Raw genomic sequence first — 72089 nt, forward strand, 5'->3', positions numbered from 1 at the left:
TTGCAATCAAAAGTGGTAGTGCAGTGGGAAGTGCTAATTCGGGGAACCAACTTAAGCGGGCAATTTAAATGCTGATCAAATACTCTGTCTTATATTCTGGGAAATGTGGATAAGAATCAGAAAGGGTCGGCTACATTACATATTGAAGCGCCTGGTTTAGCATCTTCTCGCGCGAGCACTTTTGTTCCCTTCAATCCTTTGGTAATCTACGATCCAACCTGTGTTGGGAAGTACTTTAAGTACATTGTACTTAGAAGTACTACAAGCAGGTTTAGAAAACTTGTACTTTACTTGAAGTACATTCTCTGAGTATGTACTTCTACTCTTAAAAAATAATTGATGCTCTCAGCTTACCCTTGGGGCAATGTATTCCCCAATAAGACAAATTATACAGGGAAATGAATGGGCATCATGAAAGGTTATGATAAAAAGTATGTTATTTTACTTTAAAAGTACATTGTATTTATAGTGTTTTACAAGCATTGTGCCAGTGTGCTTACTACTATACGTTTAGAACATAACTTCACATTTAGTTTATACTTTACTTCAAGTACTTTTTAGATGTAATTACCCAACACTGGATTGGGGGACTGAATGAAAGGTTAAAGGTTATTTGCTACATGAAATCTGATTTGATCTGTGAGGAAAGGCTGTTGTTTTGAAATGACGAATAACTGCTTGACATTCTGTAAATATCTAGCTGTATGTGCTTTTCTGTTTATAAAATGACAATGGTATTATATTGTCATTTTGTGGGCTTCGTGTACTGTGTTACTTTCCAGCAAGCCCAGATACTGTGTGGCTTCTTGTAAGACTGGTTGTATTACCACTCCCGTGCTGGACTGTTGGGGCCTGTTGTATCTAGTGCTTCAAGATATATGTTTTGAATCTGATTACTCCTGCACTGAACATTTTGCTCTCATCTGTCTTGCTTTTGTTTGGGACTTGTGTTCCCCGATATTGAAGATTTTTCAATCCTTGGAAATGTGAGTCAGCGAGGTGGAGGTTCTGGGATTGGGGCTAGCTAATCTGTTTGGGGCTAGAATCTGCCGGCCCTGGGTGGATGTCCGTAATCTGGTTTAATTGTTGCATTCCAAATGAGGTATCTCTGTTCTTCGACGGTGTTAAGGTCCATGGCTTCTCTGATGGACATGCATGCCGAGATGCCTAGGATCACTCTTGTTCCCTTGTGGAAGGCCAGATCATTTATAATATGGCAGGAACTGTTTATATGTTCAGCAAGAAAGATATATATTTTAAAGCTGAACACACTTGGCATTGATTTTGTTTGGTGAAAGAGATTGATGCTCCAGCACACTCAACCACGAAAAACTTTGTCGATGTTTGTACAGCAGTGCGAGTTAAAAAGTATACCTAGTCATACACATTTTTAATTTAGATTTTTAAGGCGGCAGACGTGAATAAAGCAATGGTTACATTGTACACTACTAATATTTTATATTTAGTCATGTCGAACTACATCAGTATTCAATTAAGGTTTTGTCGGGCGTAAGTAACTTCAATTTTGAGTTAGGTTGAATATAACTTAAATTTTTATTTTGGGTTATGTCGTACCGAACTTGACAATACGCAATTCAATTCCCGAATTTCCTGGGTATGCGCGCTTATTTTCAATAAGACATATTTATTATCTATGTATCTTGAAAAAGACGGTCTTCATCGGAGTACGCAAGCGTGAGCACAAACTCGCCGGACAGCTCCACACGGCCAAGGGTTCGCGGATCTCGCCTCAGTAGCTCGTAAGAGCGGTTCGATTTTGGTCAAGGTGAGAGCGAGAGCTTTCTCTGCTGTCGATTGGACGTGGTGTCACAGTATATACACAAATGGCAAGGGGTCTCGCGCTGATGTCTGGAGCCAATTTCTTTATCCACCGGTGAATTTCAGCGTGCACTGCAGCAAAACAACATAAAATTTGCGAAGCACGGATTGTCAAGATTGCTTCGAACAGATCTCTAACGTCGCCGCGGCAGACGATCAACTTTTTGTCGGTCATTTAGCAGACTACGTGTTGTGACTTGTTTCATTTTCATCTGCAGATGACGCTTCGCAGCACAGAAACTCTTTTCTTCGCACGCACTAGCAGACGAATTCGTTTGCTAGCGCGTCCGAAATATGAAACATACAGCTGGCTCCGTGAAAGGTGAATTAGATATCGCGGTGACCAAAAACCGAACCCCAGGAAATGGAACGAAATCGTTCTACTTACCATATTTGATGCCGTCTATCATGTAAAAAAACATGCTCCATCCCTTGGCTCATCTTGAAAGATCTCGGAGGTACGAGTAAGGGATTAGTAGAAGAAGGAGATGACGAGACAACACGATCAGTTTCCTTTCTTTGATGTTAATTTCTGCAGAATCTCGCTGTTTCGCCAGGTTTCGCTTTTATCGCTGTTGTTTTAGTTTATTGGAATATTCTCGTCGTCTCCGCCAGTCGGCGCGCTAATTTTCGTTTTGCCAAATGCGCGTAGTCGAAGCAAGCCAAAGCCCCCAAACCCAAACCGAAACGAGCATAACGGTAGCGACGTCACGGAACGCGAAGAAGTCACTCGCACTCCGAAAAATACTAGGTGCACGAAGAGCGCGCTCGAGTGTCAGGTTCAACCGCTGCTACTGTTTGCGAGTTCAAACCTGAGTCTTTGGCGACCAGCATGGTTTACTGTTGGTGTTCGACCTTTCGCCAGTAAAAATACAACTTGAGCATGATAAGCGGTAGGACCATGATGGCATACGCTTTGTATTTCAAAACGCCGCCGCCTTAGCTGTGCTGACAGCGCGAAGCGTTTCGAACCCAAATTCGTCGGCGCCACAGTCCTGTCTAACATCTGTCTCCTGTCTAACATCTGGATATTTTCCGAAGGAGTGGAAGAAAGGGAAAATACTACTACTAAATAAAAAAGATAACGAAAAAGCAAAACCCAACGCCTATCGCCAAATTTGCCTAAATTCCAGACTCGGAAAAGTTTTAGAACGTGCACTCTATAGCAGATTATATTTCTTCGTTAACTCAAAAAAACTATTACACCCACGAAAATTCGGGTTCACACATCTTAAATCATCTACACAAGCTCTGTTCACACTTACTACACATCTACAAAAACTAAAAAATAAATCAGCAGCGGTAGCTATGGTATCCCTAGACTTTACAGGAGCATTTAACACACTATGTTATCCGGTAGTTTTGGCCTATTTAAAACACCATTCTTGCCCAAGTAATCTATACAATCTGCTATATTCATTCTTCCACGATAGAACCGTCACATATATCACTCCAAAAAAAGAAGAAATAAACAAATCAATTAATATGGGATGCCCCCAGGGCTCTCCACTGAGCCCCTTACTATGGAATATGTTGCTATCAGGATTACTTGAAAGAACCTTTCCAAATCACATATATCTACAAGCGTTTGCAGATGACATCGTAGTTGTCATAGAAGGGAACTCAAGAAGAGAATTAGAAGAAAGAACTATCAAAATACTGCAAGAAATAGGACAGTGGACATCCGAATGGAAACTATATTTGAACTACTCGAAATGTAAATGTCTAATAATAACTAGAGGGGAATTATATAAAAAAAAGACCCCCAATAATAAAATTTCACTATCATAAGTTAGAAATAGTGAAACAACTTAAAATTTTAGGAGTCATTTATGACTCACATTTAACGTTCTTACCACACCTTCAATATATAAAACAGAAAGTCCAAATTCATACAGCCAACATCTCAAAAATATACTCAACAAATTGGGGTATCACATCAAGCCAACTACGGGAAATATACTTACGAAGCATAGAAAGATATATAGTGTATGGATCACCCCTGTGGTGGAAACCATCAGGAAATTCACATATGTTAAGACAACTGCAATCCATACAAAGGTTACCATTACTTAAAATAGCAAGAGCGTTCCGCACAGTTTCTAACATAAGCCTGCCTATACTATGTAATATCATCCCAATCAACATTACTCTTGACGTAGAATCATTTATGTTTAATGTCTTCCAACTTAAGATACCCGCCCAATTCGATAGCTTTAGTATCTCCCCCACAGAGGTATCGTATCCTATTGATCTTTGGAAAACTCATCCAACAAAGAGATTCAATATATCATTCCAAAGAATCAATTTTATCACTCTATCTCAAATAAGCAACGTCATATCACTCTATACAGATGGTTCAGTGCACTTAGATCAGGTGGGAGCAGCATTCATTATTCTGAAAAACAATGGAAGAATTATAAAAATAGGAAAATATCGCTTACCAAAACACAGTACAATATTCGATGCAGAGGCTATTGCCATATTAAAAGCCCTTGATTATATTCTTGCAACAAGAGATGGACTACATTGTAACATATACACCAACAGCCTATCAGCTACAAGCATTGGCAAATCCAAACAATGCAATTCCTTTAATTGACGAAATAAAACATATAATCCAATCAGTCAACAGATTTAATACAACGGCTTTTTTTCACGTCAAAATCCATACTAATATTTTAGGGAACGATCTAGCCGACCAATTTGCAAACTCGGCACGTTATCATGGCCAATACATACACCTACCAAAATCAAAACAAAATGTAAAACATACAACAATGGAATTAGCACGTAGGAGATGGGATCACTCTTGGCAAAACGATGGCAAAAACACAGAATTATTTAAATGGATACCATCAACCAATCATATACCCATTAGCTTCCCTCCTTCTAGTAACATCACACAAATTATTACTGCACACGGCAGATTTCCTTTTTATTTCTATAGATTTAATATACACAACCACACTACTTGTCCCTGTGGACAAACTTGTACTAGTATGGATCATTACTTTACTGCATGCCATCTAACAAAACCATTTATTCAAAAACGTTCAATATCGCACATAAACTTGAATATTCGTCAAAAGCTACTAAACTCTAAAACTCATATAAATACTCTGGAGCCGTTAGTTAAACATATTTCAGACAACATTCCATAGTATATAAATAAATATATATATATATATATATATATATATATATATATATGTGAATGTATAAGTATGTGTGTTTATATGTGCGCGTGGGTGTACGTATATGTAGGTATGTATGCGTGTATGTATATGTATATATATGTATATATGATTATATGTATTTGTAACAAACTTGAGAATGGAAGATATCAATCTCAAGTGAAAAACAAAAACTACCGTAAAAAACATTTCTCACAGACAAACTTTTAACCCAAACAAGAACGGAATCCAAGAAAAAAAAAACCGAAAGTCATTTTTAAACCCTGAACTGCTAATATCCACACTGTCGATGGCCTTGGAAGACCCAAAAGTGGTGGATAGGGGGGTTTGGACCAGTTCCATTCTCCGGGCTTACTTAGCTTCTTAGAAAAAAAACAACAAAAAAAAAAAAACAACGCCATCTCCATGAGAAGACTCCATCTTTGGTTAGGAGAGCCGTGGACTAGTTCCTGGTTCGGAGCTTCTCCTTAGCTTTCCATCCTGAACCAACACCACAATCAATGGCAATTGGAAGGCCCACAACATGATCAGGGGGAGTGAGCCAGTTTCCTTCCCTGGGATTCCACTAACCACCCGCGACAAACAGCCATCCACAGAGAAAACCCCAAACAACAGGTTGCGAGGGCCTAAGACCAGTTCCAGGTTCTGGGCTTCTCAGCAAGAGTAAAGAGAGTATCTACAATAAAACTGGAACGAAAAGTCATCCACTCTCAGAGCAACACTGTTCAGGAACGGACAACCAAGACAGACAGTGAAAAAGAAAAGAGGTTGATCTCTTATTGCGCCCCTCAAGACCGACCACCAACAACAAACAACGTACGAAAAGAAAAGTAATACTGATGAAAACGACTAAATATTTAGTGTCTGTTTCAAGACACTAAATATCACTCCTTCCATTCTCAAAAAAAAAGATTAATAGCAACAGATGATAAGAATACAGGATGCAAACACGAAGTTTTATAACTGTGATCCTTCTCCCTCGGGGGAAAATGTAAATATGTAAATAGGTAAAAACTAGGGTATGTATAGCTGTAATAATAATCTCTTGCTGTAAAATATAATCATTAAAAAAATCAAAAACAACGAAAAATTACAATGCTCTCTGCTCCCTCCCCCCCCCCCCCCCCCCCCCCGTCAAAAAAATAATTAAGGCGACAGACAAATAAGAAATAAAACGAAAACATACATGAGAACGCCAAGATACGTAGAAATACATAACTAATTTTAAAAAGAAAATGATTAAAAGAGAATAAAATTTTAACATTGTTTCCAATTCATTTTCTTATATATTCCAGTACGAAAATTTTAAAGCAGACAACTTCCTCGTCGTCAAGAACACAGAAGACAAGAGGCAGGACCAAGCGGAACAACAATTAATAACTTAATACCAAAGGAAAAAAACGCAACACAAACACTCATAATTGCTCCCAAGATTCTCCAAGTTCGTTCCAATGCCAACGTCCAGCTGTCTCCCTGTTTTTCTTTTTAATTGGCTTTAAGGACTAAAGAAACGTTTGGTCAATTACGGCCCTCATTTTTTATATTATATTGGATCAAACCTGTTATACCGTCAGGTGGTGCAGGTAGAGACAAACAGTTTATTTCCTTTTTTTATCTCTCACTTAGAAATTGAGTAATTGAGTCCGATGGCTACAATCACGGCAAGTTTGTACAAACAAGTATCGGAATTTTTCATCCAACTGCAGCATTAACAATTTGAAAGTCGTCTGCTACCATAGAGATCGTCTGCTACTGTCGGAAAGAGCACCACGAACATCCGTAAGCTCAGTAGACCAGATGCAACGGCTACAAGCGCGCCGTCAATGATGATGATAGCGAGTATTAATGCGGAGCTCGCGCCCTCTCAATGGCGCCACGCAAAGGGACCCCCCTCCGGAGCGGAGTTCCAGAAATGAGTTGGTTCTAATAACGTTCTGGACAAGTGCCCCATATTTATCACGTGACTGGTCCCTATTTGTCACGTGGTACTTGCGCTCTTTCGGAAGCTTCCTAAGGTCTTGGAAAGTTACTTATTCATCTTCGTTTGAAGTGCAAAAAAAGAAAAAGAAACAAAGATTAATAAGTAACTTTTAGAGCTCAAAGGAAGCTCCTTAAAAAGAGCAAGAAGACAAGATAGATAATAGACCCGTGCGCCGGTCAGACGACGGCGATGGTGCCCCGGAGCAAACGAACTTGCGGGGCGTCGGTGGCGTGGAGAAGCGCGTTGAAGCGGCGGCGCACAACACTAAAGGCCCATACGCATATTCGCGTTTGAGCACGGTGCGTTCCGTAGCGGCAAGCGGACGCGTTGCGTTGCGAAGACCGCTTGCACCAAACTTGTACGCACAGTTGCGTTGACACGCAGTCAACCACAGTCAAGAGCCAATAAGAACGCGCTATCGTCGCTAGTGGCTCACCAATAGTAAGCGAAATCCAAGGCAACATGGCGGCGCACAGCGACAGCGTCGAAGTGTTCGATCTTGGGACAATCTCGCCGGCTTCCCCGACGTTTTGTCAAGCTTGAACCATCGCAGCCTTGGAAAATACAGTCCCCACCGCTCCCCAAAACGAAAAAGCAAGCACTGCGACCGGCGAACCGGTTACGTCTCGCCGAGTCGGCCGGGTGGGGCGAGCGAACACGTCACCCCCTCTCCTCTTTCGGCTTCTGATTGGTCGGACGCACCAGAACGCACCGCAACGCTTCGGAAAGTTGAGCGAGTCTCTACTCGCTTGCGTCGCGCTACCGAGCGTTGCGGGAAGGCGCGCGTCGCTCCGCAAGCGACCGCACCTGGCCGCATAGAACTACGCAACGCACTCAAACGCGTTCAAACGCGAATGTGCGTATGGACCTTCAGCGTGCGGCGGCGGCGACGCAGCGCAGCAGCGCACAGGTCTATCACGCGACCAGCGGCGGGAGCCGCGGGTGCCAACTACAAATTCGTTTTGCGCCGTAAATATAGCTCTAAACATTTCCTTTCTTCTCTGTAAATTCGTTTCATAACATACTTTTTCCATCTAGGCTGTTAAAAAATGTTTTTCCCCTTTGCATGTGTCCTTTAAAAATGACCTACAGTCGCAGCAACACTGGTACCGACTTTTCTCATGGCGGCCAGCATGGAGAGCCATAAATTCTAAGGAGGTTCCATGGGAAACGGCGGCCAATTAACTCCCCCCCCCCCCCTTTGTTAATGGCTCTACCTTTTGTAGCGGGTGGTAGCTTGTGCCACGTAGCCTAAGTCTAAAAAGCCGAAAACATGATCCCTCCCGCCCTTTTAAGACCAAGTTTCTGCCCCTAACTATCACCAGGCAGTGCGGGATAACACCAGGATGAGCTCTGGGGGATCGGGCAAAAAAAATGAAAGACGTTTACAAAACCCTGTAACGCCGAATTAGAGCGCAGCTCGTGAGGAGGAGGAGGGAAGGGTACTGACGTTAGGATAGACCCCTCCTCTTTTCCTCCTTCAAGCTTCTCCCCTCCTCTCCCCCCTCATCCCCCTCCCTCCTCTTTCCCCTTCCCTAATCTTCCTCGTCCCCCTCCCCCTCCTCCTTCCACTCTTCGCGCGTTGCATCATGAGAAATATACCGAAATGCACCGCGCGGTTACGCCAACGCCGACGCCGCTCAAGCCGGAAACGGGCGCCTAAGAGCTGCGCTCTAAAAACTAAAAGCATCACTCCCCGCCTCTTTCCCCTGGCGAGGGAGTCGCCAATTTTCCTCTAGTCAAACCTTGTCGGCGTTACCCCTGCACCGGATCCCCTGGGGGACAGAGTTGAGACTTTCGGCAGGAGCCACACGGGAGGGAGTCCCAATTTTACTCTGCGCCGCCTGTTCCCAGCTGTGCTAGTTAGTTGTGCATAATTCAATTTTCCCTAGGTAATTAAAGACTTCAGCGTGTTGGTGATCTACATTGACTTAAAACGAAAGAAACACACAAGAGAACGAAACAGACGACACAGCTTTCGACTTGCCACTACAGGTTTACTGGGGCGGCTCGCCGCTCAGAGCTCGACTTGGGGAGGCGATGGGGAAAGGGGGGAGGGGGATGAGGGTGGGTGTAAGAAACACAGGGAGACCGTTGCGGGGACCAACACAGCGGGCGGTCGGGACTCTGGTCCACGGCGTGGTCTGGTCCGTGTCGCCTCTCTCGTGGATGACACCTCGCGTCGCTTCGTGCCGTCGGGGGCGCGGCGGAGAGCGGGGGAAGGGGGGGGGGGGGGGTCATCGGAATTTCTCGGGGAGGGTGCAAGACGGACCAGAGCACTAGAGGGTCAAGCGAAAACAGAAGGCGAGAAGAAGTAAGAACAGAGGGCGGCTTTCCGGGGTTGTTTTTGTTTGCCACTGTTTTTCCAAACCTTTAAGTTCCAGTGACGCGTGGGCTGGGGGGCGCTCCAGCCTCGCAGGAAGCTAATCTCTCTCTCCGAGAGGGAAAGGGAAGGGCTGGAAAGGTTTGTTGTCGCCGACTTTATGCTTACGGCAGCGTTGCCACTAGTGGCTACTTTTCGCCAAATTGGCTACTTTGGGGAGCACTTGGCTACCGAAAATTACGCATGGCGATTTGGCGAATTTTTGGCTACTTTCTGCGGCCTGTTGCGGCTCTCAGTAGTATCGCACAGACATATGTTTCCGGGCCAAAGCGGGCTCGTTCTGCAAGCTTTGTTCATGTATCTTTAAATGCTGGAAATGAGCGCGCTGACTGAAAAAAGTAAAGAAACACTGAGAGCGTTTACCTGGACTCTGCAGAAGCTGACCTTGTGCAGGGATTAACTTTGTGTTGGAGAAATATGCTTCAGTTTTTGTAGAAAAACTGCAAACGCGCATTCTTAACGCAACAGCTATAGATAATAAGCTACATGTCGTCAAACCACATTTGGAGATATGGGAGAGTTTGCACCATAGAAACCGTCACCATGAAGTTTTAATGTGTCGTTTGAGAATTGGACATTCACGTGCCACCCATCGACATCTTCTTTGTGGTGAGGACACCCCAGTCTGTGAGCATCGCGGTGAATATGCTAACTATACTGCATATATTCTATGGCACTGCAAATTATTTGATCAAGAACGTCGAACAAGTTTCCCTTCACTTTCCTCATTTCTTCACTTTCATCCAGCCTTCTTGCTGGGAGATGAACCTTTAGTTTGGTCACATTTTAGATTTTCGTAAAAAAACTCGCTACCTGCACCCTCCTGCAAAGTAATTCCTTTCTTTTACTATAGACTCTTTTAATTATTTCTTTGGCGCAGCATGACCTATGTTGCTTTTTGCGCCATTAAATACCTAATAATCAATCAATCAGCACTCCGCAGGCTTCAAGCAATCAGTCCGGAGGTTGTAATGGGGCCCAATGCTTGCCGGAAAATTTTTGAGTTTGTCTCCTCACCTTTTCAGCACCTCTAGGAATGAGCTAGAAGCGGAGATCCGACTACTGTGGTCTGTTTTTACCACGAACGAGACGAGCTCTGCGTTAAGCTTTTGGTACTAGGCAATGGTTTTCAGGGATGCTGCTGCTACACGCCCTTTCTCAGAGTAATCGCGGGCGCCGTCACGTTTCTGACGCTTCCAGTCTCAAATGCCGAAGCAGACAGAGTATTCTCCCCCGTTACTGACCAAAACGGAACTTCTCAATAAATGAAGCTTGACCGTCTGGAGTCCACCCCAAGAATAAAGTTTGGCCTCCGACTGCAGCAGAAAACATCATTTCGATACATGGTCCCAGATGAAGCGCTCCAGAAAATGACTGCCAACTATTCTTGGGCCAGAAGCATCTACTAGAACTTCGCCGCACTGTTTGATATTAGTTTGAAGTGTTTGAACCGCCTCACCCTCACTCTTGTGAACTTCTGAACCTTTATGCAATTTGCGTCCGAGTACGGCCTGCACGTGTGTGCAGTAAACTCAAGACTGCTAGTATAGTGTTCGCTATTTCTTTCTTGTTTTTAATACCTTGATATTGTACATATTTGGTGTGGCGACCTGTTGGCGAAAAATCTCGAATAAAATGGCTACTTTTGGCTACTTTCTGCGCGTGATTTGGCTACTTTGACTCTAAACCCAGTGGAAACCCTGGCTTACGGATTCTATTATTTCTCTTCAGAATCAAGATCGGTGTCCCCCTATGATTTTTGTTTGGCTGAAATGGAGTGTGCAAGAGGAACATTTTTTTGCGTGGACAACAACCGGATGCACGGAATCCTCGGGCGGGCTCGTGATCTCCCTCGCGTGTTCACGGAGACGGTCGTTGATACATCGGCCCGTTTGACCGATGTACTCCGATCCGCACGAAAGAGGGATCGTGTACACGTTTTCTCGCGCGCAGGGGCGGAAGCACTGGGCGTATTTTTTAGTGCAGGAGGGCGGAGGTTCTGGATTGTTGACGCGCTTGCACATTCCACCCAATTTGAATTTTCAGGTGAAAAGAACCCTGGTGTCGAATTTGCGTGCAAGCGCACTCAAACACAAAATGGTACCATAATGCATTATGGTACCATTTTGTGTTTGAGTGCGCTTGCACGCAAATTCGACACCAGGGTTCCATGGTGTCGAATTTGAGAAAAATTACCATGGTACCACAAAATGGTACCATGGTACCATTTTGTGGTACCAAGATGGTACCACAGAATCGGCTCCAGATCACATAGCCACTTTTTCGGCCGCAAGTTGAAGAGGGAAATGCTCATACTCAAAGGAACCCCGAGTGTTTGTCCCTTCTTTTTCCCTTTTCTCGGTTTTTCTTAAGTATGAACGTTCACCAGTTAGCCTGCGCCACCACCCTTATTTCTGCAATGCGGTTCTTTTTTATCGAGCTTTTTCTGTGACTTCCACTGCGCAGAAAAACAATAACAACCTAACGCGTGTTTTATAGACCTACACACTGTTGACAAAGAAGTTCATATTTTGCCAAAACCAGGTGTGGTCAATGCGCGTGTGCAAAAACTCGTGTCACGTGACACGTGTGCGCAGGTGCACGCGTCGAAAGCAGCGCCACCACTGCTGCATTACGCATGAGACGGGTGTTGGTTTATGGGTAATAAATGTCAGGGAACAATTCTTAGCGCTAGTTGCTGAAAGTAAACAAATCGTTCCATCGCCTCCTTTTAAAAAGAAAGATGCCTCTATCGAAGGCTATATGGTGCCCCCTTTCGTCGGCGACAGACGGCTGACCACCCCAAAAATATCGCGTTGCCTCTGTTTTTATGCAAGCGGTCCGTTCGGGAATGTCCCGAATCTGAACACGCGATGACAGCCGCGAATGGGATGAACGTTTTCGGAAACGCAAAAATTAAAAAGAAAAAGAACCGGGCCAAGTTGTCTCGAACTTTTTTGGTACGCGTGGCAGCAGCGTACGTTTCCAACTCTGCCATGAGAGCGGCAATAACCTAGTTTTTCTTTTTTTTTCAGTTAGATATTAAAGGAACATATAATTTTTACGTTATAAGTGCAATACCCAATCATTTAAAAACCGCAACTATTTGTTAAACTTCTTCTAGTAAGTCAGATATATGTTTTTGCATGCTCTAGGCGAAATTTATTTTGCTGTTTTGTTTGATGCCTAGTTGCTGATATTCGTACCAAGACTGTTCATCAAATATCGTACTGCTCTGAACTCTGCGTAGGGATCAATGCGTTTCGCTCCTGTCGCCCTAGCTGGAAATGCCGGTGAGAAACCCTTAAATAAAACACACACAAACACACACACACGCGTGTCCGACAAAATACTCAATAAAAGTATTTAAATTACTAAATACCTGCTTCATAAAGTATTTAAAATACTACTCAAGTTACTTTCGCTTTAAAGTATCTCGAGTAGAGTACAAATACTTAGAAATGTAATTCAATTCCTTTTGAAGATACTTCCGCATTGCGTAATTTGAATGGACGTCAGTGACAACGACAATTATACAGTTGCGCAAATCTGGTTTACCAGAATGGTTTATTTGCACGCAACAACACAAAATGGCAAAAAAAAAAGACAACATCGCAGGGCTATTTTATGCAGTCCAACTATATAGGGTGTTTGCACATGACGTCAATCCGCTATTTTGTTGTTAGTTTGTTTTTCCAAACAAATTTACAAACTTAAAGGGTTGCATCGCAAACGGTTGAAGAGATGTCAGCGTGGTAATACATAAGCTTCTGTGCTCTACGCATTTGAGGGGTCTTGTAAATTCTTGGAATGCTCGAGTTTGGCACACGCCGGACAGCTTACAACAACAAAATGGTGGATGAAATTACGTCAGTGAAAACACCCTATAAGGAGCAGAATATTGTCACGAATGACAAATATTGAGGCGGCGAATAGTTGAAGAAACTAAACGTTTAATGGGGCGAACTTGCGCCCAAAACAAAATAGAGAAAGTCTAGCGTCGCAGCCGTCGATGTCGGCGAAAGAGCAGGATCAATCGCTGGGACGAGTTATGGCGCGTTCACACTGGAAGCCGGTCCGCAAACGCGAAGCGGATCCGCGCGTTCTCAACCGCAAAGCGGCAAGGATCGAGCGGTTGAAGCGCGTTTTTGCCAACCGCTCTGAGACCGATTTGTCCCAACCGCTTCACGAGTCGCAAAGCGGCAACCAATCACAACGCGATGCTGACGAGACGTCAGTGACTTTCGAAACAAGATGGCACCTGTCGCTGGTGAGGCGACCAAGGCGCTGTAGTCCTAGCGTTACAGCAGACAAATCAACGGAGAAATGTGATGTTCACGTCCGTCACTTGTCTCCGCCTCGAAAAGAATTGACTCATAATCTTAACGGGCTTCGCACCGGTGATTTGGTTCGGGTAAGAGCTTGTTTATTATTCCGGGTGCCACAGCACGAAGCTCGCTGCCTTGCTAGTCTCTGCCCGTGGAACGTCGGAACCCACCCCTGATCGCCCGAAATGTCAGCGTTTGTACCCACCAAGATAGTCGCGTGAACTATTGAGAGCTTTAGACATCGTAATGACCACCACGAAGGCCGATAGAGACGCCGTGAGCCTGATTGCGTAGACAACGCACTACCGCGAAGCGGGCAGGGTACCTGCGCTAGCTCGACCTGTAACGTTTACTACTAACAAAAGAAATAAAGTGAACATACCCAAGAAATAAAGGGTACGTACCAGACAATGCAGAGGTAATCCTTACGGCGTTTATTTGAGCTGAATGACAAACAAATAGTAGACTCGATCGACGCGCGAGTGACGAGATGAGCCCGCCACCAACGAAGCCACGACCGGCTAGCACCGAACACATTCCCCCGCACCACGGTCCACCCCACCGCTCACAACTTCGAAAATGATAAGAGCGAACAACGAGGGGGGAAAAACTGGCCCTCTATCCCGAAAACAAGGTCAGCTATTCATGCGGGAAGGGCCCACTTCGAAGAAAAGGTCGGGGGCATCCTCTTCTGAGTCAGCAAGGCACGCCTAGCTGAACTTTGCTTGTGGGCGAAGTCAAGGGAATCACAGGCGAGGTTCGCGGGTCTAGGCTTCTTTTTTCGCTGCCTGAACTCGTGATGTGTGCAGTGTTGCCAGATGGTTCCACAAAAAATCGCCAAACGTCTGGGAAGTATAGCCCAAATATAGCCAAAGCTGTAAACAAAATATAGCCAAAATAGCCAAGATTAAAACAATTATTTTCAAGCCTTTTATTGACAATTTTTCACACATATACCACAAAACACGTGCGATTCTTTATTTAACCCTCAGATGCGCCGCACCTTGTGTACATTATGTCACTTTTGAATTTTTCAAAAATATGTTTCGGAGGGATGAAAATCCGTGCAGCACTGACCCTTCCTTCGTACGTTTTGAGAAATACCAAAACCGAAAAAGACAGCTTTACTGTGAAGCCTGGGAGATTTGATCATACAGTAAAAGAACAAAACACACAAGCAGAACAGTAAAAACACAGTAAAAGTAAAACAAACGAGAACCCCAGTATCTAATGTCCTTAACAATATTCCACCCGTCTATTTTTCTTTGTGTAGAATATGAGTATCCCCTATTCCGGTTCACCGTCCTTTCTTGGGTTGGGCGCCGACTGCAAGGTAGTCAATTGTTTAGCGGCGAAGCTGCGGACTTCTCGTTCTTAGGAACTTGGGTGCCCAAGGATTCTCGCAATGGGCACCAAACCATAGGTTCGAGTAGAACGCGCGCTACCGGGCCTGTGGTAATAGGGAAATCTGTTTGGTTTGCTCGACTGCGCTGTGGGGAGACCGCTTAAACTCTGCAAGCATTGATTCTCTGCGCATTGTGACAACCCCAAAGTTTGTTGAAGTTCGAAACCTTTCTCCTCCCTCTCTCTCCTCTAGACTGGACAAAAAAGAAACGATTTTCTTTGAAGCCGATAAGAAGTTAGAAAATTAACTAGTCGACCTCAAAGTTTGACGTCGAACTTGAGATTTCGACAAAAGTTTGCAGAATCTTTAGAAATAGCCCGAAATAGCCAGGTAGCCAACAACGCAATTTTGACGCCATATAGAAAAAAAAGTCTAGCCCAATTTGGCTATATATAGCCCAATTTGGCAACACTGGATGCGTGCGAACGTCCCGGAGAAAAATCTTCAGTGCGCCGAAATAGCAAAATTTTGGCTTTGGATCGTTGATTAAAGTGGATTGTGGATTGTGAAACAGGGTTGCCAAACGCAAGTCCCGAAACATCTCGCGTGATCGCCGAGAAACCGCCAACCGCCTCTCGGTTTGTCTGAACGGGGTCTCTCGCGAACCGCATCCGAAACCGCTTCGCGAACGCGGATCCACTTTCAGTGAGAATGAGCCATAACTCCGGACCAAAATTAAACAAAATTGGCTTGCTTTTGTTTGTTTATACAACCTTGATGGTAGTACGCCTTAAGAGGGCGCGGTACCTCTATTTATTCGTCCGTTTCAGCCACCAGATGGCGCGCGGATCGTAACGTGGTTGAACGAGCCACTTCTAGATGGCGCCAGTATCGAAGTGTGAAAAGGCCCGCGTTATCCGCTGCGTGAAATAGATCCCCAAAATGTGTCGTGTTCTCCCGGCGTAGGAAGTTTCTTCCTCCCTCGCGCGCGCTTGGTATGTCTGCGGTCAGTCAGCTCAGAGTGCATAGCATCGGACGTCAGTGATAATCAGAGGTCGGCATTTTAGGTCGCCCTCACTCACCCTCACCCTCACAGCCACACTCACCTAGGCCCCTCACTCACCCTCACCCTCACAGCTACACTCACCCTCAGCCCCTCACTCACCCTCACCCTCACAGTCACACTCACCTTCAGCCCTTCACTCACCCTCACTGAACCTCACGGCCCTCACGTGCTCACCGCCCTCACGGTCCTCACCGCCCTCACGGCCCTCACGCCCCTCACTCACTCATGGCCCTCACGCCACTCACCGCCCTCACGCCACTCACCGCCCTCACGGCCCTCACCGCCCTCACGGCCCTCACGCACTCATAGCCCTCACGCCACTCACCGCCCTCACCGCCCTCACGGCCCTCACCCTCACCGTCAAATACTACCATAAACTAAAAAAAAAAAATAATGGGCGTACAATGACCACGCACCCACTGGGACCTGAGTCAAGGCAGGAAACACTAACAACTAAAAGGGGAAAAAAAATCATGTTCGCATACACAGACAGAACGCCTCCATCGAAAGAAATGAATCATGCGCTTGTTCTGCCAGTCTCGTTGTGCGTCTGTCAAAAGCCACAAAGGGGGAAGATTATCAGCGCTTCACCACTTCCCCCCCCCTCCCCCTAAAGAGAAGAAAAGAAAGGTTTCTTGGGCGCTCGCGGTCGCCCAAGCGACGACCTTGGAAGGGTATGCGATTGTAGCACGTTTGTCCCGCGGCAGTTCCCCTGTCTCAAATGCCCACCGTCCGTTTCTCCCAAATACCAGTCTTATCTTCTCGAGTAGCAACTCCGCAGTGATTCTGAATCATTCCGATGCTTTCCAACGTTGCAAAACTGTGAGACGAATATTTGCACACAAGTATACACTGTTTGCAGAGCTATCTACAGCGCTAAAATTCAAAAGTGCTGTGTTGGATTCGGAAACTGGTGTAGGTTTAGCTAATGAATTTTCCAGAGAACGATAGTAGTTTTCGGGGTTCCAGGCGACCGGACAGGTCGCAATTATTGGTTCATTAAAAATTGTATTTTATAATCACAATCGTATCATCAAGGGCACACCATTTCCTCATCACTTCTTCTACGAACAGAGTTGCTGTATTCGTAGCACACGTAGATGGAAACGGAGACTGCCCAATTAATATCTTCATGGGTCTAGGAGAACTCGTCACAAGCCAACTCGTCACAGCCAACTCGTCATAGGTAAACTCGTCAAATAGGGCAAGTTGTCATAGGGCATCTCGTACACGAGGAAGTCGTAACAGAGAGCAACTGACTACTTGTCCACTTCGTCACAATTTAACTTTTTCGCCGATCTTGCGTTTGCAATTGGGCTTGGATAACTGATGAAAAATATTAGATAAGCTGGCGGCTTGAGAGCTCGTACGTGTTCGCGTGCTTTGTTCGCTTTCCGAAGCGATAAAAACGCACGTGCTGATCTGTAAATATCGCACGCCGGGCCGTACCTGAGAGTGGTGTATTGTCGGCGACAAGTAAAGAATGCGCACGTTAGCTTAGGCCGTGCTTTGGTTGGGCGTGCGCGCTCGTGCTATCATGGGAAGCAAACTCATTAGCCACTCTGAAACATGAAAATATTGGGTTTAGAACTAAATATTTTTTTTTTATTTTTCATCTCAAGCTAACTCGTAAAGCAGGGCACGTTGTCATGGGGCATCCGAGGGTGGTTACTTTAACCTTGCAATGCTTTCTAACTCTACACACCAAGTACATAGCGTTGGGGTATTCTCGGCTACGCGTATACGAGTACCCTTCGCAAAGAAGCACGGGAGCGGCACGCTGGGTTTTAGCTAGCTCCATCTTACGAAATGCGGTTGTGCTATCTAAAGGTCCGCACATTTTGGCCCTATATATATACGTATTCGAAGCCGCCTCAAAGAAAAAAAACTCTTTGAGGTAGAGATTGAGAACAAAGAAGACGCCCCAATAGGCGAAACATAACTGCTACGCTCCTTAGCATCCTGGTGTGAATGTCTACATGCCACAGAATGAGCCTTGTTTTGTCATTGAGCAGTAAGTTCCGACCTAGCAAAGCTTCCAAAAAGGGTGTAGTAAAAAAGGGACGTCGAAAGTAAAGTTGTCACCGAAAAGCCGACCACACCGCCTCCGTCAAAACAAACAAAAGGAGAGGCCAAGTTTGAAGCTGAGACAAGTTCGATGCGACCACTTTTCTAATTGAACCCCCCCCCCCCCCTCCCTTTTTCCGCTTTCAAAAGAAAAGTCTGTGACGAACTTTTCAAGAACGAGGAGGTCACTGCGACCACTTTCCCTACTACGAGTTCACCTGGAACGAGATGCCCTCTGTGTCTAGTTCACCTATGACCAGTTTCCCTATGACGACTTGACTGTGACAAGTGGGCCTGTTCCCCTTCTTTTGGCAGGTACTGCGCAGCGATCACACACAATGCCTCTAACATAAACATGCTGCTCCACATGTGTACTCACAAGACGAGATACATCGTTCTCCGAACTCCGTTGAAATGGGCATGAAAGCGCGTAACCGCCACTTGGTTGAAGTTCTACTTAGAGGTGAAGCGTTCACCATAAAAAATCGTTAAATATGTCTTGTTGTTTTCTCGTTTCACTACAAAACTAAATTCACTTCAATTTTTTTTTTTTTTTATGTCGTCTTTACAGCGTTTCTACGTCGGTACTTTCGCGTTAGAAAACATCACATAATGTGCGAGAAAAAACTGTACGAACGATGCTGCATAGCCTCTTTTTTTTGGACATTAAAAAAAGTAGTTGGCTTCCCTTCGCACTGCATGTTTTAGCATGGAAGTTCCTATCTAATTATAATGTCTTCACCTCCTTAAAAAAATATACGGTTATATAAATTACCGAATTACAAAAACGTCAAAATTGCATAATTGTTTTTCGTTGGGACGCCATGACGACAGCGACACTTGCGTTCGCTTGTGCTTTTCGCCAGCCTTTCTACGATGAATCGCCAGGACCGCGACAGACAGCAGCATGACACTCCGGCTTCTGTGACGTCACTTTTTACCACTGCGGGACCACTTTTAATGTGTGGGCGGGATAGGACGCTAAACACACCAGTCGGAAACGCGCTCCAGGTGCCATAGAACTGCTCCTAAAATTTGCTGTCACGTGCTTTGCTCCGCGACTGTGATTCCCTCACGGCAGCTCTAACTGAGGTTTGCCAAATTACGGTGAAGCGGAGTATAGACAAAACAGACAGGAAACGAGCTGCGAGCATACGCTAGTCAAACTTACAACAAAAAGGATTGGTTTTTCCCCAAGCTGGACGACATTTATCAGGCATCTTTAGAGCTGCGACGCCCAAAATCACGCGTACTCAATAAGATTTTTATTTTCTCGCGTGTTTGTGATTATTACAACGCCCTGGAAGCAATATATATATATGATGAGGTCCATCTGAAGGGGTACCGATAACTGCGAGCCGCGAACATAAAGGATTCGCTAACATCCGTCAGTAGTGCGAGCGGTAAATCGTCACGCAAGCATACTCTCACAAGCTGCAAATATTTATTTGGCTTAGCAACTAGAGTATACTAACGGCACGTGATTATTATATACCCCCCCCCCCCCCCCCCCCCCAAGATACCATTTCTCGGTTCTTCGAGACCATTGCCCTAGTCTTCAACGGCCGCGGCTGCACGCCCACACCCCTGCCCTCGCCTACGGAGGTGCGTGGGCGAGGGCAAAAAGCCATGCCCTTGATAGACCATGGAGCTATGTCGTGTCGTCTGCTACTGTACCGCCAACAGGAGAGCGATAGCTCTGTGTGTTCCACATATGCGTGTTGCGCTATGACTCTGTACGTCTGTCCTGGAGGAAGATAAGAATATAGGGTATGTGACCCCCCTCCTAAGCTAGCAAAAACAAACAGTGTGACCAACCTATAGAGTGTACGTTTTGCATTTTATTGCGGTGCAGCACTACACGCTGACTCAAGGACGTAAACATGTGTTGGTCCCCAAAGTGTGTCCAAGGGGCACAGTGGCGATTTATTGAGAAATCGTATTGAAGGCGCGCGAACGTTTGCTGGAAGATACCCGCGTTAGACTCACTTTCTATTCTAATCATTTTGGCAATGACGTTTACTTGTTTCAACACAAGACATGGTGGACTCATAAGCTTAGGTGAACTGAAACCACAGAATGTACGGTCTTTAGATTACTTGCTTCGCGCATGTAATTAAATAGCTGTTGCGTCTTTTTTATTTGACGATGTAACAACCGTAATGCGAGAAAAAAATAAACATTTGAACGAGGAAAGATTAGGATACGAGGTGCCACGATGTTATGGAAGTAATGAATATACGACGGATGCTATCGTACACTTTTCACTTGATGGAGGTTTTACAAGTTGAACGTCGCGTTTATATCCGGTTGAAAATAGTATAACATAGACAAGGCTTCTACATCTATTGAAGGAGCATTTTCAGAAGTGGTGCTCCTACTTTGTTTGCGGTGTTTGACGAGCTCGGTGGTTTTACAGAGCCGGGCGGGAGAAAAAAGTAGGACTCTGCATTGATGGCTCTTACGAGCATCGCGATGGTCTACATCGCACACAGAGATCATATAATAATATCGAGGAAAAGGCCCAGCATCTTTTTTATGCTTTGCTGTCATAAACGCAAAAGCTGGTAAAACATCATTTGCAATGACAATATTTAGAGTCCTTTTGCTTTATTTCCGCAGAAACAACCGGCGAAAGTCATTGTATCAGAAACAAATCACGCTGACGAACAGTTGAGCAAAGGCAAAGCGCAGATGCAAAGCGAGCGCGCTTCGCCTCGTTCTGTATCTCGGGACCGACGATGTCAGCGTCCGCATTGAATCCCCCCTCTCTCCGCTGCTGTCTGCCCCGCTGACCTCAAACTAGACGTGGTAACCGAAATCACATTTTTCCCTCACTGCATGGCAGCCTTCCAAATACATCACGGCTGGAGAACTGCGGTGGGTTGCTAACTCCACAGAACAGATCTATTTACTGTATAAAAACATAAATCTCGGGACGCACTGCAATATTCTGAGTCATTACCCACCCCAATTGTTGCGTCTCTTCTTTCAGCTAACGTTCAAAATCGAGAGTAAAGTCGCACCTGTCGCCAAAACAACCATAACGCGCAGAAAGAAATATGAACGAGGAAAGGATAAAATACGAGGTCCCATGGTGTTGTGAAAGTAACGAGTGTACAAATTATATTATAGAATATTTTTGTGTTGGCACAAGGGAGCGGTTCCTTGTGCTTCGCTGGGGTTATTTGACGAGCTCGGCGGTCCTACGAGGCCACATATATTGGAGAGAGGTAGAAATTTTCGTACGACTCTTGTTACGAAAGAGGTTGGGTGTGTCACTCAAGTCTAAACAAAAACGTTCAAGAGTTCCTTCTTTCTTTCTTTTTTTTTCTCTCTGTTTTCAGAACAACTAGGCACGAGACCCCAAGGATTAGTAGGCCACTTCACTAAGCGAAGCTATGGAATGTTGAGGGTGCTTAATTTTCTGTTAGGCACACAGAAACTCCCCACTGTGAACTTCTTTGTGCGAACTTCGGGAAACCGATAATCCGCAGTGTGAACAAAAACGACTTATCGGGGTGCCCAAGACTTCGCTTTTGACCGCGTTGTAGATTATCATTTGCGTGGGCCAGAGTTTGAAAGGAATCGCGATCGTTGAGGCGTTTGCTATGCATCGCTGCAAACATAACATATGCACCACCTCCATGAGCATATCTCGAAAGGAGGTTGATTTTCAACGCCCGGAACGTTTGGCCGTTGTTTCCTCTGCGTGGCGCTACCAGTCAGCTTAGAAGATAGCGAGATTCAGCAGGCCGTTTTTCTCCTCCGTATCGGTACCTTCAAAGAACGCGTCGCAACTGAGCATGCACGCCTCCAGTCTTTTCTGCATAGTTCAAGGTCTCGTGGCGGATGACGCAGAGCTAAACTGGCGCTTAGCGGGTTGCGGAAACGATCTGCTGAAACTCCTTATTCTCCTCACTCTATTCTTCCGAACTACCTTTCCCTTCCCGGCCCTTTCATTCTCCCTTCTTTCTTGCCCTCGTCCAGTTTGCCTTGCAAAAATACGTTTCGAAGTCGAAGTAAATAAATCTTGTTGCAGTTCAGGGTTGCCTTCCGGCGCTTTGGCCTTTTAGCAACTTCATTATCCGGTGTTCAGCGTTTCGATGTTTGTTATTTTGATAATGCGAAGTTTTGAACTCTACAAATCACCTCTATTCACCAAGAAAAAAAACACACATAATTTTAGGGCAAACTTTATTATTCTGAGTTGATAAACATCCGCCGGTGACAAGAATACTAAATTGGTTACAACCGAAGAACTCAGGTGATTCAAAATATTCTATTCGACCTGGGTAAAACCAAAACACTCCAGTCGGTGACTGTTCCCGCCCTAGCGACGGCTAGTTTCTTCGAAACGCCTCCTCTGTAGAAGTTTGTGAAACATTTTATCTCGTCAATCCTCCATCCTTCCAGTGCCTATTCAGTGGTCGATGTGGTTCTTGGAAGACAACGTCAACAACATTAGTGTCGTCCGGAACCATTGACCTTAGAAACGCACCTCTTCGCTTGGGGAACTGACATGCGTTGATTGTTATTTGCTTCTTTTGCCTACTACAGACCATTCAAAAACTCGCCTTCTGGGCGCCACCAACTTCGTCTACTGGGGTGTGAAGCGCGTTCGAGCGTGTGCAATAGCTCTCTAGGCCAAAAAATTGTACACTGATTATGCGTTCACACGCATTTTTGGTCGGGATAGATGCTCCCACGAGAAGAGCGTATGAGATATGTGAATAGAATTGGAAATGTTCTTGTCCAATCGTATTTTTCTTCCTCTGTTATCAACGCTTTTTAGCATCATCACGAGACGTTCAATCATAATAAACTGGTGTTTAAAAAAAATAAGCACCGAAAAACATGCACCCACTTTTTGCTCAAAAATAAACACCGGAAAAAACATACTTTAATTATTACCCATGTCAACATTTTTGAATATTTGTGAATTTCCGGAAGAACAGCGAGTTATCACCCTCCCCTAAGAATACCCTGGCTACAGAGCAGGCGACCCGGTTTTCACCACGTCAGATTGCGGTGACCACGAACCGTACGGAGCTCACAGAACGTCCGTGAAAAATATAAAGGAGGTAAAGAACGATCTACTCTGTGCGCATTTCATCCCCGACTTCCACAACCCTAAGGCGGAAGGACGTTTGTGTGAAAGATAACGATAAAATAAAACTTTGCGTCAGAAAAAAAAAGTACAAACAAGCACAACGCATTGACGGATCACGAGGTTGAGGAACACCTCGCGGTCCGCTTGCCATAGGACGGTTGTCTTCGACCCATAGCTCCAAGGTGAATTTGCCACGTGCGAAAACACGGAGACCTATCCACCGAGAACCAGGAAAGCGAGACACGCACGCTGACGCCTCGGCGTGCACAATGAAACAGGATACGGGCGCGGAATACGGTCGCAGAAGAACACCTTACGGCGAGCCTCGCACACTCGCGGCTTGAGGACCACCTTCGCTCCTCTCGCTAACAAAACCATCCGGGCTGGAACACGATGGCTCGATCTCACCAGGAACCTCAACGTGCGAAGCTTCCACACACTGTCGCTTACGAGTATTCTCAATCAGGCACTTCTTTAGCTTTCGCTTGCCGTAGAAAGCCTGCTTTCGACCCATGACGCCAGAGGCGAACGCAACACTTCCGAACGGCAAATATTCGAACGCACCAAACGCCAAGCGCCGCAGCGTTGAACTAAACCGCATTCGCTGTCGCTCGAACGAAAGAAGATCGCGTATGAATACAAAAAAAAATGTGTGCACCGAACTCAAACTACGGACAGAGACCGCCATCTAGCGGGAGAAGAACAAAATGCAAAGCACACGAAAAATTTTTTTTGTTTTCTTTTCCGAAAGAAAAAACTCGTTTTCGGAAATATCGCTGTAGTTCCGAAACGGATTAACCTACACTAATTATTTTGATACCAATCGATTCGTTATTAAATTTTAGAAGCACTTGCGCGAACACAACTGTTTTCTAAAAATTGGTAGATTATGTAAAACGTCATTAAACCCAAAATTGTCAAAACTACCGTTTTGAGTCGATCTCACGATTTCAAAATATATATTTGTGCTAAATACTGAGAAATATGATCTGCGCGAATGAAACAATTAAGTATTAATCTCGTTATCGTAAAAGTTTCAAGCAAATACAAAGAGCAGTTCTCTTGTAGGAATTTTTTGAAAACGTCAAAAATCTACATGTATTCTCTATGGCGCTTGGAGGTACTATACCCTCTTAACAGGTGACCGCTAGCTTAACGGTAGATGAGAAATTTAGCCAGTGCAGTACAACCGCTAACCTGGGGTTTCAACGTGCGTCACGCAGTACTGATTACATGAACGCGTGCCGGTACGAAACTCACCCAGATCAAAACGGGCGGGAGCGCTGGGGATCGAAGCAAGGAGGTTCCCATCGCAAGCTTTCGCTACCGCCACGCGGAGCACCTTTTGTACCCGCGTGGGTTTCTGGAACATTCAACAGAGAACGTTCCGCGCGAAGAACATTTGTTACTCAATCAGACGACAAGGTTCTCGAACTTACGAGGATGTCAAGTTGAAAGAATAAATTCAAGAGCAGTCCGCTCCCTGGAATCGCACCCGGAGACTCCGCGCGAGAGCCAAGCGCGGTAATCATTCGGACTCGTGCTCGCTCGGCAAAGCGCGTGACAATATCACGGATACATGTTACAAAACATTTCTGGGATAGAAATAAAGAGGTCGCTCTAGCTATAGTGATATCGCTGAATATCACGTCCTGCGGCGCACCTTAGACGCATCGTTTACCTACAATCCATGTTCCCTATATGGGAAGGTCACTATAAACAAACTTGGGATACGGATATGAGTGAATGGATAACGAAGAGAACCCACATAATAGCCACGGCAATGGTCGCACCTTCTTCAAGTAGGTTGCGTTTAGAAAGGCACTCAGCGTTGGGGGGCGCTTTGTTGGGAATTTGAGAGGTCATCCAGCTTTTAGTTCGTTTCCTGTCCTGTTCTCTGCTTATCAATGTTCGCTTACAGACAGTGTTCGCCAGGACAATAAGTGACGGACTGAAGACAAAAAGAAAATAAACAAGAAAGCCTAGACGTTCTGCCATAAAAAAGTCAAATATACAGAAAAAAATTCTGTCCACCTCTTATTTTTTTTTTTTCATTTCTTATTTTCTTGACAGCCAAGTCTGCATTGTTGTCGTAGGTCGTTTCTCGGTCTGCGTTGCGCCTTATTTTGGCAATCCTAACTTCCCTAAAACCACCCATTTTGTTTGAGGTTTTTTCGGGGGAAACTGTAGGAAACAAAAGGCGCCTTTGGGAACGCGATCAGAAAAGCTTCATTGTACAAACTTTTGGTTGAAATATGTCAGAATCGGCAAAAAATCGATGTCTTTTTTCCCGAGCTCAACCAAAGCCACCGCAGATAATCGGAGCTAGCAAAGAGATTTGGTTGCTCGAAAGAAGGCTCGCGTTTGCTCGTGCCATGCCCACGCCACTTCACACCGAAAAACTCGCAAAAATGGTGGAATGTCAGAAATGTACTTGAGATAATAAGTACGAGATACTCAGAAATGTAATTAAGATAGAGTATTAAATACTCTCGATCAAATGTATTTGCAAGATACTTCAAAAAGTATTTAAAATACAGCATCTTGAGTCGAGTATTTGAGATAGGCACAAGTCTGACACAGACGCGCGCACACACACACACACACACACACACAAACACACACACAGCAGGTCACTTGTTGCAGTTATTGTGCTGGGAGTTCAATTTCTAATCGCAGAAATTTTCACCATTCAGCTTGTAAGTGCAACAAACACTGGAGTACATCTTAAAGGGTATCATAATAACCCATTTAACGACAACTTAACGGAAGCGAGGCAAGCAAGTGTAGGCCATAACAAAAGCTCGGGAAAACTAAGTGGCAGCATTCGGACAACGATCACAATGTTATGAATATGAAATGAGTATGAGGCTTGAAGGTTGTGCTTATTTTTACGGATTCGGCGTATGCTTGTAAGATGAACAACTTACGAGCACATTTAGAATATACATAGATATGTATTGTTTTAGTGGCTAGATATTCCGTTTGTTTCCACGATCGAAGATACCCATTGTATATGAGAGAATATATATACACAAAAAGGGACGTGGAAGAACAGAAGGGAAGTCCTGTTTTGATGATGCTTGCTCAAAAGGTTTTGATCGTCTTGTTCGTTCTGCTACCAGGGGATTGCGAATGCAATGCTGAAGATAGCGACATGAAGCTCGCCCGTGCCCAGAATCATTTTGCCCTCAAGCTTCTCGAGGAACTGTGCAGCGAAGAACCGGAATCGAACATCTTCTTCTCGCCGACCAGCATCTCCGTCGCACTTGCCATGGTCTACGCCGCCGCCAGGGGCAAGTCCGAAGCGGAATTTTCCACTGCTCTTGGCCACACCGCAGCGGGACTGCCTAGCAGAGAATCTACACTGGAGTCTTACAAAAAGATTCTGGCAGAACAGCAGACTGATGATAATGCAAGTTTGATGATAGCCAACGCAGTTTTTGTGCAGAAGCTGAAAGTGCTCAAAAGTTACCGGAAGGAGCTCGTTGACATCTTTGCGGCGATGTATCGGCCGGTGGACGTTGGGGGAGAAAAGTCTGCCATGGAATCCGAGGTTAACGGGTGGGTAAAGAACAAGACCAAAGACCAGATCTCGGGCTTCAAAATTTCTGCAGGCACCATAACGGCGCTTCTCAATGCCATTTACTTTATGGGAGACCCCTTTCGATCTCAAGTATTCCCTCTCACTTCCTTTTTACAACAAAGGATCTGAGGTAGTTATGGTAGAAACCATGTCGCGAGACGGCACGGTATTGTTCACCTCTGAACCCGGCTTGAAATGTGAAGCCATAGAACACCCTTACAAGGGGGGTAGACACAGCATGATATTCGTATTTCCCAATGACAAAAATGGACTCGCCAAACTTCGGCAGGCCATAACTGTCGAGAGCATAGAAAAAAATCCAGAGAAATTTGAAAGAGACGGTTCTCATGTTTCAAGTTCCTAAGTTCGACATGAAAACGGAGTACAACATCGTTCCTGCTCTGAATGAGTTGGGTGTGGGTTCCATCTTCTCTGAGGCCGATCTGTCGGGAATCCCTGGCGGCGAAGGGCAGGTGGTAACCGAGGTCCAGCACAAGGCAGCCATTGAGATCAACGAAGAAGGCACGGTTGCCGCCGCCGCAACAGCAGTGCGTGCGAGCAAAAATCGTACGCAATCCTTTGTCGTGAATAGACCTTTCCTCTTCTACATCCGCGAGAAGGCTACCGGCCGTCTGCTGTTTTAGGGAGAAGTGCGCGCACTCCCAGCCATTAAATAAAAACATTCCTGGGTTGTGAATGCTCTCCGTTACACTGCTATTTTGTGACGTTACGACACGCTTTGATATAGCAGCATCGCGTCGTTTAGCAGAAGTATAGGACTGGATCTATGTTATAGATTGGATTTCTATACTTTCTGGTGATGAATGATTATTGTTATAGTGGAAGAGATAAAACGTTTACAGCGAAGCAACGTCGCATTCAAATACAGTCTGATTTCACTAACCTGAGGAGGCGAGTTGGCTGCTGTAGAGCCCCCTAGGTAGGCTATAGCCCATACTCAGACTTGTACGCAATCTGTTCCAAGTAACGAAGTTACTTGCAATCTCTAACATTCTGTAAGTGAACAATTACATATTTTACAAAATAATTTTAAAGTAATTTTCTTACTTATTTACGTAAGGGAATGATTGTAATCTGTTACATTTTTTCATTCACGAAAATAACGCGGGCATATAGAATACAAAACAAATTGTGTCTAATTTTTTTTTTCTTTTTGTAAGGGTAAGTTTTACCGAAATCGCATTGTGACCTGAAAACACACAACGCGAGGCCTGTGGTTCTTCAGATGCTTAAAAACTTTCTTCGCGTCACCTAAAACCTGGACTCAACTCTTTTTTTTTATGGCTTGGTGGTTTGCAAGTCGTATGTCGTCAGCTTGCGCTCCCACGGCGGGAGCGCAAGCTGACGGGGGGGGGGGGGGGGGGGGGCACACTCATACAAAAAAACGGATTCTCGCTGCAAAACAATATTAGGCACACTTTCAAAATTAAAATGTTTCTTCCCAACAAAAAAAAAAACACAAAAAAATAAAAACAAACAAAAAATCTGTGCACACTTTTTGTTGCTGTTTTTTTTTTGCTCTCGAAGACGCTGAGAGAACACAAAACGGTCGTCAACTGCGCCCCTTCCAAAAGTCCGAGACAATTACCAATGCCGTCCTCGGTATTGGGAACTTGAGCCGACCTCACTCACACTCACGATCATCCCAGTTTCCCCCTACAAAAGTCGCTCACAATCACGATGTATTCAAAACAGGGTCATCGCAGACTCTCGCCATCACGATTCAACGCGCCACTAAAACTCGCTCGCACTAACATCACGATTGATTCAAAACAAGGTCATCCCACACACTCAGCATCATGATGAGAGGCACCGTGCCATAATATTGGGTGGGAAGGCGTCTCACTTTACACCAGCTTACTGGCACTAGTGGGTCCCAAGTGTACTTCCATCAATCCAATCAATTTTATTTCCTTTCCATCTGAGAGGGGAAGGCAGGAAAAAAGCAGCATGTCGCTACTTGACGAAGCCCCCGCCTCCCCCTTACATCCGCAGAAGAAACACAACATATGAGTGAAAGAACAATCAAACATATATAAAAACAGATAATCGAGCGCTTACACAAGACAGTAGTGTCAATTATATACGTGCGAAGGGTTAAACAAGGTAAACATAATTCAGAGCAGCACACGCTTGAGTTTAGTAATGAGCACATGCACTACAAAGCACATTGACTTTGAAAAATACATACGCAACAGCCTCTGCACCTTCAAAACATGACAACACCTATTCAATAGATCACTCAAATAGGTCACGAATTTCCTTTTTGCTTGTGCTGGCCACGAAAATTCCCTTTGCTTCAAGGTTGTTTAAAATTCTTGGGAGAGTAAAAGCCAGTCTCTGTTCACCATAAGTGGTTCTTTAGCAGCGCGGTGCGGCCCAGTTTCGAGAATGACGAGTCCTGTATGTTGCGTCCCGCGGCTCCAAACCTGAGACCTAATTAAAAACGCTAACAGGGTTGTTTAATGATCTTTTATATGACATGAAAATCTTGCAACTATAGTAATTGGTGATTTTTAACGTGTCAAGTTTTTTAAACAAAGATTGCGTGGAGTGATCTTACGCTACATTACATATTATTGTTATTGCCCTCTTTTGCATTATAAAAAGTCTCTGAACGTTCGTTTTCGTAGAGGTACCCCAAACCAGGAAACAATAATCGAAATATGAGCAGAACAGGGCGTGATATATAAGCAGTATTATCGAGGGGGGTAAGATATTACGCTATTTTTATAAAACGCCTGCAACCTTTGAGAGCTTTATGGTTGTGTCCTGCAACGTCTCATCCCACAGCATATGTTCATTAAAGTTACGCCAAGCACCTTAGCATTTTTTACAATTTCCACATCCCGTGAGGCAAAAGAGAGCCCTCCCGGCAGGCTGCTGGTGCAGCTTGTATTTTTTGCGCGGAAAATAATTGCCTTAGTTTTTGCAGCATTTATTGTTAATGAATTTGCGGTGGTCCAAACGTTCAGACTCTGCAAGAATTGATTTGCTTTTCTTATAATGACGTCAATGCTAGTTCCAGTGAAAAACAAACTTGTATCATCTGGGTATATTATGTAGTTGACGCTATTATCTAAGTTCACTGTGTCATTTATAAAAAGATTGAAGAGAAGGGGCCCCAGAATCTTGCGGTACACCTGCCTTTATTTGGCGCATGTTTGAACGCTCCCCGTCAATTTCAACGTTCTGATAACGGTCTTGAAAATAGCTTTCGATTAGGTTCAGGGCAACACCTCTGATGCCGAAAAGGTCCAGTTTCTGCAGTAAAGTTTTATGGTTAAGGCGATCGAATGCCTTCGAAAAATCGATAAATATGCCTAATGTTAGCCGTTTGTGTTCGATGTTTGTAAGTATCATTTCTTTCTGTTTTAGTAGCGCCAACTCTGTCGAGTACCCCTTTCGGAAACCGAATTGACAAGGGGTAATAATTGAGTGTTTTTCACAGAAAGCATATAGTCTCGTCTGCATAATTTTTTCTAGTCCTTCGGAGAATACCGGCAATACAGACACAGGCCTGTAATTACCCACGTTGTTCTTATCCCCTGCCTTGCGGAGGACGGACACCTTGGTCACTTGCATTCTTTTAGGAAACACCCGATCCTGAAGGGCGAGGTTATAAATGCGGGTCAAACAAGGGACGACAGAATGAATTACACGCTTTACAGGCCCGATCTGAATGCCATGCACGTCGTTACTTTTACTGTTTCTAAAATTGTCATATACTGACATCAATTCACTGTCGTCAGTAGGCAGAAAAAAACACTCTCCGAAATTTTATCGACTAGTTCGCGAGCATTGACGGAGTGAACGCTATCAACTAAGTCCGCAAAATGATTACTGAATCTGTCAGCCAACGCGGCGCCAGTTATGCACTCCCCGTTTACAGTAATCGTTTTAATTGAGTCACTACGAGAGTGAGGTTTTACCAACATGTTCACTTTTTTCCTCATAACATCCGTTCTATGTTCACCCTGAAACATATCGTAATGGTATGTACGCTTTGGTTTACGAAGAGCTCTAGTCACCGTGTTCCTTTGAATTTTAAATTCGCAGAGGACGCCCAAATCTTTAGTGTACATAAATTTATTATAGAGCGCATTCTTTCGATTCATCATTCTAATTTTCTCCGAAGTAACCCACGGCTTGCGTGATTTCTTATGCACTCGACACTTCTTGTAGGGAAAGCACCGGTTATTGATATTTGTAAACGTTTCAAGAAAGAGATCATGTGCCTGGTCAGCTGAGTCATTGGAAAGAACCGCGCTCCAGTTTGTAAGTTGTATTTCCTCTTCCAACTAGTTTAGTCTTCTCAAGCTTATATCTCGGTGAAAAGTGTAATTTCTGTTCGAAGACTTTTTGACCGAATTTTTAGATCGGCAAACAAATAAATTGGCAGGTGGTCAGTGATTGTGGCCCCAATGATACCAGCAGTTAGGCGTGAATCACCAATATTTGTTATGAACAAGTCTAGAAGCGTTGCATTCGTATGATTTGCCCGAGTTGGTTGGGATATTGGACAAAAGAAACCGTAGAAATTACACAATGACAAAAACTGCAATTGTCGCGGAGATGACGTCATCATATCTATATTAAAATCTCCGCCCAAGGAGAACGCAACGCCACTGACCAAGAAAACCCAAGAAGCGCCTTCGTCGTGGTGCAATTCCGAAGATAAAAGGGGACGTTTTCTTTCACTCTCTTCTATGCAAAAATTGATGACGGAGGGGACAATGCCAACAAAGCCATCCCCAGGTGTGCGTCACGAAACCTTGTGATTCCCGCTGTGACGATATTTAAGTGCTGCTCATTTAGTGGACACGAAGACTGCGTACGTATTTGAGTTTGGCTCGTGACAGTCAATGCCTCAGCGTGCATTCGGGTAGTGACTCGTGCGAAATCGCTGGGAGGGCGGAATAGCCGAACATTCAAAACGCTCTGAATTCAGCACGCGCCCTGTGCTCTGCCAACACCAACCCGCTGCTATGTTACAGATATTGGCGGCATATGACCGGCTCCATACCCTGTGGTCGCTTTTCCTGGCTGCAACTTGAGGTGGTAAACGGTCTTTAACCCGCTGACGGTTAAAGACCGTCAGCGGGTTCAGACGTCTGTTCTTTTCTTCCCACACTCGTAACAAAATGGCGACGAAGTAAAAAGAGGACTATGCCGACGTTCGGCAGGATCGAACCGTTCGAGGGGGGAGGCGACGAATGACTTGCATACGTGGAACGAGTTCACGAATTCTTCCTTGCCAACGATGTTCCTGCTGCAAAGACGAGATCAATTCTCCTGAGCTGCTGCGGCCCGAGGACTTACTCTTTGCTTGGGAACCTGGTGAAGCCGCAGGCACCCCAAGACAAGACCCTTAGCGAGATCCTGGCCATTCTCGGCAAGCATTATGCCCCTACGCCGTCCTCCGTTGTTCAGCGCTTCCGCTTTAATTCAAGGGTTCGTTCCGAAACGGAATCTGTCAGTGACTCCATTGCAGCGCTGAAGCGCTTATCGGAGCACTGTGACTACGGTGCTGAGCTGGAGAAAATGCTACGAGACAGAATAGTTTGCGGCATAAATGACGCCGTGATTCAGACTCGACTTCTTGAAATCCCGGACCTCACCTTCGAAGTTGCTGTTCAAACTGCACGCGCCATGGAATCTGCAAAGAAAGATGCTTGTGAGCTCTGTCAAGCTCAAGCTAGTACAAGCGTTCTTTCTAGTTCTTTCCACACACAAGATAATGCACGCGGCGAAAGACACATCGTGTTATCGCTGCGGAGACAAAAGCCACCTGGCATCTCGGTGCTGACACATTCATTCTACGTGTCACTACTGCCAGAAGCGAGGGCACCTTTCTGTTGTGTGCAACTCGAAGAAGAGTGGGAACCCGCCAAATTCAAAAGTTTCCGGAAGAGCTCATCGGGATCAGTCAAGATCAATTCTATCTGCTCGGGTGAACACACTGCACGGCGACATGTCCCCGCAAGATCTTTGTCAGGTTGTGGAAGCTGACGCCTACGACATGTGGCACCTGGGTACAGCATCAACAGTACCACCTTTTCTGGTCACCGTTGAACTCTTCGGTAAACCAATTTCCATGGAATTAGACACCGGTGCGAGCGTTTCGGTGATGCCTGCAGAAAAGTTTCAAGCAGAATTTCCCAATGTCAAGTTGGATTCTTCGAGCGTCCTTCTGCGAGGATTTTCTGGAGGCCTCGAGCAAGTGAAAGGCAAGGCAAATGTCAACGTCAGTTGCCGAGGTCACAGTGAGGTTCTTCCGCTGTTTATCACCTCTGGTACTTCACCTACGTTGCTTGGTCGCAACTGGTTTCAAGCTTTGGGCCTGAGCCTCAAAGGACTTGAGCCAGTGAACAACCTGTCTAATGTTGCGGACCTCATAGGTCAGTATTCTACAGTTTTCGAAGAAGGTTTGGGCACATTCAAGGGGATTTATGCGAAGATCCTTGTGACTCCAGGGGCTCCGCCAAAATTTTGCAAGCCCCGTCCACTGCCATTTACATTACGTGATAGAGTCACCCAAGAGCTCCAGAGACTACAACGTGAGGGTGTCATTGAGCCAGTGAAGACATCTGACTGGGCAGCTCCCATCGTCCCTGTTCAAAAGAAGGATGGTCCAGTGCGGATATGTGGGGACTTCAAAGTAACAGTCAATCCTGTGTCTCTTCTAGAGACCTATCCAGTTCCACGCGTCGAAGAACTGTGGGCTGTTTTGTCAGGGGGAACCAAGTTCACAAAGCTGGATTTGCGAGATGCGTACCAGCAAGTGCCCCTGGTTGAAGAGTGTCGCAAGTTTGTGACCATCAACACCCACATGGGTCTCTTCCAGTATACAAGACTTCCGTTTGGAGTTTCCTTCTGCTCCAGCAATATTCCAACGAGAAATGGAAAATCTTTTCCGTGGCTTACCAAGCGTTGCGGTCTACTTCGACGACATCATTGTCACGGGAGTTGACGATCAAGACCACGTGAAGAACCTCAAGTCTGTTCTTTAGAGGCTTCAAGATGTTGGCCTTAAGGTGAAGTTGGAGAAATGCCAATTTTTCAAGCCTGAAGTAGAGTACCTTGGCCATATCATTAGCAAGCAGGGACTCACTCCAAGCCCAAACAAAGTGGACGCGATCGTCAACGCTCCTGCTCCTTGCAACGTGAAACAGCTTCAAAGCTACCTTGGACTGCTCAACTTTTACCGACGTATCTTGCCAAACATTTCGTCTTCGTTACGGCCATTGCACCTTCTACTGATGGCAGGCAAGAAATGGTCGTGGGGAAAGGAAGAAAAGCAAGCTTTCGCTGAAAGCAAGAAACTCATGACAACTGCACCCATTCTTGTGCATTACGATTCAAAAAAGGACCTCCTACTCACCTGCGATGCTTCGCCTTATGGCGTTGGTGCTGTGCTGGCACACATCGGGAGTGATGGAGTGGAGCGACCAGTAGCGTTTGCTTCAAGACGGCTACTTCCTGCTGAACATAACTACAGTCAAGTGGACAGAGAAGCCCTGGCTTTGGTTTTCGGTGTAAGCAAGTTCCACCAATACCTTTGGGGAAGACCGTTCACGGCAGTGACCGACCACAAGCCGTTGCTCGGACTGTTTAACTCCGACAGAGGCGTGCCATGTCAAGCGTCTCCACGAGTTACAAGGTGGGCGCTGACCCTCTCGAGCTACCAGTTCAAGCTAACCTAAAAGCCTGGAAGGATGGTAGGCCATGCCGACGGCCTGAGCAGGCTGCCTCTTCCAACGAACGAAAGACCTGATTCGACGCCAGCCGACGTGTTCATGCTTGACAGGGCCTACCCTGATGCTCTATCAGCTACAGCTATTGCTCGAATGAAAACAAGAGACCCCGTGATCTCCCAGGTTGTCCACGCTGTCCTCACCGGAACGCCGCTGCCAGTGGGAGGAGACTACATCCCATTTGCTGCAAGGTACAATGAACTCAGCCTGCACGAGGGCTGTCTCTTGTGAGGATCGCGTGTAGTCGTGCCCAAGCTCATGCAGGCTCAAGTCCTTCAACTACTGCATGCTGGACATCCTGGAATTGAAAAAACTAAGATGATTGCCAGATGCCATGTCTGGTGGCCTGGAATTGACAGCGACATCACAGACCAAGTAAAAAACTGTGCTACTTGCCAAACATATCACAAGTCACCTCGCGGCATCCCAATTACTCCATGGCCGTTTCCCGACAAGCCCTGGTCTAGGCTTCATGTAGACTTTGGAGGCCCCTTCATGGGCCCTTATTTTCTCGTCATGGTAGATGCTTTCTCCAAGTGGGTGGAGGTTCATCCTGTTCGTTCACCCTCGACAGATGCTACCATTTCTGTATTCAGGACAGTTTTCGCCCAACATGGACTGCCTGACATCGTCGTCTCCGACAATGGACCAGCGTTTGTCAGCAGCCAATACGCTGATTTTTTAAGTCGGAACGGAATCCGTCGAATGCTGGTTCCACCGTACCACCCCGCCTCCAATGGAGCCGCAGGGCGAGTGGTACAAACAATCAAAGACAAGCTAAAGAAAAGCGCACCAGGCGATTTCAAGACCCAGGTGGCCAGAGTACTTTTTCATTACAGAACGACGCCGCACGACTTGACCGGCCGCGCGCCCTGTGAGTTGCTTATGGGCAGGAGGATAAAGACGCCTTTGGACTTAATGCATCCAAGCCTGAAAACTAGCGTTCAGTTGAAGCAACTCAAGCAGAAAATACATGCTGACCAAGGTTGCCGTCGGGTATCACTGATGGAGTCCGGGACAAAAGTGTACGCAAGAAATTTTAGACCTTGGGTGCCCGCTTCCGTTGTTGGACCAGTGAGTGCCTTCTCTGTTCAGCTCAAACTTCCAGACGGAACATCTTGGCATCGGCATGGTGACCATCTTCGACCAAACACCATGCAACAGCCACCGCAGCCAGATACCCATCCTCAGGAACAGTCTTCTGTGCTTCAACCGACGGAGCCGACTTCGCAACCGACGGAGCCGACTTCACAGAACCAGGCTCGACCCGACGAGCAGTCTACATCGACAGAGGAAACCTACCCTCCAGGGAATCAAACCATGGTCGACACACCCGTCATGGTTGAACCGATTCCCGTTGCTCTAAGACGGAGTGCAAGAGACAGACGGCCCGTTCAGCGTTACTCCCCATGAGCAATGAGCGAACACTTTAAAGGGGGGAGGAATGTTAAGAGTCTACTAGCGCCACCAGAAACCATAGTGGCAGAGAACAATGCCAATAAAAAGAAAAAGAAGTAGTGTGATGCAGACCGTCAGCGGGTTCAGACGTGTGTTCTTTTCTTCCCACACTCGTAACAGTTAGTTTTACTCTGATTTTTTGTTTTGCATCTGTGAATGCCTAGAGAAAAAACAAACAACAACAACAACAAAGAAACGTGTGTGTCATAGTTCATAAATGTCAAGGAACAATTCTAACTTTTATTCATTGAACACAGAAAAATTGTTGCATCGACCCTTTAAACACGAACCCAAAACTCACCCACTACCGTCGTCACGATCATCACGCTCACAGGTCATCACGGTCGTCACGCTCACAGGTCATCAGACTCTTTTCCGCCGCCAGTTTGTACCTCTCATTGTTTCCCCGTGCGCCGGAAAGTGGCCTTTGTGTCCATCGGTCCTCCCATCCGAGGGGGAAAATGCTAAGCCTCCCTCCGTGGGTTCCAGAACACTGCTCCAAACTTGTGAGATAAGGTGCTTTTTTCCGGGAAAGTTATAAGCCCCCCCCCCCCCCCCCCCCCACCCGCCCCGGATTATCACCGAGAACCAAAATGGCTGCTGGTTTGTCGGCGAGTGGTATTACAAAGGGTGGCATCACCCTAGCAAAGCGCACACGAAGGCTCCCAACCCTCACCATAGTCGGGGCGCCGGCGTTTGTGTTACGCTCGCGTGGTGGGCATACGATCCCGCCACGGTCGCTGCCGTCTTCCGCCGCTCTGGTACCAGCCGTCACGTCGCCGGGTCAAGAACTTTTAATGTGACAGCGTTAACTGTCCCATGGAGCGAACCGGCGTTATCAGCTTTTGAAGCCGCGCCTAAGGACACCTAAATTCCTCTCTCCCAGAGAGAAGCCTCTAGTCTATTAGCCCCGAGAAGTTTGCGTGGCGTCCCCTTACGGCGAACCGGGGTGACTTCACGGCGAGGCCAGAATATTTGCCTGAGTCGCTCCGCTCGCCCTGTGGAGGCTGTGATGACGTTAGCTTTTAGGGCGCTTGTTTCTATTTAATATTTTTTGTGCTCGTTTTTCGTAGGAAGCGTACATTTTTATACGTGGCTTTATTGAGGTATGGCCCGTAGGTGGTGGCGAAACTTCAACCAACATTTCAGGCATGGTTTACAGGGCAGGCAATGCATGAATCGCAGCTAGTATATGAAAATGAAGAAATATGGCCACAATTGCAGGAGCATCACTATAGATTTACATCTCACACAATCAATGCTACTTATGGTCTCAATGAATTGGCAGGTTATGTCTACTATTTTTTGTTTCGTATCTCCGTTTTTAAACAAGATCGCCGAAGCAGAAAAGCTGCATGCTGCTCAGGCAACATGTTAAATGTAGTCTGGGTTATGAAGAGGGAATCACAAATGAGACAGCCCAAGTACGGGGATAAAGGAGACTTAGTAAAGAAATAGCGAACACAGGCAGATACAGTTATTTGTATACATCTGTTTATATTGCTCGCATTTGGCCTTTGCTGGATTTGGATCATATTTCAATGGACTCGAATGGTGCTATATGTGGCCTTGTTGGTAATATCACTCAAGTAACGTAAAACAAACATAGGTGAAGTGTCTAGCCCTTTATTAGTCCCTTGGGCTCTAAAATTGAGATTTTAGCTAAATCAATTTGGGCTGAAGCTAAAATGCCAGAAGCTTTAATCACGCGAACTGTCACCCTTCACAGGTTCCACATTTTCTGCTGTTAGTTCAGCATCAGAGTCCAGCTGTAGGGAGTCCGGAGGCTGAGGAAGCTTTTGAAGACCTGCAGCAGTGTCCCTTTTAATTGGAAGTGACAATTCAGACTAAATGGTTTATTTCCTAATACACGAGGCTGGAATAAAGGAAGAAAGTCAGGAAAAAGTATAAACATTTAAAAGTACGGTACTATTGCTGCGCATATTTTGGGCAGTGTAATACATCTCATCTGGTTGCAATTAGGCCGTTGTGAATGTTCTAAAAAATAAAACATGCGTGCATACGTGAACGAACTATATCATTATTTCGCGAAGAAACTACATTTATGTAAAACAACCCTGTCTCACGAGCACTTCAAAGGTCTTCAGAACAACGGCTTTTGAGATATCTGCGAACCACCGCACGCAGACTGGCACGTGCAGAGTCGAATTTCGAGCTAATTTGCCACCCGCCCGAAGGCCTTCGATATAAATGCCTATTTGAAATGCCTGCGGAGCGGAATGTAATATTCTCCTAAATCATGAACATGCAAGCAATAGAATTCCAGCGTCTGAAACACTTACGCCGCCACTTCATCGACCCCTCGCCCGATTGCCTTGTGCCGTGTGGACCGGCGGGGAGGTAGAGTGCCTTCATACGCATGCGCTTTTTTGCTTGAGTGGTGACATCTCAGCCATTTTTTTCGCCCAATCGCTTTTTTATGCATTTCGAAAAGCTAGCAATCTGGTATCCCTCAGCTCGAGTGCGTAGCTTCGGCAGCGTTGCTTTGGCTAATGCATAGACGCCATTTTACCGGCAAAGTCACGCACCGAGTGCGCGACTAACTCACGCGCTGGCACATTCAGGGCAACAATGGATGTCTTCACCCTCAGACAGACAGACATGTAGGCACCCTAGTGGGAGGTTCATCGGTGGAGTAGCGGGGTGTGTTTCGCATTCGTATTGTTAGATGGCGCCACCTACTTATTGCGATGGCTGGCGACCACCGTGGTTTGTTAAAATTAACATAATCTTTTTGAAATGTACCTCTGGTTAAAAATAAATGCAGACAATAAAAGCAAAACTTGAAGTAAAACAAAAAACGCGCCTGCATAACGACGGCGCTTTTGCTGCCAATAGATTTCGTCTGCGTGTCGTCTGCTTTCTTTACGTCCGAAGGTCGTCTCCACCTTCGGACGTAAGGGGCTTTATTCGGACGCTGCTCCCTACGCCATCTATCAACACAAACGCCAAACACACCCCGCTACTCCACTTTGTCGTCTGTGTCGCCGCCCGCCGCAGACCCTGGCAAGTTTCGTGGCCCTATTTCTTTTACAAAAAGAGAGCTACGCTTTGTAATTTTACAAGAAAAAAAAAAACGACCCGTGAAAATACGCCTTTGGCTAAAAGTTTAGATTGCTACGTGCAGGCGTCGATTTTTACGATCCATTTTAGTTCGAGCCTGGTGACCTGGAACACCGTATATATATATATATATATATATATATATTCTGTGTGTGTGTGTATGTTTGCGTGTGTGTGTTTCCGGACGCGAGCAAAATCGCTTCGGCGAAAAGCACACATCGCAGCGCAAAAAAGGTTGAAATGCCGTAGTAGTCCTTGTGAAAGGATCTATTTAAGAAACATTTTAAGCTTTTGGCATAACTGGGTGATAACTAGTTTTGCTAAATAGATTGTTAATCATTAATTTTAAAGGAATTATTTTCAATTAGAATATTGCTGAGCAACATCGAAAACTGCTCAATACACCAACATTACAATGATATAAGGCGCGCGCAGTACTTTCCGGCGTTCCAAAATTATTCTCCATTTGGACGTGTTTCCGCGCGTCTGTTTCTTATTTGAGCGCACCTCCGCGCGGGCGGTCCCGCTCCCCCCGGCCAAAACAACTTAATTGATATAGAATTATTCGAGGTTTTATTTTGTCAGATGCGAAAGATTGGGGCGCTTTATATCATCGGGGAGGGGAAGGGGGGGGGGGGGGGGGGGAAGGGGGGTTGCCTCCGTGTGCTTACGTGCAAGCATATAGATCGAATGCTTTTTAATTACTTAGGTGTTCAATCTTCCACCCTTGCGTTGTTATTACCTGGTATTTGTACGATTAACTAGCAAGGGGAGGGGTTAAAAAGGGCGTGCCTCGCAAATTGGGACGGGACATTTCTTTCTTTATTAAATGACAAAAAAAAAGGAATTGGAGATGTTGGCTGCCGTGAATTGGCATGGCCGGCTACTCTATCGAACGCCCTTTCGTCGAACGCCGTTTCATCGAAGCCGTTTTATCGAATGCCGCTTCATCGAAAGCCGTTTCATCGAACCCCGTTTCATCGAAGCCGTTTCATCGAACGCCGTTTTATCGAACGCCGTCTTATCGAACGCCCTGGTGGCATTCCCGCTTCCTGAAGCTGGTCGGAGGTGCCCATCCCGGGTTCTTGAAGTTGTTTACTTGCATCGGCGCAGAACATCAACTGACGGAAGACAAGCTGGAGGCGATGCTGAGTTCCCAAGAGCCTCCTCGCCAGAAGAAGGCCATAGCGGCAAGAAATGAGAAGGTCCGCCTTTTTTATGAGAACCGACGGAGCATGGCTGTGGGGGACTTTTTGAGAGCAATTGCTCATCCTTTAAAACGGTGAATGGCTGTCGCACGAACACATGAACCCCGGAAAGTTTTCAAATAAAATTTGAAGTGACGTAAGTACTTACTTTTGACTTCATTAAGTTTTAGAACAAAAAACACAATGTTTCGTTGTAGTTTCATATATAGCACATCAGCTTTAGCTACTGCAAGCTTAGGGCAGTAAAAAAGTATCAATAGAAAGACGTGAGAGGCTAGGAGGCTTACAGGGCTAAAGTTGTTGCGTTCTGGCCTCCATGAGTTGGAGTGCGCTCTTACCGGGAGTGCGACTATTTATTTATTTGTTACAATACCCTTAAGGCCCATCGGGTAATACAGGGGGGGGGGGGGGGTGAACAGATAAGCGCAATATGCGAAACAAGCATAAGAATCTGTACAAATACCCTCATGGGTTACTTGCATCAAAATAAATTGTATCAGCTACAAGTGTGTACATTAAAAAACCTGACGATAAAATGGGTGAATGACACGAAAATGCACTCGATCCGTTCATAAAAGAGCATCGTTCACACTTTTTTATATAAAAAGCAATCGATGAAACGGCCGTCAGCGATTCGATGAAACGGCGTTCGACGAAACGGTGTTCGATGAAATGTCCGGGAACCTCGCAAATGACCGGCACGCGGTGCCGCGCAAACTGTGCCGGATGATAAAAAATATTAAATACGGATAATAAATAATGCATAAATATAATTGGCTATTGACTAGATTTTCTGACTAATCTAATTGGCCAATCTTTCTTCGGTACCGTGACGACGCGTTTTCGGGTGCAGCCAGTATTCCGACTATCCACAATGGCCCCCTCTTGAACGACTAACGGGGTGTCGGATATTCTCGTTTTTTTTTCCGTTGCTTTGGGGAAATGCTGCACTAAAAAAATATTGAATATATCCGCCCCTGATTTCCTGGAAAAAAAAGTATTCATTTTCCTCGCATCGCGCAATGGGACCTCACAAAACGTGGGTTTCTATGAGCCCGTAGAGTTGATTAGAAATTAACAATATAATTCTATGATTTGTCAGAATGGTAGTAAAACCACTGAGCAGTGTACCTTTGCACAGTGGCACTCTTTTATGTGAGCGGAGCTCTAAGTTTCCTGGGCGAATGCTCTCCTGGAGATTTTCTCTGGCGACAGACTGCAGCTTCCATTGTCCTGGGCGTACTTTGCACATGCGGCCAACATAAATAAACTTACAATGAAATCAACCAATGATGCGTGCAGAAGCACACAGAAAAGAGTTCAGATATTCACACATGAGGCCCAAGGCCCCTGTCAACTGACGGCGTTTGGTGCATCGCTACAGTGTTTCGTCCTGTCCACGAAGCCCAAGGTTGCCCCCTCCCCCCCTCCACACACACATACACACAAAAACGCACGCTCCCCGCATCGGAAAAATAAAGGAACAGAAACTAAAAATACGTACGCCTGCACCTACTCAAACATGCTTAGATTGCACCACTAAGACATGTGCATACTGAAACGAACGTTTGCGCACTACCAGATAGGTGGATCGGTGGCCGAGTGGGTCGGCGCGCCTCAGCTCGGAGCACGTGGGGCGAAAAAGCTCGCGCTGCGGAATTTAGGGACCTTGGCCGCAATCCCCACCCGTGCCCGTTTTGATTTGGATGAGCATGGCACCGGAGTGCGCATGGCCAGCTTTCTGAGACGTTGCTTTAGTTCCCGATTCTCACGACACGTGGCGTATCAACCTCGAGCAAGATAGAGTGCCCTTCATAGTCCAGACTTGTGCCTATCTCAAATACTCTACTCAAGATACTGTATCTTAAATACGTTTTGGACTATCTTGGTATCTTGCAAATACCTTTAAAACAGAGTATTTGATACTTTAATTACAATTCCGAGTATCTTGTACTCATTGTCTTAAATACATTTTTGACATTCCGTCATTTTCCGAGTTCTTCGGCGCGGCACGAGCAAACGTGTAAATTCTTTCGAGCAACCAAATCATGTTGCTAGCTCCGATCACCTACGGTGACTTTGACTGAGCTCGTGAAAACATCGCTTTTTTGCCGATTGTGACTCGTATTTCATCCCAAAGTTTGTACAATGAAGGTTTCTCCCCTCGCCTCCCCAAAGGCTCCTTTTGTTTCTATAGAGTTCCCCCAAAAAATCCTCGAACAAAAGGTGTGGTTTTACGGAAGTAAAGATAGCCACGCTGAGGTGCAACGCAGACAGGGAAACAACCTACGATAACAATGCAGACTTGAGTGTCAAGAAAATAACAAATAGGAGAAAATGAGAAGTGGACACACATAAAAAAGTAGACATTTTTGTTTTGCTTTTTGTATATTTGACCCCGCTAAAGCAAAACGTCAAGGTTTTTTTTTTTCTTTCGCACTTATTGCTCTCGCGAACACTGCCTGCAAGGGAACATTGATAAGCAGCAAACAGTACAGGAGACTAACTGCGAGCTGGACGACCTCTCAAAATTCCAACAAAGTGTCCCCCAACGCTCAGTGCCTTTCTGAACGCAACCTACTTCAAGAAGGTGCGACCACTGCCGTGGCTATTATGCCTGTTCTCTTTGTTATCCATTCACTCATATCCGTGTCCCAAGTTCGTTCATAATGAACTCCCCGTTTATAGCGAACTCCTTATATGGATTGTAGTTAAACGATGCGTCTAAGGTGCGCCGCAGGACGTGATATTCAGCGATGTCACTATTGGCGAGGCGCTCTGACCCATTTGTCGCACCGACACCTCGGTGTTTACCCAACACAACGCCTGCGCATATGCCGACAGGCCTTGTGGGCATGTTCATGTCATCTTTTTAACAGAGCATGGGGCACGGTGTAATGAAAAAATACCAACAATTAGTGAAGTGACGTTAAGTGCCGGATCTCTTCCGAAAGCAGTCGTCAGAGGATGCGAGCTTGACCCACTTCGGCTTTTAAGCCGAGCTGGGCACCCTGCACGCTGCATTGTTCATGCAGGCCGGAATGGTAACAAAAGAGCCCCTCCTCCCCTCACCGGAGAACACGAACTCCAGCCGAACGCTGACGCCGCGTTCGGTTAAGTCAGCCGAGCGCTGAGCCATTGTATTGGTTGTCCCCATCCATCTGATTCTGAAGTTAACCGCTTGGGGCGCCACGGTCTGATTCCCTCCCCATAAAGCGACCTCTTTCTTGTTGAAGAACATAATAGCGCTTCACGACAGGGACGAAGGGTAGGAACGAGACAACACAATGCGCTACTCTTTCTTGTTGTCCCAGAATTGTTTTGTAACATCTATCAGACCACGCGCGCCGCCCAGCGAGCGCGTGGCCGAATGGTTACCGGGCTTGGCTCTCCGGGCTCGATACCAGGGAGAGGACTTCTCTTTTATTTATTCTTTCAAATCGACAATCTCGTAAGTTCGAGAACATTGTCGTCTGATTGAGTTACGAATGTTCTACGCGCCGAACTTTCTACGCCGAATGCCCCAGAAACACACGGGGGTATGAAAGGTGCTCCGAGTGGTGGTCCGTCTTGCCCCAGCGGTCGATCCTGCTCTTTCGCCGACATCGATAGCCTTTGTCAATTTTGTTTTGGGCATAAGTTCACCCCATTAAACTTTTAGTTTGTTCGGTTATTCGCTGCCTCATCATTTGCCATTCGTGACAATATTTTGCTTTTTATAGTCGGACTGCATGAAATAGCCCTACGATATTTTTTTTTTTTCGTTTTGTGTTGTTGCGTGCCAATAAGCCAATCTAGTAAGCCAGATTTGCGCAGCTGTATAATTGTCGTTGTCACTGGCGCCGATACGAATTACGGAATGCGGAAGTATCTTAAAAACTAATTGAATTACATTTCTAAGTATTTGTACTCTACCCAAGATACTTTACAGTGAAAGTAACTTGAGTAGTATTTTAAATACCTTATAAAGCAGATATTTAGCAACTTAACTTAAATACTTTTATCGAATATTTTGTCCGGCACTTCTTCATACACGCGCGCGGTTTTGCTTGAGTGGTGACAGCTCAACCATTTTTCCACCCGATAGTTTTTTTTATGCCTTTTGAAGTGCGCGCAATTTGGTGTCACTGAGCTCGAGCGCGTAGCTTTGGCAACACTGTACTTTGGCTAATGATTTGACGCCAATTTACCGCCCAAGTCACGCACCGAGTGCGCCAGAGCGTCACGCGCTGGCACATTCACGGCAACAATGGATGTCTTCACCCTCAGACAGACAGACATGTAGGCCAACTTTACTAAAGCAAGCTCCGTTTCACAGCTCCGCCCGCGACGTGGGCTCAGTGGCGGTCACGAGAACTAGCAGCGCTGCAGTCGAGTCTTGCTTCCGGATCGTCTAGCCCGCCAAGTTTGAATAGCATTAGTTGAGCTTGGTCGAGTTGGTGATTCATACTAACACTTCACAGCGCAAGGAAACAGACGCACACAAAAATAAATTTCAAACACTCAAAGAAAGAACACTCACAATGCGCTGACTCTGATCTCTGTGGTGTATTACATTTCATCTTCATCGCCTTTTTTTTTTTGTTGTTGCTATTATACACATGGAAGTAAAAAAGAAAGAAAAGAAAAGGAAAGGGAGCTTTGAACGCAGTGGTAGCAGACAACGCGCGAGACAGGAAAGCAAGATCCGACAGCAGCGCCGCTAGTTCCCGTGACCGCCACCTGGGCCACTCGCCTCTGCAGGCGAGAATAGGGAGCTGCGAAAGTGAGCTTGCTCCAGTAGCGTTGATGTAGGCACCCTAGAGCAAGATAAACGAAGAATTCTCTTCTTTACTTTTTTTTTTTTTTTTTTTTTGTAAATAAGCTATTATAATTACCAGTTGGAGACATTTCCCGACTACGGGCTATGCTACGCCGGCGGTCGGTGCGCAAGTGCAAGCCAGTATCTCGAGGTGTGACACAACATCAAATGTGTTGCGTGGTGTTTTCTTTTGATACTTTTTCGAAACGATGCACACGATATACCCCGAGTTTCAGCAAACATCAGTGTAGTTTAGGTTTCTCCATTTGGCCTTTTAGAAACAAAATATCTTCCGAATTATGCATATTTAGCCGTTTTGCATTCAAGAGACAATCTGTTGTTTTCTGTGATGCACATGTTATTTCAGTCATGTGCGCCACTAGTATAATGTAGTTTTGGAATTCGTATCCTCTAGACGAGGAAACACTGATGTTCTTTCTTTTAAGGCGCTACCGGCCGTTGGTCAGCAAAGCATTTTGTCTTCAGTCCTTAGTTTATAGTCTTATTTTGCTCTGGAGAGCCGCTCCACCGCAGAAAGGCAGCAGCCCGTACCATGGAGGCCCCCGGTGCTGGGTCTATACTGCGTTTCACCTTATGTTGTACCGCAGTGAAGGCTAGGAGCGCGAGCTCATAGCGTTGGCAGCTGCCCTGAATGCACGAGCTTGTGCCGCCGAGATGTGCCCTAGAGCAAGGAGCTCGCGCTTGTAGCCTTTCCTGCGGTACATCATAAGGTGAAATAGGGTATAGTGAACATGATGATGTGATGAGTATATACATGCATGATGACGACGACATGATCTGTTGGTATTGGGGAGGATGGCAGTCCGATTCGCAGAAGTCCAGATTTCGTGTAGGTGGGTTGGGCGGGTCAGCAGCGAGCCATGGTGCATGGCTCGCTGCTGAAGGAGCCCCAGGAACATGATGGCGCTGTTGCTCACTGGGGTCTAGAGTTCCTGAATAGGCTCCCTAAGGGAGCCAGAGTTGCGCTTGTTAACGTAGCAGCTTGGGCGAGTTGGTTGCACATGATTACACACACCACAGCGCACTATAGCAAACAACACTCACACCTTACACACGAAAAATAAAGCAAAATTCAAACAAACCGCGCTGACTGACAACTCTTTTCATATAACTTTGTCTTCTTCAACCTCTAGCACCACTGAATTTCCCAAATCACGCGCACCGATCTCCTAGATGCCTAAAAATGTTTTCTCTTTTTCTGTCAGGTGTAAAGATGGTGTAGTTATACAGTTGTTATGGTTCCTGGCGATATGTTCTGCTTCGATTATTTCTCGAGTTAATTGGTTTCTGTTCCTACCTAAAATTGTACAGGATGGCAGGTGAACGTCGCACCCACAATCCCGGCAGTGTATGCCTAGATGCCCTGAGTTGGCTCTGGAACTGTTGTTGTTGTGTTCCCGGAGCCTATCATTAAGGCATCGTCCGGTCTGACCTATGTACACTTTCCCGCACGAAAGGGGAAATGAGTACACCACTTCATCGGCACACTCAACGAACCTGTTCTGATGGTTTTTGGTGCAGCATACTGTTCGGTGGAAATCAGGTGAGTTGACTTGTTTACACAAGTTGCCAAGCTTATTGGAAGCAGTAAAGACGACATTGATGTTGAACTTGTTGGCGATTTTCTTGATGCCATGGGAGAACCTGTGAAAGTATGGAAGGACGACAGGTCTCGTAGATCTTTCTCTGGCTCTTAATGTGACATATGATCTCGCATTTTTGTTTTGTTTTCAAGATGCTCTCAGCATCTTGAAACAAGATGGATATCCCACATCTTGACGTGGGATATCTGGCGGATGTTAATCTGGAAATTTGGGCATCGAAGCTTATTGAAATAGAATGCTCGCAAGATTTTTGAAGAGAGTTACTTAGACAAAATTTGACGATTCCTCTGAAGAAGACAAAGTTATATAAAAAGAGTTGTCAGTCAGCGCGGTTTGTTTGAATTTTGCTTTATTTTTCGTGTGTAAGGTGTGTGTGTTGTTTGCTATAGTGCGCTGTGGTGTGTGTAATCAGAGTTGCGCGTTCATCTCCGTAGCTCCGTCTTTCCTGCATGGCATGTTGATCCCGTTCGTCATGTGACTGAATTTGGCGAATAGGAGCGCCGCGCGTTCGAGGCGCGCGGCGCGCTCAAAAGCAGGGGAGCGTACGCCGGGTCGCGTGCAACGTCTACTTTCCTGCATGGCACTTGATCCGGCTCCTCACGTGATCGGATCTCGGCGAATAGCGGCGCGGCGGCACGTGGATAACAGACGCGCAACTCTGGGCGCGTTAAGTTAGTGAGCTCCAGACTCCGGACATCTGCGCTCGAGCGCGCGGGTTCGGAGCGTAGCTTAACGGCGCACTTTGGGAACGAGGCGCCATCTGACGCCTGCTTTTTTAACGTTCCCGGTTCCGGCTTTCCGGCGCGCGCTTGAACATGGCTCCCGTCCCGTTGAAACATCGAAAAAGTGTTCGGTCGACGACGACTTCGATGAAATAAGTGAGCGGAGACGGCGGCAACAGCGAGAGCTTGTATTTATGCTGCACGCTGTTGGTGCGGCGATTAAAGGTACGCCGAACGCCTTCTGAATTACCAAAAGCCTTAAAGAATGACATGAAGAACTTCGACAAGCATTTGAAGGATGTATGCACAGTGAAGATGTATGCATACCTTTCTACACCAGCACCATGCTTTTTTTTTTTTTATTTTCCACGATGACGGAACGACTACACGAGCTGCCAAGCGATCGCCGTCGAAGTATCCACGCATCCAAGCAGGCGCGACTTGCGCGTCCGACGGAGTCCCTAAAGACTTCGGCGCAAGTACGAACGACGCCGAGAGCTCCGAGCACTGCATCGTAGCGCAGAACGAGCAGCTTCTACCCCCGACCGGCCTACCTCGGTGCCGTTCCTGGCTAGGCCGGAGTCGTTCGGCCGCGGGGTTCGGTTGGTGCGGTCGCGGTCGGCGAAGTTTGGCGAGGCCACGGCGAGGCGAGCGCGGTGGCATCATCGGAGCGTTCGGAAGCGAACTCGCTCGCCACGGATTGCGCACACCCGACGCCTCTAATTCAGAGTGGCCCGGCGGCCCTGTCCGGAGTGTCCGGAGCCCAAAACGCGAGGGTTTTGATGATTCTTCCGTCTCGTGCGAGACCACCGCACCACCGTGTAAAACCGGTGAAACCACGACCACCTGCAAAATCACCGCGAGTAACCGCGAGACTGGCCGCGAGAGCGGAAACGCCGTCATCTCACCGGAAACCGACCTGTTCGCGCTCCCGCGCACCATCTCCGACGACGGAGCTCGCGGAGCGCGCTCCGCCACCGTGCACCGGAAGTGAGACGATGTCGTTTAGTTTAGCTCGAGTGCACTCTGACCGCTGGAGCGCGCTCGAGCGCGTTAACTTAACGCGCCCTCTGGCTCCCGTAGGGAGCCTAGACAGGAACTCTACTGGGGTCCACTGGGGTCGAAGCATCAGGCTCCAAGGAGGTAGCCCAGTCAAAGTAGAAGCTGCCACTTCCGAGGCACCAGGGCTCAGATTTAAGCAGGGTATCGGAACAAAACGAAAACCAAAAACGAAAAACGAAAAAAACGATATTTTTTGGCGGAACGGAAACGTAATCGAAACGTTATTTATTATTTTGTTCCGGAGTGAAACCGAAAAATTTTCTTATCGGTTTTCGGTTCAAGGGAAAATATCAGGTAGTTCAGTAATTCGTTTCACGCAGCGAAGAGACTGCCGTTGGTTTGTACCACTGATCTCTATGACAATTGCTGGATCGCGCTTCCCCGCTTGTTCGCTGCAGCGCAAGTGAAGCCACCGGGCTTCACTCGCTTGGGATACGATTTGCCGTTTTTGCTAGCCTTTGCTGCGGTTTTCCAGCGTGCTGACGACACGTTTTCTACTCGTTCGTCGTCATTCGCCGAAGAAGTTTTTTGAAGACTCTGTGTATGTTGAGACTTGCCGTTGTGAACACGTGGAAAATTTTACGAAAGTACAGTGTCGCAGGAAAAAGGCACAACGCGTCGAAAGGAAGGGCTGGCGGCGTGTTCAAAGATTCCTTGGCACGCCGAAGTGCCGTGTCTCTGTGCCTTCGCACGCTTGGATACCGACCAAGAACCGACGCCGTGTGTATGTGTTCAGCGAGTGCAATGTGCGTGAAGCTGTTCGTGCCTCTGGATCAGCGTCTTTTCCCCTCGCGGTTTAGGAACGAGCTTAATCCAGCGACCACTAGCGACGGAAGATGGGGAGAAGGTACGTCTTTTTTTCGTCCTTAGACGATTTACACAATACCGTGCACAACAGCTCCTCATCACTGATCAGTGCTGGCTTATTATCAACCTACTTAATTGCATTTGACGTTTGAGCGCGGCTCGCAACAGATTGCGCACGACCATATCGGCCGCGCTTCAAAGATTTTCATTCTCGCCGTCTTGTACTTTTGCTTTCGAAAACCCCCCTGGCTCCACGTACAACGTTGCCCTATTCGTGCTCCCCCGGAATCTATTAGAGTAGATTTGGGACATAGCATGCATAAGAATACGTACAGATCTCCCCCTTTTATTGATAGCAACTCACCGGAACAGCTGGACGATCCAGAACTCCGTGGCCGATATATATAAATGATCTAAAGGCATCTACGCGCGACACACGTTCAGAACTTTGGCGCGGCGTCAATTCTTGACCGGTATCCAAGCGTGCGAAGGCACAAAGATGCATCACTCGGCGTGCCAAGGAAGCTTTGATCACACCGCGACACCGGCGACACGTTTTCGACGAGTTGTACCTTTTGATACGGCTTCACGCACATTGCACTCGCTAAACACATTCACACGGCGTCGGTTCTTGGTCGGTATCCAAGCGCGCGAAGGCACAGAGACACGGCACTTCGGCGTGCCAAGGATGCTTTGAACACGCCGCCAGCCCTTCCTTTCGACGCGTTGTGCCTTTTTCCTGCGACACTGCACTTTCGTAAAATTTTCCACGTGTTCACAACGGAAAGTCTCAACAATACACAGAGTCTTCAAAAAACTTCTTCGGCGAATGACGACGAACGAGTAGAAAACGTGTCGTCAGCACGCTGGAAAACCGCAGCAAAGGCTAGCAAAAACGGCAAATCGTATCCCAAGCGAGTGACGCCCGGTGGCTTCACTTGCGGGAGCGGCAAGCGCGATCCAGCAATTGTCATTGAGATCAGTGGTTTGTACCATAATTAAAGAGAAGACAAGCAAGCCATCGCCCCCTCCCCCCCGTCTAATTTCCGGGCGAACAAGCATAGCAAAAAAAAAAGACAAAAAATACAACGAGAAACAAAAAACATAACTCAAGGCGCCATTGCTTCCCACCAATGAGAGCGCGGTGGCGCGACGCCTCCACACGCTCGCAATGCTCTCCTTGGCACTTGCGCCCTCTCCCTCCATGCTTTCTTCGGACGACACAGACAGACAACAGATCACGGCAAGCGCGGGAAGTTTGTGACCCGGCGTTGTAGAAGTCCATCTTTTGTTTTTCTACGGATACGGCAGTCTGAGACTCTGTTGCAAAAGTGTACTTCTTCATCCCTATGGGCCTTCAGGGACTTCTCGGCGCTGAAATTTATTTTATCGGACCAGAGGTCCTGCCTTTCACCAAGCACACTTGATGACGTGCTGCTTCTGAGATCATGCTCGGTGCCTTGATTATTATCTCATTCTCAAGGCAATGAACATTATCTCAGAAGGAATGTCGTTTCCGCAGATTCCTCTGGAGCGCCTGAATTATCTATTTTTGTGTAAAAATAAACGTTACGTTCGTTTTAATTTTTGTTGCGATTTTTTTTATAGAAAGAAACCGTTACGAACCGTTACGGAGCATTATTTTTTCGTTCCGGAGCGGAAACGGAACGGAAATTTTTCGTATGGAACGAAAATAAAAACGGAACGAAAAACATTTCGTTCCAACACCCTGGATTTAAGGTCCCTCTATACTGAAAGGTAGCGACATCTCTTGAAGAATGCCGGCCGCTCCTCTCATTGGACGAATGTGGTCCACCAGGCGGAGCTCGCTGCGCGCCGCTTTTGTCTTGGTTGTTTTTGCTTTTCGAGCCCCCCCCCCCCCCCCCCCCCCCCCGGCGCCATTTTCGCTCCGGTCACTCGACGCGCCTGAGACAGCGTCGGCTACTGACTGCCTGGGTAAGCTGCTGCATTCAGACTGGCATTTGAATAAGTTGAATCGCAACAGCCATGCGGTTCCGCTCGTTGTCGCTATGAAATGAGGGTGGATTTGTAATAAGTATTTAAGCAAGAGCATTCGCAAATGCGGTCAAACCGCCAGTGTGAATGCAGCAGCATATGGCGCGGGGAGGCACTCACTTGATCGAATGACGTTTTAGCGAACGCCCCTGTTTCATCGAACGACACTTTAGCGAATAGTCGGGGCGCGTCTGGGGAGATTGGTTTGGGGGTCTGGGCTTCGCACGGCAGCATCACAGCTCCGCTTTTCGCTCGGCGACAGTTCGTAACCTCTGACGGGCTGCTGCGATTTCGAATGCAACTGGTGCAACAACCGTCGCAGCGATGGCAAGTTCTTCAGCATTCCATGTCTGCACTTCGCACGCAAGCTTCACATAGTTCCGGTTTTCGCTTGGCGTTAGTTCGTGAACTATGACGGGGTGCTGCGCTTTCGGGTGCAGCACTGTATCATCGACGGCAAGAAATGCTTCAAGTTCTTCGGCATTCCATCTGACAAGCACGACACAGCTCGCCGGAAGGTTTTAGTGTGTGTGTGCGCGCCTCAATATTTTTACTTATCTCGCCGTGTGCAAGCTATTAATTTTTTGTGATAGCCATGATTCAAGTTTTAGCACCTGTGCTTTAATAATTTTATGCATCTCGCCGTTGAATTTTGTGTAATCTAGTCATGTACTTTGTGATATATATAGCTGGGATTCAGCTTCTAGTATCCGTGCCCTAATATTTTTATATATCTTACTGTTGACTTTTGTGCAAGCTCGCAATTCACTTTCTGATAGCTGGGATCCAACTTCTAGTATCTGCATGCTTTAATACTTTTATGTAACTCGCCGTTGACTTTAGTGCAAGATAGTCCCTCACTGTTATACGAGATTCAGCCTTTATTCTAGGAATATTTTGTATATGTCCGTTGATTTTCGTTTAAGCTAGTCGTTTACCTTCTGATAGTCGAAATTCAACTATTAGAGTCTGTGCCTTAATAGTTTTATGTATCTCACAGTTGCCTTCTGTGGAAGCTAGTCATTCACTGTGCCATGGCTGAGATTCACCTTCTAGTATACGTGCATTGATGTTTTCATGTACCTCGTCAGTGAGTGCAGTAGAAGCAGAAGCTCCGTCTTTAGCACACAGCTGTCGCCGTCTGCTATCATTTCGCTGTGCAATCTCTTTGTTATCAAAAGCAAAAGCTAGTGCTGGCCTGGAGGTGGAGCTTTTGGACGACTACATAGACAGGCTGCTTCACACAGTTGTTCTTCCTTGTTGGAAAATTTCGATGATGGAAAGATGACGGAAAAGGCTCATACAAGCGTAACCGTAATATGGGACATCCTATACAAGCGAATCAGCGGATCCAGTATAGTGGATTAGAGTGGAACGATACAGGTAGGCGGAACCATACAAGCGTGTCGTATTATGGGACATCCTATACCAGCGTAGTGGAATATGGCAGAAACATGTGGAACCATACATGCATAACGTAATATGGGACAACCTATACCAGCCAAAAGGCGATACCAGCACGGTGGAGCCATATGGCTCCAACATGCTGGTTTCGCCTTTTCACTGTTGTACAGGGCGATTTAGTTTTAAGCTTTACATATATGTTTAGAAAGGTCGTGAAAGCTAAATCAATGCAGTTTGTCCAGGCGAGTTATACGGCCAGGCGTACGTAGTGTAGGGACCTAATCGTAACTATCAGTCAGATAATTAAATACAATTTGTTAATTAACTTTTTAATTAGTGAAAATGAAAATATGGTTTCAATTAGAAACTTGCTGAGTCATTGAAAACCACAAAATCAACTCTTTTTAGAAGGATATAATGCAGGGGTAGCCTTTTATGCGTTCTGTAAAAACGCTTTATTTGGACGAGTTTCTAGGTTTCAGTTCCTTATCAGAGCTCATCTCTGCGCCCAAGGTCCTGTTCCCCCTAAGACACGCAACTCACGTGCACAGACCGCATAAATGTAGCTTTTACGGCTTTTTTAAAAATATCTGAAAAACATACAAATAAACACTCTCTAGAATGTCCCCGAATACGATACGATTGTATGGTTCCTTTCCCGCTTGCATTGTTCAAGAAAGACTTGTGGACATCCAGCGTTTCATTGGAATGCTGGATGTCAGCGAGTCTCTACATCAGTGAGTGGTTTCAAACAAGCATGATGTTTGCACACCAGAAAGCTCTTATCCGAGGCTCACCAGGAGCATTAAGAGCAGAGGCAAAATGTCGTGACGTAGTAAAATTGGTTGCAGGTATTTATTTTTAGAAGACCTGCATGCAGCAAAGCTTAACTTTGCTCAAAAGAAGATAATTAAAAATTCAATACTGAACAATGGTGTCCCTTGAGCTGTCAGGCCAAACTCCCACTCTTGCCACTCAGGAGTTCCTAACTTGTGCGTAGAGGATCAGCACAACCCAGATTTGTGCTGCAAGCGCACCTGCAATATAAAAGTTGAATAAACATGAGATGAAATATGAGACGTTTACAATTCTCTGTAATGTGAAATTAGAGCACAGATCTTGAACAGGAGGATGGGAGGGTATGAGCCCCTCCCCCCCCCTAACCCTCCTACTCTTCTGCTCCCTCCCATTTAGCGGGAAATTTCCCTGAATTTAGCGGGAAAATTTGCCCACTAAATTTAGCGGGTTAAGTTTTCCACTAAATTTAGCGCGGAAATTGATGTCACATGACCTCAACACAAATGCAGTTTTCCTGCTAAAAGTAGCGGGGAAAATGACGTCGCACGACCGTGTCATGTAATCCATAAAAAATTCAGTTTCTCAGCTAGACTTAGCGGAAATATTAACGTCACATGACCGAAACATTAATTCAATTTCCTGCCAAGTTTAGTTGGGCGGTTACGCCGACAGCGACGCCGCAAAGCGCGAAAACGGGTGCTAAGAGCTGCGCTAAAAAAACTAAATGCATCAGGTGAAATAAAGTGAAAATTAGAGATAAGAAAAAGAAAAGAGAATCTAAGATCAGGTTCTCAGATCCTTCCTTTTGTCCGTTCTCAAATGTTTTGATTTCAAGAAATGTTTATATCTTTATTCATACCCAAAGAACCCCTCCCAGTTTCAGCATGAATGCAATAAATCAATGCAGACTAGACCTTGTAAACTATAATGCACATGAAAATGAATGTTCGCCACATAGTCATGTACGAGTCAGTGGCTCAGATCTCTAAATACATTTGTATTGAGAAACATTCTTGAATAAAACTTCTGGGCTTTGAATTCGACAGTTTGTACTTCCATAAGGAACACTGTATGGCACTGATTTTTTTTGCGACACATGAGAAACAGCACAGCAGTGTCATCCTTGCCTACCTAACAAGAATTTGTATTTTTTTTTTTTTAGCGTGGCATGTGCTATTTTAATGCTTATACAGCCTCCTTTAACAAAATTTCCTTTGTAGAGCTTTCTATTGGTTCTTATTTAACTCGCACGACAGATTCGGTACCTTGAATTCTCACTCGGCATCAACAGTTTTATATATTAATGTAATAGGGAAAGACTAGATGTATGGTCTTGAGTACGGTTCAACAAGCACAGATGTCGAGAAAAGTACTGAAGAAAACTCAAACGTCAAAATAAAAATAAGCTGGAATGTGGATACATTTAAGGACACAATCATAAATACAGTAGCAGATTCAATGTGAAGAATACGTGTTAGACGCACACTCAAAGAAACCTGTTGCATCTATATTCATTCAAATTACTTCGCAGAACCCAGCGCTGCAGTCTCGGGTGCGAGTTCGCTGAATGAGTCCACTGAAAATGAGTGCAGACGGAAAAAGCAGTTTGATCTGCGAAACTGAGCATTACATAGGCAAGTGACATGGCATTATTACTGTTACAGTGCCGAATGTTTCAAACTGCCAGTCGCATCATTCTGCGAGTTCCATCCGTATATTACAGGGTTTGGCTCTCTCGAATGCTTGGCGAGAAAAATTATGAACTGGAAATGTCTAGCGTAGTTCTAGAAAAACTACTTCCAGAATCCTAACTCAGCATCGTAAAGAATATAAAAAGTTTCTAGAGAGAAGGTTAGTGCAGGAGGTGAATAAACTAAATACTTAGTTTTGCGAAACCATCTTGCCGTAGTAAACGTATAAAGTTCCCCTAGGTAGAGCTGGTCATTACGGATGATTGTGCCCATTGCATACCATAAAAATTTAATTTGCGACCTACAATATTTACAGACTCAACCAACTCTGAATAACTGGAACACTTGGCACTAAAGATTGGTCTCACCATGACTGTCTGCAAACATCCACATAATAATTTCCATAAACCTATGCATTTCAAGAAAATATTTGGAGCGAGCTGTTTAAACTGCCATAACACTTTTTAACACTAATAGAAAGCCTGTAGTGGGCCACAACTTCAGCAGTTTTTACTTCATTATGAAGGGCAGTAACAAATATGTGAACCTTAAAACTAGGCCTGCACTGAATTGCTTTCTTAAGTTGAACGTGCTATGCTCGGTTCAATATATTATCTTTGCAGAGCTGACAATGTGCAAGTTCCCATTTTTTTATATTTCAAATCTCCCGACTGCTGGGTGGGGTAGGTACATAAGATTGATGACACCAACGTAACACAATGATTATTTTAAGAATTTGTTTGGGTATAGCACTAGCGAAGCCATCTGCGGGAAGTTATTTCTGTGACTCCGTCGAACCTACATCCGTGGGCTTTAAGTTCACATGTGAATCATGTCTGCAGACGCCTTTTTGTAATTGGAACTCCATCCAACCCGAGATTTGAATGTTTTTTGCATTTTAGGCTTAGCAGTGCTTTTGCTGTTTCAATTCAAGAATAGGTAAGAATGCTTATTTCGAGTAGCATACCTAACACTCGGTGGCATGAGGACTCCCTTGTCGTGACGCTAATCGAAAGTCACAAGCAGGGAGATACCGTGATGCTCTTGTTGCTGGGATTACCTCCCCCATGGTCCTGGCCGGACCACAGAAGAAGATTGAGTCCAAGCTTGTGGCCACTAGGATCCCCAGATCTTGAGGCAACCAAGTAGCTGGAAATAAAAACAAATCACAATCAAGTACTTGGCAGAGCTACATTAGAATGGCTAGCATATTCTTTCGTGATCAGCACATAGATCCTTTTGCTTTTATACTTTGTACTTGTACCTATTAAAAAACTGCTCCTTCACAGCCACAGTCATAGACACACCCCAGGACAAGGCCACACAGGCCTTGAAATGATGGGTACTGAATTAAGGCGAATGATCAAATGCATTCATTTAACCCTCTTTCACCCCAACCTGGGAGATTTCTGTCAAATATTCACATTTAACTCTAAAGACTATAAAAAAAACTACTATTGCAATGCAGAGCCGTATAGTGGGAGAGTTTAGCCAGTGGGTGTGGTGACAAAGGTGGCGGAAAGGAGGAAAGGGAGGAGAGCGCCGAAGGAGGGAGAGAGAAGGCAGCAAAAAGGAGACAACCGCTATTTTGACGCAACGCTGTTGGCGCGGAGCACTGTTGAGGCTATGTGTCGTCTGCTACTAGCTTAATTCATTTTTGCCTTTATAAAACTTTGCGTTTAAACATGGAGAAACTTCTTTCTTTAGGTTTTTAAGCCACCGAGGAATAACACTATATTATTTTATTGCCAGAGCCTGCCAAATAAAAGCAAAGGGCAGGTGTCTGGATAGAAAGAGTTTAGTTGGCGCACCAAGAGGCTAACCAATAAAAATGGGTACCACTCTGCGCAAAATGCCTAAAAAGCGTGCATCTCTACTTGACACTAACAGCGGCATACACTATCTATTTTACTGACTAAAGGGTACTAGATCATTATTTTCAGCTAACTAGTCAAACTAGATATTCTTGCCGACTTGCTTTTTAGGAAAATTTTTAAATTTACAAGAACTATTAAGACAACGGATAAAAAAAAGCAATGGCAAAACCAACAATCGAATTCGCCTGCTCTCCAGTAGCACGACATCTATAGAAGGCAGACCTGCAGAATGAGCAAGCAGTCTAAAAAAGAGTATGTCCCATGTATAATTTGTTTCCATGCTGCAAAGCAAGTGCTGGAAAGAGGTTTCACGACATTAACAAAATTTCTTGCAATCAGTTGAGAACAAGTTAGAGCAGTGAACTTGTCCTTGCCCTTGGCATAACGTCTTAGTGTTGCCCATGGAAACTCAAATAAATTTGTAAATAAAAACAAAAAAGACTAACCTTTATAAAAAAATCTAACTTTCGCAAAGAAAAGTTATCTTGAACAAAATATGCGGGATACAGTTGTACAGCATCCATTTCTGTGCTGAACCAATTTTGAGGCAAATCTGCGGCAATGAAAAGAAAACGCCAGAGTACATTAGGGAAAGACAGAAAGGATGCATACCTACAAGAACAAAAATTTAGAACGACCACGGGCAGGAACCTCTGGTGAGGCTCTCGGAGTGACTCCCTGCAATGGGCCTGCGCAGACCAGAGAACAAGATCGGTCAGAGCTTGCAGCCATAAGGTGCTTCATACCATGAAGTTCCAGAAGTAGCTGCAATTGGAAGCAAAGTGCATTTCATTTCTCCGCAAAATGGAGAGTTTAATAGCTAGTATGCATTCATAAGGTGATACAGTCACGAATGCAGATTTTTCAATGCAGCACTATATCACCAAATTGTTAACCGTGCCGGGCAACACTAAAAACCGAGAGCATTATTCCAAACTATCTCAGTTTAAAGTTAACCACGGCAGAAGCTGCAAGCCATGTGACCTTCAAGTTGGACGCCATGGTACGTCGAGCTTATAATCATGTGTCACACTGTTTTTTCTGCAATGGCTTGTAGTGTCAAAAGTGGTCCAGCTTAAAGAGATGCAAAGTATAGACGTTTGTGAGTGGGGCCCTGACCTAGTCTCGAGCTACATTGCGAGGAAGGACGTTTCAACCGGGATGTTTGCTGCCTGTATCCACACAACCAGCTTGTGGACAGCGATTGCTCGAGCCGAGTACATGTCCTCGACAGTGCCATTATTTGACAAGCAGTTTTATGAATGTTAAACATGACTGACTTACAGAGAGACTGCATCTGAACGACTAATGACTTGGGATACCTAACTGAATACTGATACATTAACTGAATGCAAAACAAATTACCTGGCAGACATTAAATTTATCAACAAGGTGGGTCGACTCCGCATTAAGTTGGAGTCGATGCGTCAGGCACGTAGCCAGGATTTTGTTTCAGGGGGGGCCCACTCATGACAAAATGCTGTATGAGGGGGAGGGGGGAGAGGACACATGCAAAATGGAAGATTTCGGAGGAGGAGGGGGAAGGGGGGCCCGGGCCCCATGGGCCTCCCCCTGGCTACGTGCCTGCGATGCGTAATAGGACAATACAAACAAAGATATGCCTTACAATTCCTTTTGCACCCCCAAAATGATGTGTTTTTGAAGGTAAGATACACAATGTTCTTGATTCAGAAAGTGCCTCAGCTGTACAAATGCATATGCAGTAAGGGCACTCGCCAAGCCTATTCTCCTCAGCTCTGTGCAGGTTAAGCTAAGTTAGAGTATAGAGGTACACGCTCACTGACAGCATGAGGAAGGCAGGGAGAAGTCTCCGTTGTTTCACCACCAGCCCGTCTGCTACCTTCGATGACGTTTCAGCGCCTCATGAGCCTGGAGCGAGCACATCTGTCCAAAGTGGGGTGAAAAGCACAAGCACGTGCTAGAGGACGCCCAGCCATTCTCTTTTTGTCATCGGCTATTCTACATATTTTAGTATGACATATTTTTAAGTGAGAAAAAGTATTGCAAATATGCAGTCCAACTTTGACCATAATACAGAAGTCTGATAAAGATAACAGTTGCCATTCACCACTTTCCAAATAAGAGGTCCCATGTATTGGAACATCTACAGATGTGGTGCGTGAGTGGGTTCAGGACTGAGACGCTAGAAAACGAAGCGCTCACAAGACTTGTCTGGCCCTTCCAACCATGCGGGTACATTCATCGCAAATCCCCGATTTTTAGACAAAATGATTTAGAATGAGCAAATCTTGTCTACGCCCGAGGTAGAACATTGAATTGTGATTCCCCCATATTGTGCCAACCATCCTTCAACCTGCGGTACCACCTGCAAATGAACTATGTTGCGCTGCGGCACGCGTCCATGCTGCCTGCTTCAGGGAAAACCACTGCTCGTGTTGAAGACGACATCCCACAGTGTACAGGCAACAATGTTTAATGAACTAAAACAAAATTGATATCATTCAATAGACACAGATAGGCTCACAAAGTGTCGACACCATGATTGTTGTTGTTGGTTTTACTCTTGCATACAAACAAAAGTGACTTCCTCTTTCCTCCGATGTACAGTAAAACCCCCTTATCTTCGTAGCCCCTATTTCTTCTCGAATCAGTCACAGAGCACATAATCGCAGCCACTGAATTCTGCAAAATTAAAGGCCGCGAAAATTAAAGGTCCGCCAACATTAAAGAGTTTACTGTTCTTCCGTGTGTCACATGATGTTAACATTTCAAGGAGGCTGAAGGTATTGGTTTAAGAAAAAATTGACCTATAAAAAAAATGCCCTTCTCCAGGTTAGGCACGCGAGGTTCTTTTGCACTACCTATAAGGCGGCAAGTTTGTTTCGGCAGAGCTTTTGGTTAAACGGAGTCACAAAAGTAGCTATACTTGGAGTTAACTATTTTGTGCTGCATTATAAAGCAAGAGTAAATTCCACTGTGCTTCTGCACAGCACTGTTTGTTGCGAGAGCATATGTGGTTTAGTGTTGCATCCCATTTGCATGATCTAGAGAAACTAGCGCTAGCAGAGTTGGAGCACTCAAAAAAAAAAAAAAACACAGCCGACTGTGGAAACATTGAGAGATGCACACATGCGAACTGTGCATTTCTTAAAAGTGGATTCGAGCAAAGGTAAAGACAATATGTATACTTACGGCGGCCATACTTGCCTTTCCCAAGCATGACCACTTTTCCCTCGGTAGCACCATCCAGTAAGCAACAGCAACACGCCCATGAGACGCCGCCGACTCATGGATTGAATGACGACCCGCCTGAGGTCTTGGAAGGAGATCCGGAACACTGCTTTAGGCCAGATGTGGTATCTGGAGAGGGCAGGGACTAAAAGTAAAAATTAACAAATTTATCTGAAGCGCTACATTCCTATAGCATAAACTCGAGAATAGCAGTATCTTTTTTTTTTTTTGAGGTCAGTGATGCATTTTAATTAAACACAAATGGTTGGTTTATATGATGAACCAGCAGCCCCTATTTTCCTTAAGTGTAACGGAGTGTCTAACGTTACGTCCGACGGAACCCGAAATAAAAATTAAAGTTACGCCCAACGTAACTGTCAAACATTCGAGTTGCGTCCGACGTCAACCAAAATAAAAATTAAAGTTACCGTATTTACTCGAAAATAGGTCGAACCCTATTTACTGGGTCCATAGAGAATTAAAAAAAATAATTCAAATATAGGTCGACTTTTTTTTTATTTTTAAGAACAGGGGAAATTTTGGGCAAAAGAAAGAAACAAACCTTTATTTACATCACTCAGCTAAATCACGGGGCGATGCCAAAAACTTCATCACCGTCAGAACTTCTGGACATGTCATCGTCGTCCGAAGCTTCTTCAGCTGGGTAGACATCCTCGCATATTCGCAGCAATACTTCACTGACACCGTTGTGAAATGACGACAAGAAACGAAAAAAGGTGCGAAGCGACGGAACACAAACTACAAAGACGCAAGCAAAGCCGCCGTGTCGCCATGAGCAACACGCGAGCCGAGCCGTTTCAAGCAACTAACAAAAGTAACTTTTTTTTTTTTTTTTTTTTTTTTTTTTTTGTGCGCGTTTGCAAGGATGGAGGGTAAAGTGCGTGGCGCGTCGCGTTCCTCTCCTTCCCCGTTGCCCAGCAAGGGGAACGCTAGAGGCGCGATGTCGAAATCCGACGCCCGAGCAGCGGCACGGGCCACCGCGGGCGGCGAGCCATTTCGGTTACCAAAAGCTTTTTGAAACAAGAAGCGGCGCGACTCTACGGCAACGCCGGCTCGGTGACTCGATAGCTTCATGCCTCCCGTAGGGTCGCAAAATTTGGTCGCGAATGCAGGTGTCGAAATTCTTTGGTCACAGTTTCCGAAAAAAAAAAAAAGGAAAAAAAAAGGTCGACTTATATTCGAATAAACACGGCCGCGCGACGATACACACATTATGAAAGCGATTGGTGCGAGCGACCAAGGCGATGAGCGACATTTTCTAGAAGCCCAAGAACCGAGCGGCGCAAGCAGCGGGAGTGAGAAATCTTCGTCGCTCGGCGCCGGCACTCGTAGCTTCTCGCCGTCGCTCGTCTCGTTGATCGCTATATTGCTTACATGCCGTTCAGAAAGGCGCTCTAAGTGCTTAACATTGCATTGGGACCAGCCTCGCATCCAACCGTAACCAGTCTTGACTTTCTTTAAAGCCGCACAGGTAGAAGTTAACATCGTACATACATCGTTTTCAAGCATGGCTCCTCGTTCATTGCTCGATTTACATTTGCGGTAAATGACAAACCGCAATGAAGCACAATTATTCTAGTTCAGAATTGTCACGAACACTTGGCACGCATGCTTACACTGTAGCACACCAAACGTAATTTAAAAGTAGAACGAAAACGGGACGAGATTCGCTTACCGTTTCACGGAGACAGACGCCTTCGGATCCCAGGCCTAAAGAACTCGGAAGTCGCCGGCGGTCCGGAGATCGGACGAGGCGAGCCGACCGCGCCGACCCAGGCCGACCACACCTGGTTGAACTATGAGAGGCGCCGTCGAGTTTAGAACCAGAGACGCAGTAGAAACGGACCGAAATACATCTGTCCCGTAACCGTAAACGAGCCAACGAACCACATCGCGCTATCTTCGCCATTGTTCGCCATCTCCGCGACGACCGGAAGTGGAAGCCGCGAAGTTACCGAAGCCACTGGGCGGAAGCCTTAAGTTTCGGTTTCGGTTTTCTCCAACGCCGGCTACGGTCGCTACGGTTGCGGGCTGGTGAGTTTGTGGCTGGTTGCGAGGACGCGAGGGGCCACGAAAAGATGCCGAGTACGAGCAACGGGCCGTTTGCCGCTGTCGACCTCCGATGCGGTATCCGCGGCTTGGTGTTACGATCGGTTTCTTGCCGTGCACGTTAACTCAAAGCTCGAAGTTCCGCAGTTCCGTTCCGGCACCAGCCGCACCACGTTTTCCGGCGCATCGCACGTGGAGTCCTTTCGACGCATTCAGTGAAAGTAAAGATCGTGTCCGCTGTCTTCGGTGCTGTGGAAGAAGTTGCGAGACGGAAGAAGTATCAAAACCAAGGCGTTTGGGACTCCAGGCCGGGCCGCCGGTTCACTCTGAACGAGAGGCGACGTGTGTGCGCACGCTTTGAGGAAGCCTCCGCGTTTCGCCGCGCCAGACCTCGCCGATCGCGACTGGACCAACCGGACCCCGAGTCCGAGAGGCTCTTGCGCAGCCAGGAACGGCACCGAAGTAGGAGCTGCTCGTTCTGCGCTACCATGCAGTGCTCTACAGTGCTGGGAGCTCTCGGTGTCATTCGTGCTTGCACTGAAGCCATTGTGACCCCTTCGGACGCGGAAGTCGTACTTCGCAAAGGTTTGGACGGGGCCGCCCTCACCGAGCAGCTCCGCTATATTCCGCTTACTTATGATCGCAACAAAAGCTTGCGTTTGTTCTCGGGAAAAAAAAATTGCGGGACCGCTCTCCGCGCCGCCGACGAGGTTGGCCGCCGCCATGCTCTCGGCTGTTCACTCGCTCCCGCAGCGAGCGCCTTGCGATTATCCTTCCCGTTCCAAAATGCGATGCGCTTTGCGCATTATGCCGTTTACATGATCATATATTGAATGCGGCAACTGGATTCAATGCGACTAAGTCGCATTCATGTAAACGCGGCTTATGTTCTTTTTCGACATACATGGTGTATGTACGATACCGGTGGTGAACGATGGACGTTTTTGTTGGAAGATGGCGGTCGTCTTTCTGCATGTATGATTTAGTTGTAACGGTGGTCCTGTGGTGTAAGCGTTTGGTTGGAAAGAAGGCGGTCGCCTACGTCATCGGACGCAAAATCATACCAGCCACACGGAATCATTGCGGCAAGCAAACTGGCTGCCAGTATAGACAGACCCGGAGCCATAGCGGTGCCGGTATCTCCAGTTATGCAGAACGCCAAACCAAACTAGCAGCATACATAATACCAAGAAATTATGGTGGTGTCATACCAGAATTGTAAAAGCGGCAGGTTTGTTTCTTGTACGTTTTTCCAATAGGGTTCGCTGTGCTACAGTGCGATCACTTGAGATGGCACGAATTAGATTGTAACAGGATTAGTATAATCCTCTTTGAATTGTGACTCAGGCCCCCACAAGCGGTCTGAGCACAGCGAAGCAACTCAGTGAAAAGCAGCTTTGTGCCAGTCCTTGTGAATGGGTGTGTTGCAAAAATAAAAATATGCATTACCTGTGACTTAATTTTAGTTTTAGTCTTTTTTTCTTTAGTTTTTTTTTACAGTCACTGGCAGCATAACTTCAAGGCCTATGTGGCGGTTATTTGCAATAATAAAGAAATGCTTTCAAGAGCCGAGATTGTTCCATGCCATCGCTTGATGAATAAAACGAGATTATTTTAGTTGGGGAAACGACAGTCCATAAAGGGTTCACTGCTGTAAAGAGATAATGCCCTGCCTCCAATAAGCCAAGTAAGATTACAAAGTATTTGTAATGAGCCGAGTAAACTGACAATGTCTGGTAAAAACAAAGTACAAACAAGGCATCACAAGAAACTTCAAAACCGTAAAGCTTTGAAAAGTTGTAGGTGTTAGCGGATAGTTTGGGTTTTCGCTCGTTCTGCTAAGATTCTTTTACGCAGAATATTCCGATTTCGTTACGCCGAAGAGAGGGTGAAGGCTCCCAGCCGCGCATTTGCAGCAATAGGAATCGAATGTTAGTAGATCGTTTTTGCGCAACTATTAAGACACGTTGCGCACGCCAAGCGCGTGTGTCGTTAAAAAGGGAAACATTTTTTTATCATTATCTAGATCACAGAAATCTCCGCTTAACATGAACTAAGCGCAAACTTTACAAGTGGAGGCTCCTTACGTTCGATCGCGCGTCGGCTGCGTGAACGCTCGTGCAGTGGGAGCCCGAGTCAAAGCTTCCCGCTCACGTCTGTAGCCTCTTTGGTTGGTCAATGTTAAGGTGAGGCGAAGTACAGTCGCTTTGAGGAGAGTGCGTCAGTTGTGAAAGAAAAAAACAGCAATCGTTTCGTGCTTACCTGTCACGCCTTGCCTCCCTTACGATGCGACGAAAGAACGAGCGTGTGATCTCCCTTCTTTGCGTCTGGGGCACGCGTGCGGTAATACAAAAACACTGCCTACGATCGTACCAAAGTTACTGTGCAACATACAAAAGTTCGCTGCTGCGCTAGCAAGCGGCTTTGCTCGCGCAGGAGCGAAACAGCCTCACTCCGATAGCAGAGTAGCGTAGACCGTGCACGCATCGCGTGCCCATTTTCGCCCTAGTTCGCGTTTTCCAGGCCGTCAAGTCGTTCTGCTGATATTTCAGAAGTCTCTGTAGTCAATTATGCGTTAAACTGTCGAACTCGCGACAGAAATGTAATCGGAAAACACGAAAACTAACGGAAACTACCTTCCGCCGCATTGTATCCAAGCGAGAGCGTCTGCTAGCTGGGAGCAATCCATGCGGCGCCACCGTCGACACGCGAGGGCGAGAGAGAAAAAAGAGGGAGAGGAGGGAGAAGTCGCTACCTTTTCATTTTAGTAGTTGCCTCACCGGCGGATAGAGGGCGCTGACGCACTCGGCGCCATTAGGTTGCTTCAATTTGGTTGGTTTCGGTTTCAACGTGAACGCGGCTACGTTACTGTTTTACGTTGTTTTGCTTAATTTTGTGATATGAATATTTTTCTTGTAGCACAGACCCAATAAAACACAGGTATTGAGCCACTTTGAGGACTACGAGGTGTATTTTAGCCTAAATTGCGGGCTTTTTTTGACGAGCTCCTTTGATGTATCTCATTATGGTCGGTTGCGAAACGTCTGACTGGTATACAGGGGAGATTACCACCGTCTACGGCGGTACCCGATGACAACAGTGTCCAGAAAAACAAACTAATGAAGAGACTAACACGTGAATGTAAAGAACCATATCGACAGCTTGATTAGCAACGTGCTGAATAGGCCAGTACAGATGAACTCGAGAATTTACTACTCACTGTTTTTTTTTTTTTTCCGTGGGCACGCAACCTTTAGTTAACTTCAAAGGCTAAAACGTATCGTTTAATGACGCAGATAATTGATATAAACAAGCAGTATCGTCTCGACCTCTTTTTTTTTAATTTTTAATTATTTTTTTTTAATTTTTATTTTTTAATTTTTAATTTTTAATTTAAAATTGGCCATATAAAATTAAAGGGCGCAAGAGGAGAAATACCTCGGAAAGTTTGGGTGAATTCTAGCGCTAGGCACCACTTCACGGACCTGTGTGAACAAATATTTATTTGTTTGAACGGATCCGCTTTGTAAATTTCGGCGTCGCCAGCCACGAAAAGTAAACCTCTATTCACCATCGACAATCCTGGACTCAAGTAATTGTTACGCAGACGGCTTTTTTTCTCGGCGTCAAATATTGCGATTTTAGATACTGCCAAAAATTAAAACAGCATTTGCAAAAAAAAAAAAAAAAAAGAAGAAGAAAGCTCGTCATTATTGCGCGTGCGCCGCACCCAAACCGCATTTTGGATTTGCAAATAGAAACGACGTTATTTTTTTGTGCACGCTATTCTAAAATTAGCTACTGCTAATTGTCTGTGTCAGTTTCTTACACTGAAAGTCCCAACCTTTGTGTTAAAATAAACTAAGTGGATGGCACTGGCTATCTAATCAATAAATCGCTTAAATTACTGTCGAAATGGCAACGAGCACGGTAAAAATTTCTTAAACTTCATAAGTAACCAACCAACCAAATGATTACGTCGCAAAAAAAAAGATTGAGAACCTCATACACATGTAGGTGTGATATTATGAACAAACAAATCGCCTGATGTTGACGTGCCATTACTTCCCTCAAATAAAATACAAGTTAAACGTTCGTTGTCTATCTACTCCGCGAGTTTCCTCACATAATCAAAAGAATCTGTTTTCGATATATTATGAATACAAAGAACGAAACGATACTTTCAGGAAATAAAGATAGTCTTCATTGCGTTGACGCCTTACGATCCTAAATATACACGATTCTTATTGCGAATGTTCCGACACTATTAGCAAAGAAACCTGAGTTGTCATGAGGACCTTTGAACCCTCGTGTTGTCTTAGTGGTCGAGTAGACATATCGGACAATAGTTTCCGACGTAAGGCAAGAAAGCGCGGTGAAACGCGACGCACAAATACAACGCATCCGCCAAGGCGCGGAGGGGAGAGCGGAACAAGCTGAAGCAACCTAATGGCTGCTGCGTCACGTGATTCCAAGATGGCAGCGCCCATGCGGGGGAGGATGAAACAGTCTATACAGGGGCCTTACTCAGATTGAGGCACCGCTGTCGCCTGGGCCCGTTTGCTCGAAGCACTAACCGCGGCTAAAGTTATCCGCAGTACCTAGGAGAGGGATTTTGAAATCACGTGACTGGCTCGGTAGGAATGCGGGGAAACATGGCGGTGCCCCAGTGAGTGAGCGCCGCTCGCTTTGGAACTAATATGTCGTTGTAGCTGCAATATCGGGCGCATTAGTTAGCAACGAATGGTGCAGGAGGCTTTCGCTTTGCTTTACCTCACTTAAACCGCAAAGCATGGGCAATGACATCGCCGCATTTTTTAGATAGTCTTTCGATTCTGGGCATTCCTAAGCCCAAATGAACGCGATAATTGTCGGCATGGCAACGTCTATGGAAAGCGGATTGTTGATAGCACACAAAAGCAGGCAGCATCCCAACAGACCTTTTTTCTAAGTTATCCAAGCACCGATGTGCATGCTACGACTGTAGTTGCACGCGTCGCACGTGCTGGCGTCTGCAGTAGTAACAGTTATAAAGCAAAAAGTTTAAAACAAACTTTGCCTTGCACGCGCGTTCGTTAAAGCCTTATTATGATTTTTTACTTCGAATCTTTTATAAGAGGAAGGCCAGCGCGCGCGGACCATAGAGTTACACTTCCAGCGTTCTCCTCGCGATGCTTGGATAATTTAGGAGAAAGTCTGCTGGGACGCTCTCTGCTTTTGTGCGCTATCAATACCCGGCAGATTGAGTCAAGGCAATCCGCTTTCCAAAGACGTTGCCATGCCGACAATAATCGCGTTCATTTAGGCTTAGGAATGCCCAGAATCGAAAGACTATCTAAAAATGCGGCGATGTCATTGCCAATGCTTTGCGGTTTAATTGAGGTAAAGCAAAGCGAAAGCCTCCTGCACCATTCGTTGCTAACTAACGCGCCCGATATTGCAGCTACAACGACAGATTATTTCCAAAGCGAGCGGCGCTCACTCACTAGGGCGCCGCCATGTTTCCCCGCATCCCTACCGAGCCAGTCACGTGATCTCAAAATCCCCCTCCTAGGTACTGCGGCTAACTTTAGCCGCGGTTAGTGCTTCGAGCAAACGGGCCCTGGTGTGTCATTCTCTCAACGTAGTCGTCGTTGTGTTCTTCATTTATACGCGCATATATGTATAAATAAAATTCAAACGGCCAGCGGCGCGCCGTTGTAGTTACATTTGTAGTTATTTCTGGTTAGTTCTAGTTATACACGCCAGGAAGAATTTTCTTCAGTTTGTGTCTGTAGCCGAGCTAAAACTTTACGGACACAGGCAAATTCAAAGCATAGTAGATAAAATGCAAGTTTTTCTGACCCTACATAACACTTACTTATATTTATAAATCCAGCTAGGGCACAAATTTTGATATTAAACATCTAATTATTAATAGTTATATTATAACCACCACATTCTTAGTCAATATGCTGTCACAAGCGCGTCGAACAAATCATTTTTCGATAAGCCTATGTAAAGGTAGCTGGGGCGCAACCTCCTTGGTGCACGGCGGAGTGCTAACTTTACAGGGCAAAAGGCGGGCCTAACTTGAAAGTCTTGAAGAATGAAAGGTAATAATTGAAATACCGAACTTTTGACTGCGGTGTGTGCTATGAGTTTGCAGCTATTATATTCATCGGCAACTTTACGATTCTTCATTTCAGTGAGGAGAAATTTAAAATTTTGTCAATGTGGTCCTTAGGACCCAATGCAACAATGTTTTATCGGGCCCAGGAATAAAAAGTAAGCAATCCTGAGGTTCAAGTAGGTATTAAATAAGAGTGTATTAGTGCCCCCTATAGATTACCCTGGGAACTTAAGGATTTCTGCAGTAGTTTGGCTGAAATTATCATTTTACTGCGTTTTGCTGAGAATAGCCAAGAGAGGGCGCAAAGAGACCATGTCCAGGAATGCTGGGGATGGTCGTGTATCACTTCAGCGTGGTGCAAAATATACCCCAGGCTAGCAGCTAGCAGTTGTATTGCGCAGGCTAAATATCTCATCTATATGTAACTTCAGGTTTGTAAGCATACACACAACACAATTATTATCATTACGCTTCATTATCATTATCATTATCACATGTTATGATCTACATAATGGGTCCCGAAACGTTACACGCGACCCGACTTGAGAATATAGACCGTTTCGGAAATGCGTAAACCTTCAAGGCAAGACCACATTGGCGTCGCTGAGGCTTGCCGCGCGACGCTGGCCAACGCGGGCTGTCGACGAAGGCCAGCCTTCGCCTTCAGCGGCGCTCCTGAAGGAACCTACAAGCCAACCGGTCCTTGCGCGGTTCCGAGCTCGCCGCTGCTTGCCTCAGAAAAAAAGAGCCAATGGGAGGTGACGTAAATAATTACGTTGAGATGCCATGGCAACGCGCAAGTCGGTTCTCCACGTGTCTTTCACGTTCCAAAGGAACATAGCGTTGTTTCGTTTCGTCTGCTATCCCTATTTCCCCCGATGCCTTCTCCAGCGGAGCGGTTCTTTGAAACGTGCGGCTGTTTTCCTTCTTATACGACAAGACGCAGCCAGACTACCTAGATAAGGACGCTAAGAACAACCGCTGGGACATTATAGGAGAGGAATTACGAATTACAGGTGAGTTTTTCTGTGGCACTTGTTGCACGTCGTCTGTGTTGTGACGGATGTTGTGTTGACTTGGTGACACTTTCGAAAGAAGCCTTGATCTCTGGCGCGCCGCCGCGGCAGCAAAGCACTGACCTGTACTTCGGTGTTTCGGTAGATCCCACTCTGCCGAACCCAAAACCTGCGCCTCCTTCCCTTCAGAGCGCGGCGACGTCGCGAGATCAACGATCAGGCTAGGATAATCACATTCACGCTGATCACCAGGTCATCATGGACTCCTACTATGTAGGCAGCGAGTGCGGTTTCGACGCTGATATATGCGAAAGTTGAGAGCCGAAACGGAAGAATCTAACGAGGAGCGGTCAACGAAAGAGCGGAAAACCCAACGGGAGGCACGCGCGCGCGATCGCGAGAGCCAGTGCTGCCACGTGACGCCCGCAAAACGGAGGCCAATGCGGACTCCTTGCGTTGGAACGCCGGACGGCGGTGCCGGCCAGCGGCGCCGACCGGCGGCGCCGTTCACGCTAGTGTGGTCAGGCCTTGATGCGTGTGCGTAAATGTGCGCGCGCGTGCCCGTTGGTGTAGCTGTAGAAACAATTCCTTCGATGTACGCCTGCCGGTATAAACATTAAAATTACAGCAGTGTATGTACCAATGCAAAAAAAAAACGACATATTTTTCAATCTAAAGCCACCAACGATTTCATTTAAAACCCCAAATTCCGGTATGTATGTTTACATTGTGTTGAATTATTCCTCAAAAAGGGGGAGGGGGCAATTGTTTGCTATTTTGGGGGTTATCAGAGCTGTGCGTTAGAAAATGTTAAAACGAGAGGCACAAATAGGTGGAGTAGAATGAATCGCTGAAGTATCGATCTGCAATGAAAGTGAGGGAAGCATATATTACGCTGCATATTTTTTACCTGTTTTTACATGCCAAACACTTCGTTCAATTGCCACGCACATGCGGACAATAAAATTTCAGCGGTTGATAGAGCGAATTGAATACAGAACAGGCCTATCGAACTTTCTGTTTTATACCCCGGGACAGCGCTCTTTGTGCTTATCTTTTTTGTGACGTATACCGAGATGTATTGCAGTGACAAAGGCTGATTGGTACATCAGCGCAAGAGCACCCTAGAAGCCGTGGAACGTCAAAACTAAAAACATAACACTTGTTTCTGTTAGGCGTTTCCCCTCCAATACGGGAGAGGCATCTGCTGATTTCCTACTATTTTATGTGTAGCTACTGAAGGTAGCTCTCGCATGGGAGGCGAAGCGTCTACTGAAATGATCCAGGAAGCGTATGTCTCACACTGAATTGACAACTTTGAAGATTACCTGGTTTTTCTTTCCTGCAGCTCATTGCTGCATTTCCCCGGACTAGCTTTTGTGCGAAACCTGGCCAAGTCACTCTGAATCACTAGTATATGATACTTGTGTGAAAAAGTTAAAACTTTGTAAAGTGGGGTCGCACAACTTATACGTCATACAAAAGACGGTCTGCATACAGATTAGAACAGGAGTCACCGCAATGTCTGTGCTTCGAATGCCGCATAACAATGCGTTCGAGAAGAAAACTTAGTTCGCGGCATTCGAACCACGATTATTGCGATGACTCGTGTTTGCAGAATCTCTTTTGTATGATGTCTGAGCAACGTGACCCCTGCTTAAGGGTACATCGCGAAACACCCCACAAAACAGACGCTAAACTAACAGGTTTTCACTTTTTTGGAGTATACTGGTGCTTACATTTCGATTCAATTAAAGGTGACAAGATAACCGTAAAGCAAGTGTCACACTGCTCATAGAACATACAGTGTGCAAACATGAGTCACAGCTATATCCGTGGTTCGAATGCCACGTGCGAAGTTTTCATCACGTCTCATTGCCCCGCAGCATTCGGAGCACGGATCTAGCGGTTACTTGCGCTCGAATCTGTATGCAGAATGTTTTTTGTATAATGTACAAGCAGTGTGACCCCGGCTTCAATTATAGCCGATAAAAGCTATTTTTGCAGAAGCAAACGAGTTGGGTCCTCCTGCCAAAGAAAGACAATTTTCAGCAATTCATTTTTATCTCGTCTCGCCGCGACCTATGAAAACACATAATATGACACACGTGATCTACGAACGCCCCGCCGTGAAGTACATACGCACATATAGAGCACAGATAGTCTGCGGCACATATCGCATTGTATTAGAAATGTCACTCGAAGCTGATGAATTACGACTCCCCATTGTTGCACTTACCCAGTGGTGAGTGGAAAATATTGCGAGATGCACACAAAGATGACATTTTAGGTGAAAACTGGTGGTACGAGTAACTTGTTTTTATCACGGTGCGACAATTATATTTTACGCTTTCGCAAGTACGCACACCATCACGAACGGCAGCCTAAAACGACACGAGCCATCGTTTGCCGCGATGAGAGGAGCCCGAAATTTCCACATGA

General features: G+C 45.8%; 1 pseudogene; it reads left to right on the top strand.

Moving 5' to 3' along the window:
• Positions 1-3324: 3324 nt before the first annotated feature.
• On the top strand, positions 3325-27549 carry LOC115325811 (annotated as a pseudogene).
• Positions 27550-72089: the final 44540 nt, after the last annotated feature.

The sequence above is a fragment of the Ixodes scapularis genome, unplaced genomic scaffold, assembly GCF_016920785.2.
Source record: "Ixodes scapularis isolate PalLabHiFi unplaced genomic scaffold, ASM1692078v2 PGA_scaffold13__105_contigs__length_92229423, whole genome shotgun sequence".
Classification (NCBI taxonomy): Eukaryota; Metazoa; Arthropoda; class Arachnida; order Ixodida; family Ixodidae; genus Ixodes; species Ixodes scapularis.